Below are 68,127 nucleotides of genomic sequence, written 5' to 3' on the forward strand. Positions count from 1 at the left end.
TCTCTTGCTCCACCCGCCCTACAGCTGCAGGCTATGCCATCTCTTATCTGACCGCCCCTCTGGCAGCGTCTCCAGGCCCAGGCTTCCAAGATCTTGGCCACGTACCATTAGGACTGGCTGCTGCTCTGCAGAAGCCCATAAGCAGTACGGGGGGTCTGGGCTTGTTGAATGGCCTCCTGAAAATGTGGTGGAGAAATGGGAACTATTATATTAACAAACAAACCCTGGGGCGCCAACCAGCATTAATGGGGGCAGCTCCCTTGAGCGTCTCCAGCTTCAGTGCCGTGTGAGCATTTGTGTTCCCTCCCCATGCTAGCAGAAGAAACAGCAGCCAGTTTCTCAGTGGGGAGGGCTTCCCTTTCCATGGAGATTCAGAGGGCTCTTCCCCCCAGGTCTTGTGCAGCAGTCACATTCTCCAGGTTCCCAGACAGGATTTCACTGATGTATTGTAGGGTACGGTTGTCAAAGATCATGTTGAGGTGCTCGGCTCCAGGCAGTTCCAGGACATGGACCTTCTCATTCTGCTGGTTGCGAAATTCCTTGCACAGCTCTATGTTGCGCCAGCTAATCATCTCATCCCCGTCCCCATAAATAATATCCACTGGGTCCTCGTAGGGAAAGCGGTCGTCGTAAATGTAGGTCTCTGGAGTGGGGTATCCTGTGCCAAAGAGGCAATAGACCTCCACGCCCGGGGCTGGCAGCCCTTCCAGCAGCTCCTTGCTGTCATTCCACATGAACCAGCCATCTTCAAAGTTGATATCGTGGAAGAACTGCCGGTAGTCCTGGTAGGTGTAGTTGTAGAAGGGGGTAGAGACGAAGACGTGTGTCTTGGGCCAGGCTGTGAGGGCGGGGAACAGCCAGGGAGTGTTTGTGGACATTCGCTTTTCCTCCCGCAATTTAATGTTAGACATAACAGGAATGCCCTGATGGTCACCTGCAAACGGCACCAGTGGAACTGCATTATTCTATTATCACTTTCGGGTTTGCTAATTTGCAATAAAAAATTGCATTACAATATTATTTAGCCACAGAAAACAGCTGGCGAATAAAATTAACAAGATCAAATTTCTAGGAATTCTTCCCTCTTCTTAAAGATAAACCAGGTGAAAAGACAGAAATAGATCGATGCCTCTCCTTCTTTTCCTCAGAAGGCCGGGGGGGGGGGAGATACACCCAGGATCTTTAGTGGGCAGGACGGGGAAAGCTGGAAACCAGAAAGGACAGCTGGCGCAGCGAAGCTCCGTGCAGGCCCCAGGGAGACACGGCTGCAGCACCTGGGCAGCTACTCACCCGAAGCCATGATCCGCATGGGTTTCACTACTCCCCCCCAAGGGGCTCCGAGGGAAATGAAGCCCTGAACAAAACGGTCCTTCCAGGCCTGCGGCTGCTGGACCAGGAAGTAGAGGAGGTGGAGGTTGCCCAGGCTGTGGCCAATCAGGAAAACCGGCTTCTGGTAGGCTTCAAACATCTCTTCGATGAGGCCCCGCAGCTTGGCATAGTAGTCCTCTTGCTCGGCTGTGGAAAGAGGAGGAGCATGGGAGGAACAGTGCCAGAGGGCTCCTTCCACCCCTGCCCCCCCCCCCCGAGGCTGCAGGCCAACCATCTCTGTTCCTTCGAGTCTTGTGGTAAACGCTGTGGGAAGGGCAGGTGAGGGGAATTGGGGTGGGATGCTCCTGGGGAAGACAGCTGACCCTTGACCCCCTTCTCACCCCGATGGCTCAGCCCTGATGCTGAGGCTCTGGGTCCTTGGTGGCTTCCAGCTGCCCCCCAAGCGCCGGGTTGGGCTGTAAGGAAGGATGCCCAAAGCTACACTGCAGAACTTCATACCCCCTCCCCCCCCGATCTCTCCATTTCATGTCACATCTTATTCATGTATTTGTCATGTCAGGGTTTCAAATACGGAGAAGCCAGGGATTGGTGGGAAATATTAAATCCCTCTGATGACCTATTATATTATCAGGCAGATCTGGACCATGTTCTTCATTCTTCTTAACCCGGATTTGTGAAAGAAAAATCCTTAACTGGGAAAAAGTTAATACCAGTTTTTTTCAGTGGAGAGCAGGAAATGGTTTCCTTTGGCCCCTGCCTTGATCCTATGGTTGCTTTGCGGGGGGCAGTTAAAAAAAAAAAAGAATGACCAATGGAAGGCCTGAAACTAATGATCAGGCTTTAGTGATTGATTGATTGACTGATTAATATTCAAACTTACATAGCTGCTTGTATCAACAACCTTTGGCAGAACAGAAAACAGTAAAAAATGCTGAAGAAATGGATTCCCCTGCTGCAGGATCTGAGTTGGAGATGGCTGATACGGGATGTACTTCAGGGTGGGTTCTGATGGCCCTCCTCGGCCCTCCCTCCCTGCTGATGTCCCTCGGAGAGCAAGGGGACAAGGCCCCCTGCCCCAGCGTACTCACTGGGGTTGAGCCTCCAATCGTAGGGAGCAGCTCTCACGGTCTGATCGCGCACATAGCCGTTGTTGACCAGGTGCTGCACCAAGGTGTGCATGTAGCCTGGAGCAAGGAAGAGAAGGGAGGTTAGTGGGTGGCGGAGGGCAGGGCTACCTCCAGGGAACCATCTACACTACAGGTATGGCTCTCCTTTGGCAAGGGGCTTGGAGGCCTCCCTGGAGTGTCATGGTCCAGGCGTCTGCTCATCTCCTTTCCAAACTCCTTCCCAAACCATTCTTGATCCCCCTCAGAAGAAGCCAGGCGGTTTTTAAAAAAGGCGCCAAGATCAAAGTGATTCCAAAGAGATTCACGCAGATCCTGCACTGCCTGGTAGCAACCTTTGAGATCCAAAGGGCTGCCCTCCGCTGAGCACCTCTCAAAGATGCCCCATCTTTCCAATGCCTTCAAGAAAACAGGAAAATCGTAATGTAATTTCCACTGCATTATTGTCCTCCCTAAACCTATCTCTGCTTGAAAGGAGACTGGCCACCGATTGACCCAAGAAGGGCTGTGGTTGCTCTGCCACACTGGCAAGAAAGCTGCCTGTGGAGCTGTCTGGCCAGGAGCTACACCCCCCCTCCAGTCATCATAACTGTATATTGGACCCCCATGGAGGGAGGGCCCTTGTGCAGGCAGCCAACGAAGGCCAGTGCTAGGCAGCCTATGGCCCAAACTCTCTGCCATTATTTCATGCAGGAAAACCCGGGAATCTGGGGAAACCAAAAACTCGGAAGAAGAAGTCATTTGAGGATGCATTTCACCCTGTTGGATTTCTCTCCAGCTCAGGAAAAGCTGAGCTAGCTTTTCTAAGCTGCTTTTCTCCAGTATTTGGGGCTGGCTTTGACCCAAAGGCTGAGTGTTGGCTCATCCTGACCCATTCTGGATTGCCACCCTGAGAAAAAACGAGGTTTCCAACCACTGCTTAGGGAAACGATGCTAAATACAGGTCCCTTCACATACTTAGCTACTTAGAAGCGCTGGCAGAGGATGCGTGAAGAGGCCCAGGGCTGGAAGCAACCCCCCCATCCAGATCAAGAGGGAAGAGCTGTCTGGGGTGGGGCCTCCTCCCTCCCTCTCTCCCTCATTCTTACCAGCCAATTTGCCACCGTCCAGGTATTCCACGGAAAAGGTCTGGCCAAACCCGGGAACTCTGATGTGGACCCCAGGGGAGTTGGTTATCCTCCGGGTGGTTTTATTGTAAATCACTCTGTGTCCCCCAAGGGCGGGTCAAGAGAAAACACAATCATTATTTTAGGCTGTCCACTTCCAATAAAGACCACCTTTACCGGAGAACTTTAAGGGGCTAGATATCACACTCAGGATCACTAGCAGCTTTGATCTAAAAACTCCACCAAGCCTTAATCCTTTAGATCTACTGTCCAGGTTGATGCCTCAAATCGTGTGGACTGGAGGCCTCCCGGTTGCCTCCTGTGTTTGTGGTCTCTGCCAACAGGTCTTGAAAAAGAAGGCTCCCACTGAGCCACCAAATGGCACCGTGGGGCATAGGGAGTCTTCCTCCTGTCAGAATCTGCCCCCCACCAGTAAGTATCAGCTGAGAGGGCATGGGGGAGATTGGGGGCTGCCAGGGGAGGGAGACGCCTGCTGCACTGGGCAATCCATGCCATGTTTGCCTAGCTATCTTAAAACAGGAGTTGCCCACCTTTTCAGGGACGCTAAAGCCATGATTAAAACTAACTGCTGAAACAGCAACATGGGCTTGCACCATGATGCCCTTCTTGATGCCTGCCAGCTGTTTAAGGGGACTGGTCTTCTAATCTAAGGCAGCCCTGAACTCAGCCTGCCTAACAGTTGATGAGGTGGGGGGGGCAGGAAATGGGAGCCCCCAGTCCAGCCTGGGTATCCCAGGTGAAAGCAATGAGAGTCCATCAGGATCAGTGACCATGGTAGAGGCCAGGCAGTCTATAATTGCAAAATCAGCAATTTTCTGAGGTTCACTGGGGGGAAGAGACGTTCCCAGAAAAAGTTAATACCGAGAGGTTCTATTGGAAAGTTATGGGATCGTATTTGCATTCAGGCCTGAGGCGAAGTGAATGAGAGACGCACTCAGGGACTGCAATAAGTCCCAAAATGCTTTGCTTACTTTTGGCTTAGCATGCTCTTGAATCGGCCATAAATCGTGGTTTATGGTTTAGCAGAGCTTGTGCGAGTCACCCATTATGTTGTATAAAACAAATAATGGCTTAGCACAATATCTTGTGTGTTTGGGAGATGCTCCTCAATTTGCTGCTTGTGGGGTGTCTTTGGGGTCTCCTCTCCCTCGGCATCACCCCCTCTGGTCTGGGAGCCAGGGGCAACTATGGGAATCCCGATGGGGGGGTAGACCAGGGCCACAAGGACCCCATCCCAACAGGCAGAGGAGAGGCCAAGAGTAGAGATGGTGTGCCTGGGGGGGAGGGTGCTTCTGTCTGGGAAGAGAGAGAGGGGCTCCCCCACAGACATACCTTGTGTTGTCGATCCAACAGTCACCTCCAAAAGGCAGGAACATGTTGAGGTCCAGCCAGATGGTAAAGTAATCATCAGTCTTGTGATAACACATCCAGTTCACCACATCTGGCTTGTCCAACTTCGCCTCCAGCTGATTCCCGAGGTACCCAGGCACTGCAGGGAAAAGGTCAAGGGAAAGAGGGTGTCTATTAGTGCTAAAGAGGGAGGCTGGCTGAGGCAGATCCCTTATGGTCCGGATAGCCCCGATTTGCCAAGAGCAGGGGGAAGCACCCTCTGGACATGTCCCAAAGTAGCAAGTGGCCTTGGGGGTCAGGAGCCGCCCTGTTTAAAATCGGGTGGGGACACAGGATACCAGCCTCTGTATGGGGCCTCACAGCTGTGGGAGTCATTGTCTGTTTCTGTGCCATTTCCCATGTCAAAATAGCTGCAGAGATTTGAGAGTCCATCTGCCCTTTGGGGTTTTCTTCCTCCTCCTCATTTGTTATATCTTCTCAAGGCATCCACCAGGTGTGGTCTGTGGGGTGTGGGCCATGATGGCCATAACAAAAAAGGTGGACAAAGTTTTGACAGCACCATCATGGTTGTCATCTTGACTTTTTTGGCCATACCCTGCAGACATCTATGTTACTTCATTTGACTGCATTGTATTCACCTGTTACAGACTTGCAATTAAACACTGATAATTACACATTTCAGGATTGTACAGTTTGAGAGGTACATCTGCTTAATGAACATGGTGAGCCTCCCCATCACAGCCATTTACTGCAGAAATGCCTCTGCGGGGGCCAGGAGGCATTCTGCATGCTGGAATGTCTGCCTTCTCTGTCAACCTGTTCCCTCCAGACAAACAGTGTCATGCAAACAAGGCAAAGTCCAGCAAGCGTCATTCAGGAGTCACTACTCTGTGCAAGAAGATAATCTCAGAGATCAAAGGGAGGCAGGCTGGCTGCAGGGTCACTGTGGGGCAGTGCGATTGCTCCCTTTCCCTGCCACAGAAAGGGGGATGTTGTGGGGTGGGGGGCTTTCCCCTTTCTATTGCAGCAGCAACAGCAGAGCAAAAGAGGACCACCACCAAAATGGTGGCCCTTCTTCCTTCCTCCCTCCCTCCCTCCCTCCTTCCTTCCTTCCTTCCTTCCGCCGCCCCGTCCTCGGCCAGCTCACCCAGCACCACGGGGGGCGTCCTGTTGGAGGCGGAGGCTTCCGGGGTGGTGCTGGGCGGGAAGAGCACGTTGAGGATCCAGAAGGCCCGGCCAGGCTGAAGGAGCGCCAGGACCAGGGCAGCGCTCCATCCGGCCAGGCTCCGCATCCTGCGCTGCCGAGAAGCCTCTCTGGCCCGCCCAGCGCGGGCTGGCGAAGGGCGCTCCGCTCTCTTCCCGCGGGCTGTTGGGGAAGGGGAGGAGCGGGAGGTGGGGACCCAGGCAGAGCAGCCGACAGGCTGGAGAGGACTTCGGGGGGGGGGGAGGGGAGAGGCATCTCCGGAGTTGAAGGTCTGCTTCCAAAGCCCCCTCGGGGGGGGGAGTTACGCAACCCTCAGGGGCCGATGGCCGCCTGGCCTCGTGCCGGGGGGGGGGGAATCTCGGCCGCTCGTGGATGGTAGCCAAGCACATTTGCTGAGGTGACCCTGCAGCCTTGCTCCAGTCCAGGCAGGCCGGCCTTAGAGCCTGGAAGTTGCTGAGATGGATCACTTAAGCTGGCCCATCTCCTGGCACAACCGATGGAGCAGATCCAGCTTCTGCCTCAGGCAGCATAGCTTCCCACACGTTGTTGTTTCAGGCCGCACCTCCCTTGCTGAGTAAGTGTGACAGAATTTCAGATGCTTAAAGATTTCTACTACTCAATGTGAATTGAACAATTTATCATTATAAATGGGCAACCCCTTGCCTGGGAAATAGACAACCCTGTTGTAGACCATTATGCTGTCAGACTAGAAGCTGCTTTGATGGAACCATCAGAGTCAAAGATGGAGGCAAGATGGAGAACAGATACATGGGTCTGGCTTTCAACCTCCCTCATAATATGGGCTGAATGAGATGTTAACTGACCAACTATTAATTATGGGGTTAATTTGACTGAAAATTCCCCGAAATCATGGAAGTATTATTCCAGATTTCATTCCTAAATGGATCCTACCCGCTTTATTCCAGGAGTCTTACATAGCTATTTTGAAAATGAGAAGCATCCTCTGAATTATCCAAGGTGTCATCTGATACCCTTGCAAAATGTTGAAGCTCATCTGGTACAAAATTATAGAAGGCATTACCTTTTATAAATTATCAGCACACTGGTTTCATGAAATGCCATCAAATCTCAATTAATATTAGATTATCCGAATGCTGACAATACTGCAATATGTTTTCAATATGGTGCAAGCTTTTTTATTTGAAATTAGTTACAAAATGGATTTTAATATAATTTCTTGGATAAAACAATATTTTTAATCCTTCTGCTTTTAGACGCTAATAAGATTGTCTCTTATGTAAACACAAGAAATATAGAACACACCAATGTTCCCTATCTTGTTCAATATTTAATTTAGCGTTAGAACCTTTAGCATGTTTAATGACAGTGGGGATATCCAAGGTAATTGTGTTGCAGGAATAGGATATAATTTGCTGCTTTATGGAGAAGGTATGTTCAGCCTTTTACTATTATCAGAGATCTTTACCAAGATTTGTTGAAATGGTACAGCAATACTGTTATCTGCTTTTCAAAAACTCACATCATTTTTATTTCCAAAAGTGAAATTTTCGGAATCTCTTTCAACACTATCTGAAGTTCTGGTTGCCACACTCCATAACACACACACAAAGGCCTCCTTCTCTGGTTTCCTTTGGTGGCATCTTTAGCAGGAGAATGTCTCTTCCTATCCATTAGTCCTGCTAAAGACTTTGGGTACATATTTTAAACTTTTACTTAACTAGGCCTTAAACCTTTGGAACTTCAGCTTTCCGGGACTTTCCAGGCCTACAAGAGCCAGTTTGGTGTAGCTGTTCAGGCATAAGGCTAGAAACTGGGAGACCGTGAGTTCCACAAAGAACACAAAGGCACAAAGCCAGTTGGGTGCCCCTGGGCCAATCACTTTCTCTCAGCCCCAGGAAGCAGACAATGGCAAAGAACCTAGTGAGGGAAACTCCAAGCAGGCACCAGGTCAGCACAAAATTAACAACAAACAAGAAACCCTAAGTGGTTTAGACTTCTGTGACGTTTGTCCTTCAGAAAACAGGACGGCAGGAGTCTTCCAGTTAAACAGCAATCCTGTATCACAGTGTTTCTTCATAAGGGAATTGCTCAACTCTATAGCAAGTTTTTTTGCTTGTTTTGAAAATTAATCTAGTTCTGTAATATTCTTTAACTAATTTTTGCTAAACCAAAACTTGTGCCGTATGTAAATAAGCTTATGCTCTAAATTTATATAAACCTGCTATGACGATCAGAGACCTCACTGGTGCATCCAAAACCAAGGTCCACATCAATCCCTGAATTCCAGCATGAGATGGATATGGCAGATCTCCGCAGAGCCCAGGATGCTTGAAGGCATGACCAGCTGATGGCCAAGGGAAGACAGATATTCCCCAGGTTTTAGCCTTCCTGTGGAGCAACAGGCATGGCCTCAAATGAAGCCACCCAGCTTGGGATAGTCCCTTTCCCACAACCAAAGCCTCCAACCAGAAGGAGCCCCTGGGACAATTCAGTCAAAAGGTTGACTGGTAGAGAACAGGCTAACGACATAATTCTGTTGTTTGATCTCCATGTATTAGTTTTTCCTCCAAAGGACAATTTATCATCAGAATGGGTGGTTTTCAATACAGCAGAGACTGCAGTGAGTCCAAAGCTTCTTCATTCAGCAGCCAAATGAAACGCATCTAGAACAGGGAGGCCTTTGGCTCTTCTGGTCTCAGAGGAGCCACGAAAGGCCTCTGGTCTGCGGTTCCCCCCACAAGGGAACCTTTAGTCAGAAAAGCCCTTCCGGGCTTCAGATGGAAGATCTCCCTCAAACGGCTCCTCTGGGGTGGCAGGTGGGAAGGGCAGAGGCCCTGGTGGACCAGATGAAGACCTAGGGGGGTGAACGATGGGTTCACCAGTGGGGAGGGAGGGAGATTTTTGGCTGGCCTGCAGAGCAAGGGCCTTGGGCCTGCTCAGCCAAGCTCCGTGGCACCAACCCGGGTAGAATCCTCAGCTTTTCCTCGACAAGGAGCCATAAGTTGCTTCAGGATCCAGAGTGACCATTTTATTGGGTTGGCCTTGCTTTCCCTTCAATTCCATCAATGCACCTGACACAGAACTCCAAGACCTCAGCACCCCCCCATCCATTCCTTGCCAGCAAGAAAAGAGGATAAATAGAGAGGGGGGGAGCTGCTCTTCCCCAGAAGCCTCTGGGAGAGGAGGGGAGTTTGGGCACAGGCAGGAGAGGGGAGAAACACAGAGCCTCGGGAGACTGAGTGGGGGAGACAAGTGCCCTCTTCTGCGCTCTCTGCCCAGCAAGGGCCTTCCAGGCTCCTCTTCCAGCACAGCAGGCAAAGGAGGGCAACAAGACAGCTTGGTCCATGCTGAGAAGGTGTGTTGGCCACCTAGGGACAACTCAGGTTGGGTGATAAACCTTAATATATATTATGCTAAAATACTTCAATTGCTATAAAATGCTACCCCTCTCCGAGGGTTAAGAGAGCCCCGATGTTTTGGGAAGACCCACACGCTCCTTGGCAGCCAGGACAGAGCAGGGCAGGACGGAGGAAGCAGTTGCAGCAACAGAGACTTGGCCGAAGGGCTCATCGTCCCCCACAGACCGGAGGCAGGAAGGCGGGCAGGAGCCAACCAGGCCTAACCCTGCACAGTGGGCCTCAGTCTGACTCTGCCGTGCTTGCATTTTTCCCCAGCCGGGTCCTGGGTCCAGGAGTGAGCTGGGCTTTGAAGTGGCAACCACACGCTCCCAAAATTGAAGCTGGCGGAATGAAAGAGAGCAGGCCCAGAAAGGGAGGAAGCCCGCTGCTCTGCCAGGAAGGAGAGATGGCATCCAGAGAGAAAAGGGATCAAGGCCCTCCACAGCTGCCAGCTCATCAATTGCTGCTGGTGGACACGTTGGGCAGGCGCATGACTTCCCCTGGCCTGGAGGCACCACAAAGGGGAGACAGCCAAGGCCACTTCCAAGCAGGTGGTTCTGCCGGGAAAAGTCAAGCCCGCTGCCTGCCTGGTATAAATAACCCCCCAGATGTAGTAGGCCAATTACCTTAAGTTAAACTAGGAAGCCTAAAGAGGCATGGAGAGACCCTGCATCTCCTGGAAATGCTTCTCCAAGACCTCCAGGGTCAGTGGACATCCGAAGTTCACTTTCAACTCTCAAGAGCGCAGTCTTGGCTTCCTTCCAGTTTCCACGTTCTCCAGAGCTTCCAGTTGCACCAGAGCAAGCTAAGACTTCCTCCATCAGCCCTCAGAAAGAGGGTTTGTGTGAGAAATTGTGAGTGCAGTAGAACATAAGGGGAAACCCCGGCCAAAGATGCCATGTGGATGCCGGGAGCTGCTTGGTTGGCATTCTCACACAGGAAGCCCCTCCTGAGAGAGGATGCAGGCAGCCAAGCACAGACCTTGGCAACCGGAAACTGCCGTTGCCCTGCTCTCCTGGCTCTTCTCTCTTGCAGGCCTAGATGACGTGGCAGCAGTTGAACTGCCCCAAGGACAGCAGGCTCTCCCTGGAGCTGGGCTGCATCCGGAAGGCCAGGGCCTTTTCACAGAGCGGGAACTGCAGGAGCCGATCCTTTAGGTTAGCGTTCTTGCCTTTGGCTGGATCCAGCTTGATGATGCTGTCTGCGAGGCTGTCATGGCCGCTGCCATTGCTCTGGCCATCGCAGCAGGCTTTGGCCCAGTGGGGAGGCCCCAGCTCCAGGCCCTTGCCCTCTGCTCCCGGCATCACATCGGTTCCAGGCGTTCCTGGGGTACAGCCGCCCTGCAGAAGAGCTGTGGTGCTCTGGGTCTGGGGGCTCTCCTCCCCAGCCTCCAAGAGCTCCTCCTCGACAGGATCTCCTTCCCTCAATGGAAGAAGGCCGCTCTCTTCCTCTGCCAGGAGGGGCTCAATTTGGCCAAGCTCCAGCCCTGGTCTAACAGTGCCCCCTCCCCGGCTGTCTAGTGGGGTAGCTTCCTCCGGGGGTTCAGCAGACCTTCCCCCCACTTGTAAGCTGAGGCTGCTGCCTGGCTCCTCCATCTGGGGGGCTCGGCCTGTCCCTGGCTGGCTGCTCGGGGATGCTTGCTCCAGCGGAGCTGGCGGAGCGGTCTCAGGGCAGGAGGACTTGGCCTGTGCAGGGATGAGGCTCTTCCCCGCTTTGTAGTGGGCCGCAAGGGCCCGGCAGAAGAGCAGGGACGATGACGTGGTGCTCTGGAAGCGGCTCATCTGCTCTTGGTTCAAGGAGGAGGTCCGCCGTCGAGAGAGCCCCGGCTTCCCTTCTGCCTCCTCCTCCTCCTCCTCCTCCTCCTCCTCCGAAATCTGCTGCAAGGCGAGGGTGCTCTTGGCAATGCCTGTCTCCAGGAGGCAGGGCTGGATGAGGGCTCGGAGAGGCTGCCCGCATCTGTGGAAGCTGGAAGAGGACCTGCCCTCGCTGGAGGCTGAGCGGGAGAGGAGAGGCTTCCCGGCAAACTCCGCAGCGACATTTTCCAGAGCGCTCTTGGTGGCTGGGGGCAGCTCTGTGGGCAGAGGGGGACAGGACTCAGCTGGTGGGCTCCTGAGGAGGAAGAGGGAGCAAAGAGAGGAGGTGAGCAGCTGTGAATCCCCCTGGCCCAGACCAGCGCTCGGAGGGCCAAGGGGGGCTTGCCTGCTCTGGAGCTGCTCAGCCAGGCTCTGCTTCTCCTGCTTCTCGCGCAGAATCCGTTCAGCCAGCAGAAAGTAGGTGGCAGTGATGTGATTGTAGCGCTTGGCCTCCAGGGATCTGCAGGGAGACAACAGGCGGAAAGAGTCAGGCGCAGACACAGGAAGAGGCTCTGCTCACGTTCAGGGCTGCCCAGTAACTGACTCTAAGCTCAATCAGCTGTTTGCCAGAATGCCCTTGTGCTCAATTCCTTAACAAGGGAGACTAAGATAATAATCTCATCAGTGAACCAAAGTCTGTTTCTACATGCAGCTTGATACATAAAGTCCAGCTGCCTTAATTATGGATTTCTCCCTGGGCTTGAAACACATCTGGAACATCAGCCTCATCTTAGGTACACGTGTGTGGCTTAATGACAGATAACCGGAGGACATGGGGGAGACTGAGCATCTTAATTTATTTTGTGGCTATGTCCCCTGAGGTCACGTCCAACTTATTCACTGTTGGATTCTATTCTTCAGGAACCTGACCCTTTGGGATTGGTTCTTCTGTTGCAGGCCACAGTTCTGGGATCACAGGTTTGGGTAAGCTGTGTGCCATGTTTTAAGCCAGGAATGGGGAACCCATGGCCGTCCAGAAGCTGCTGAGCTGGAATCCACAGCATGCCATACCATTAACCAGGGAGGCTATAGTTCACCAACACCTTACATGGCTACAGATTCACTTTTTCCTCTATAGGCAACTGGGAATATAGGCTTTACCTAACCAGGTAGTCCTTGCTTAACAGTAATGAGGAATGGAACGTCTATCAGCCAGCAGTATAGTTGTAAAGCATGATCTCATGTGACCACATTGCTTAAGCCATGGCAATCTTGCAGCCTCTGTGGCAATCCTTAAGCAAGGATCATGGCTGGTATGAATGTGTGTTGTCGCTGGGTGGGGGATTATTATTTTATTATGTTTATTTCTTTTATATTGTGCTTTTATGTCTTGTAAGCCACCTTGGGTCACCATGTGCAAGTAGGCGACAATATAAAATTTTCTGAATAAATAAAAATCATGGGTCATTAAGTGAGAAACTCATGTAACCACGAGGACTTGCAACTTCCAGCCGACTTTCCACAAGCAAAATCATTGGGGAAGCCCGTGGGGAGTTACGAGTCCCGGTGGCTTGTGAGTATGCTGGAGGGTGAGTGAGTACTGTGGAGTAAGGCAGGGCGATACTGTGGAAAATGCAGGCAGTCTGGGGAGGGGTTCCACGGCACGAGTGCGCGCATGAATTATCTGGGATCTTGTACTCCGTAGCACGGCTCCTCGGGGGGGAAAGCAGTGGGAGCAACTTGCAATCTTCTCTGCCAGCTTCTCCATTGATTTTGCTTGTAGGAAGCTGGCAGAGAATGTCACGAATGGCAATCATGTAAATGCAGGGATGCCGGGACAGCTAGAATTTCTAGGACTGGTCTTAAGTATCACTTGTTTAGCACCACTGCAACTTCAAATGGTCATTAAATGAACGGTCATTAATCAAGGATTGCCTCTGTCTCAATTTATGTCCACGTCTAAACTTTGACTGAAGTTCCACAGAAGTCAGAAGTTCTTGGGCGTCGTCAGAAGCCACTTTCAACCTCTGAGCATTAAGGAAGCCCCCAAACATCTACCTGATCATTTCAGCTAGCAAAGCTCTGTCCCAACCAACTGACGGTCAGCTTGGATGGTCCAGTGGCCCTGATACCTGTGCCCAAATCACAACCCCCCCTCGCACAACCTTCCTTAACCAATGGAGCAATTTATCCTGATGCCCACCCCAGAGCCCCACTCACTCCTCGATGGTTTCTCGGTCTGCAATGTGGCCACACATCATGGTCTGGATGATGGTCTCGTGCTCCTCCGCCAAAACCCTCCTGTGCGATGTCAGCGGCAGAAGAGAGCGGCTGGCTGGGGAGGGGTCCACCCCCTGGAGCCACGGGTGGTTTTCAATTAGCTCCAAGGACGCTCTTTGCTTGGGGTCCCGTTGCAGCATCTGGGCAATAAGGCTGTGCAAAGAAGGGCAAGAGTGACTCAGCCGCTGCCCCCCAAGGCCCTGCTCTCCCCCCTCCCAGTCCATGTCTCTTCAGGGACCCCAAGCAGAAGACAGAGCTGAGGTGAAATGGGGCCTTGGAAAGGCATTACAAGCACCTGGAGCCCAGCAGGGGACGCCGACTCCTTGTTCCGGGGCCACTGATGTTTCTTTGCTCAGCAGAAAGTGTGGCTCAAAAGCCTCCGGGGGAGCCCTCGGCCAGGCAATCTCAGGGGAGATCCGTTCCCTCAACCATCAGGCCAGAACAAAAACAGTGACCGGCCTCGTGCACTTGCAGTTTGCCCAGACTCCAGACTCCGTGGCCAAACTTTGGCCTGTGTTCCGGTCCAACCTTTTCTCCCATGGAGAAAAAGAGGGCAGAGGGGAGGACAAAGAAGGGCAGGAGAGGCGCTGTGTTCCCAGGCAATCCTTCCCTCCAAGTGCTCAAGGATGAAAACAAAGTGGTGCCAACTGCTTCCTTTCTGATGTAGATCAAGGGGCCCTTTGTACAAACTAGCCACCTCATGGCTTGACTACTGCAACACACTCTACCTAAGGCTGCCTTGAAGACCACCTGGAAACGTCAACTGGTCCAGGACACAGGAGGACACGCATGCCTCAGTATTTTTAATTATGTATTTATTTATGTACCATGTTTCCCCGAAAATAAGACCGGGTCTTATATTACTTTTTGCCCCCCAAAAGCAAAATAGTGCTTATTTTCTAGTTAGGTCTTATTTTGGGGGAAATTACAGTACTAAATGCCTCTGTCTGGCTGACGATCTAGTCATCCCCCACAAAGCCCTACCTGGCCAAGGGCCTGGCTACTGCCCATCTTCCTGGCTGACGTGAGCCCTCAGAGTGGGGCACGTGTCGGATTCCTTCGTATCACCTCTTGGGACTCTGAGAGGGTCCCTTCTCTGTCACACTGCCTGCCCTCCGCCATGAGTCCTGCCACCTGTGACCTGGAGGGCTCCTGTCTGCTCCAGTTACGAGGAACCACGAAGACCCACCTCTTCCCCATGTCCCCTGGCCTCATTCCATCCCATGCTATGCTTGCCATCTTTTTTTCCTGCTTTTTAATTGGATTTATTGTAACTTCTTTGATAGTTGTGAATCACCCAAAGTGGTGGTGGGGGGGCTGAAATGTAACAGTAAATAAATAATAAATAAAACAATAATTAGCACCATCTGGGGGTTTCCTGCTGACGCCCACACGACTCCGTGCTATGAATACCACAGGCAGGGAGTTGGAGGCTGCTTCCTAAGGAACAAGGCAGTGACAAAGAGGGAGGAAATGGGGAGGGGGCTCCTACTCTGCACACAGGATGGAGATGCCCGATGGTATCACATAGCGACAGTCCAGGATCATGGTCAGGGTCTCGCTGTCGTTGGCCTCCTGGAAAGGGGGATGTCCACAGACCAGCATATAAAGGATGACACCCAAGCTCCAGATATCTAAGAGAGAAGACAAAGAGGAAACTCAGCTGAAGAGAGGCCCTGTCCGTGCTCTGGGCTCAGCCCTCCAACACGCCTCTCTTCTTGCCCTTCACAGTTCCCTGCTGCAAAAGGACCCCACTGCCCCAGAGTCATCGAATCAAACCCTCTTATTCCGCTGACTTCAAATGCAAACTCGGTTCTGCCAGGGATTCGGCTGATGTCCTGTTTGTATGCCAGTTAAATCCTCCAAACCACCAATGTTACAAAGGGCTTAACAGCATCCCAGATAATTTGCCCCACTTGATTCGCTTTTAGCCAGACTCACCTAACTAAATAGAATAAATGATACCTGGCTGAACAATAGAAACTCTGAGAGGGACCTAGGAGTCCTGGTGGGCTATCATTAGAAATAACACATCATGTCAACCTTGATCAAATAAACCAATGTTATATTCCTTCCTTTCACTTCTAACAATCTTTAGTCCATTAAACTAATATTGTAGAACTTGATTTCTTTTCTCTTTTTTTGTCCCTTCTCATAAAATTCTTCAAAGCTTTAACAAGCCTCTTTTGTAAATCCAATGTAGGAAAATTATCCAGGTCACTTTCTCGGTTTGTTATTTATATATCCATTTTAATTATTGTCATCAGCCAGTTTCTTTTTTGTGTCCAGTGTAACATCTTTTTCCATATCATATTTAAGAATATTTTTGAACAATGAATTCATACATTAACTGTAATAGCATCAACAGAGCCATCTCCCATTAGGGAGAGACTGTATCTAAAGGGTGTTATAGAAGAGGAACAGGTTCTGCCTGACAAGATTGAGACAGAGTTGAAAGGGGATTTAAAAATGACAGACTGCAAGAATGACATGGGAAAGGTATTTATCTCCGGAAGAATTATGTGGGTTCCACCTTGGGAAAAAATCATCGGGAATAATATTTAGTTTCTAACTAATTCCTCAACTATCCAGATAGAGTGATCATATGTACATGCTGCAAATCCTTCAAGGCTCCAGCAGCTCACAAGGGTAATATCCATGGTAAACTCTAACCCCCACCCCTAATATGGGAACTAAACTAAGTAACAGGGCAGAACTGCTAGTGGAATCCCCTCCGCAGATGGAGGGCCTCGTCAAGGAGCCAGTCTCTCCTGTCTAAAATAGAAAAGAAAATCTGCTGAAATCTGCCCACAGATCTTGCAAGCAAGCAAGCAAGGGACCACTCTGACAGAAGGGCTCTAAAGCATTTCCTTGTTCATTGTCACAGAATGGATCTAAAAGAAATGGGAAAGGGAGGCACAAGGAGTGATGGGCAAGCATGGAAGGGACTGGGGAAGATGGAGAGTTAAACTGATTTTAGCAATTAGGGAAGGGAGGAGAAACTTCTAGTCATCTTAAAATGTTCAGAAAGGAAGGCTAGCTAGCTCTGTCCTGCTTCTCCATAAGGTTTTTCCCACTGAACAGTTGCAACCCAAAGAAATTCCCACATGGAAGCTGCTCGACCATCATTGCTGAGGAAGGGGCACCAGGCTATCCATCAGCCAGGCAGCCCCCCTGCACGCGGGTCGGAACCAGCTTTAGGCCTTCGGAACTTCTCTGGCTCGCTCGGAATGTTGCTTGTGGTCAAGAAGCCAGAAGAGAAATTCTTTCTAGCCTGAGACAAGCCAGCCCAGCAAGTCACTCCAGGCGCCCCCCCCCCGGAACTGCCCGCCACCCCATCCCAGGAGATGCCTTGCAATTCCCCGGAGCCTGGCCGGGCCAAGGCCAGGGTGGACGCCCGCGGGTCAGCCGACATCCTGCCGGGGCCCGCGCCCTCCGCTCGGCCCGGCCTGCAGGCGTCGCGCTGCCCCTCCTCCGTTGCGCAGCGGGAGTGCCCGGGACCCCCGTCCCTCGCGGGGCCCCAACCGACCCGGGCGCGCCGGCCCTTACCCACGGCGGGGGCGTCGTACTCCTCGCCCAGCAGGATCTCGGGGGCCGAGTAGGCCAGGGAGCCGCAGCTGGTGGCCAGCATGGTGCCCGGCTGGAAGCAGCTGCTGAAGCCGAAGTCGGTGAGCTTGACCACCCCTTGCCGCTGGAAGAAGAGCACGTTCTCGGGCTTGAGGTCGCGGTGCACCACGTGCAGCCGGTGGCAGTAGGCGATGGCGTGCACCACCTGGGCGAAGTAGCCCTTGGCCCGCGCCTCCGCCAGACCGCCCGGGCGCCGCGTGAGCAGGTCGAAGAGGTCCCCGCCGTCGCCCAGCTCCAGCACCAGGTAGAGCCGGGCCGGCGTCTCCAGCACCTGGTAGAGGCGCACCACGTTGGGGTGCTGCACCAGCTTCATGCAGCCCACCTCGCGCCGCAGCCGCGCCGCCGCCGCGCCGCCCAGCCGGCCCTTCTCGATCACCTTGACGGCCACGCGCTCGCCCGTGAAGACGTGCCGGGCCAGCCGCACCTCCGCGAAGTGGCCGCTGCCCAGCCGGCGCCCCAGGTCGTACAGCCCCGCCATCTGCCCCTCCATCGCTCGGGGCCGCCGCCGCCACGGCCCGAGCCCGGAGCCGCGAGGGGCCCGGCACTCCTGCCCGCCTCGGTGCGGGCCTAGCGGCTGGGTAGCGCTGCTCCGGCGGCCGGCGACTCGAGCTCGGGCGGCGGCGAGGCCGGAGCGGGCGGCGCTTCTCCCGGGGCAGGACAGAAGGCGGGCGCGGGATCGGCTCCGCCGGAACATCTCCCCCCGCGAGCGCGGAGCTGCTTCTCGTGACACGGAGCGCTCCCGGGCATTTAAAGGGACCTTTTCCAACGTCTCCTCCAGCCGCTCTAAGTAAGAAGACAAAGGCGCTCGCTTTGGACCGACGACTCGTTGCCGTTACAAACGGACCGGTCCCCGGATCTTGCACATTAGGGAGCCTTTACCCGAACTGTGAACATTACCCGTGTCTTTGGGAAACCCGGGTCTTTTCTGATTCAATGCGGCTAGACTTTATCCATCCCTCCTTTTATTAAAGGAGAAACTGAGGTTCTTTGGTCAGGCAATTTGGCCTGCATCTTTCACATCCTTGCTGTGTTCTGACAGCTCGTTTTACATGTTGTTTTTTTCTTTAATAAGGTGCCCAAGTGGGGTCCCAGCAACCATATACTAGGGGTCTTGATTTTTGGCCACCAGAGACCCAAAGGCTCTCCTCCTGCAGTCTAGAGGGAATTGGGTGGGCTGCAATCTTTGCCCAGTAATGGATCCTCATCAGACTGAAGACAAGCAACTCTTCAGTGACTTGAACAAAGATGCAGGGGCAATATTTACCAAATCTTCAGGTTATAAAAAATGGAAAGAGTTAATTCCCTAGAAGAAACACAATTCTGAATGATCAAGATTGGGTGGAGAAATGGGTTGAAAATCCCACAGAGCGAAATTTAATACAGTGCAAATTGCTTCGCTTAAAAAATGTCAAATACACAGTGGGGAAAATATGCTAGTTGATGGTAAATTGAAGTGGGTTGTGATTATAAAAAAAGGAAAAATGGAATTTTAGGCTGCCTCAACAGAAATATGAACTCCAAAATCACTAGAAGTAATTCTTTCACTCAAAGGACTAGCCTTATCTCTAGTGAATCCATTTGGGAGGTTTTAAGAAGCATTCAAGAAGCTGGAATGGGTTTATTAAAAAGCAAAGAGATCAGGAGAGGTAGAAGGAACTGGGAATATTTTGTCTTGCAGACTGGGAGAGGCATGATGGCTCTTTTGAGACACCCACAAGAATTCATGTGCTTGAGGTCCTCTCTCATTCGAGGGTGGAGGCATAGCTGAGGCTTCCAAAGAGAAAGAGCCCTTCAGGAGTGGAGCTGATGGCCCAGAGACAGCCCTGCAGGACAAACCCCACCTGCTTAGCTCAGAATGACCCAGCCCAGGGAGGTGGTCAAGTATGGGTCTGTTGCAAATATTTTAATTCGGAATCCTGGTCTGGATAGGGGGCTGCACCCAAAGTGGAGTTTTCTGATTCTAGGAACAGAGACGTTAAGCTAAAGAAAATGGATTTCATTCCCTCCCCTCCCCAAGCAATTCACAATGCTCCAAGGGTTGTACACAGGCCTTTCTAGCCAACAGCCAAACAGTGATAAACCTTGAGGTCTCTCCTTGCAGCAGGAAAGCAAGGCAGCAGCTGCTGGCAGGCCGGCCGGCCGTTTGGGATGATAAACCAAGAGAATTGCTGGACGCAGCACCTCTCATCGGAAGGAAACTTTTGCTCAGGGTCAACAACATTAGTTTTATTTCTGGCGTCGGTTTCCCATCCCTGCATTGTTTGTTTTTTTTGGAGGGGGGGAGAACAGCATGTTGACTGTGCACCTTAATGGCTGTTTGGGAGTTTCTGGTTTCCTGGAAGCGAGTTTTCGTGTTGCCCTTTATTGAATGTCAGGGCCAGAACATCCGTGCGACGCCTCGCTTGCAGATTAAAAAGCTTTCAGCGCAATTGCTGCGCGTGGGCGGGAGCCGCGTTCTCTGAGCGGCCGGGCTAATGGCTTCCCTTCCGCCCAGCTGAGCCGTCCTGTTTACCGGCTCGCGCTCTTGGGCAAACAGCCCCAGGCTTCCAGCTCTCCTGCAGGCCCGGCTGAGCTCACCCGCCCCTCTCCCAGCGGGGTTCACTGGCAACAAAGGCCGCTGGCCTCTCGCAGAAACCACGCAGGCCCCACCGAGGGCTTAAGGCGCCGTTTCTCAGCCTTGGGAATCTTAAGATCCGGGGACTTCAACTCCCAGAATTCTCCAGCCGATCGGTCCACTGGACTTAAGGTCCCCGAGTCGGGGGTCCCGCTGGGCTCCCTGGCAACGGAGGAGTAGGCGGCCGTGAGCCGGGCGGCCCGCTCTGCCCTCCTCCCGCAGTCCGCGCAGGGCGCCAGGCCCGCCTCCGCCCGCGGGGCTCTTTCGGGCGCCGCGTTTTCCCGGAAAGGCCCCGCGGCGCCCATTAGCGCCTTGATTGGCCGAGGCGAGGCCGGGCGGAGGGAGGGAGCCGCTCTCCGCGGCGGGGGCGGCGGAAGGCGCTTCCCGGAACGGCCCGGACGGCGCTGCCCAGCTGGCTCTCTCGAGCGGACCCGGCGCTTCTGCGGCTCCCTCCGGCTCTGCTCGGGGCGCTTCTTCCGGGATGCCGCTAAGCGAAGAGCCGGTCGGGGCCCGGAGAGCTGCGGGGCGGATGCTGGGCTCGGCCGGGCCCGCCAGGCGGGCTCCTCCTCGGCGCTGCTTGGATAGCACCGCAGCTCTTCGGCTTTGCCTGCCACCCCACCCCCCCGCCTGCCCCGAGGCCGAGGCTGGTGAGGCCCCGGCCCGCCCTTCGGCTAAAAGCTAAAGTTGGCCTAATCCTGTTAACCCCCCTGCCCCCTTTGCTGCCCGAAGCCCGCGTGGCCCCCAAGTTCCACCAATTCTTGTTTGTGAACTTTATTAAACGCCTTTTCATTTAAGCCAAATCCTCTCAACGTCTAGAATGACCTTTAGGTGGTTCTACTGACCGCCCAGGTAGGGAGCGTCCCTGTGCTCGTGCAGCATGGACACCCTCAAGGGGTCACAGCCCCCCTGCATAGCCCACGCCCAGAGCTGCCAGGGCCCCTTGGCTGCCTTCCCTGCACTAAGTGAGTCCCCCCATCCCGCAACAGCCAGGCCACCTGGGCGGATGTGTTTTGCCAGGGGTGATCGTCTTCCCGGTCTCCTCCCCTTCTCAGCACCCCCCCTCCGTCCAGCTCCCCCTGACGAACTTCATCCAGAGTAGCCCCTCCAGAGTCTGGGGCCTTAAGCCCAGATCAGGCACTGGGAACATCTCTTTTTAAAAACACAGGACCACAGTTCCCAGGACAGGGGTGGCCCTATGAGCAAAGGCAAAGGCTCTCTCTCTCTGGCACAGCCCCTAAGCCAGAGGGGGCAAAGCCCAGCAGAGGATCCTGCCCGCCATGGTCTTATGTGACCAAAAAGAGGCTCCTGCCACGACCTCCTCATGGCCAGCAGCCTTACTGATATGCTGAGGATTCCCATGGGATGAGATGTGGGTCAGGGTGAGAGAAACCACCCTGTCAAGAAGGGAGCATCTGAGTTCAGGTTGCCCCACAGGCTTTCCCAATGGAGCCCCCCCCCAAAACACCCTTTGTGAGGTTTCCTTTGTTGCAATAAGCAAGATGGGCAGCAATCCATTTGCAAAGGATGGACACTTGTTTCTGAATTCTGGTGCAGAATTGGGCTGCTTCTGTTTGATTGCCTTCCTTAGAGAGAACATTCTCTGAAATGGTAAATCCTCTTTCCTCACCGGCTGAATTGTCATCACTAATCCTGCAATGGCTTCTTGATGCCTTTGCTACAAATACATTCCAGGTTCTTCTGGAGCAGGAACAGAGATATATGACAAATATTGCAGAATATGACTGCTGATTCCTACCTGTTCTCTTCCATTTCTCAAAGTATCTCCAGAAGAAAGGTTTGCATTTTCTCTCATTTTTAAGCATAGATTTGCTAGGTAATCTAAATAAATCTCTTGACTTAAAAGCAAAATTTCTTTGAAATTCTCCTGGTAAATTCCAATAGCTCCTTGTTTTCTCCCTCAGTTGGCCTTTAGGAATCTGTCTGCCTGTTGCAATCTCTGCTTAGTTTGCAAAGAGTAGCCAGTCACCAGGTGGGCAATCGTTGGCTATCAGCACATCAATAGAAGATGAACATGTCCCTCGCTCAGCTGAACACACAATCCCACAGTCAACCTCCAGTTAATTTAAGGGACAATTGGGGAAAGGATTGGAGTCTTCCTCACAATTATGATTAAACGATTGCCTACCATTAAGCAACCAGATGGAAATTTGACACTTAATGCAAGGAATTCTTCACTGTTTGCAGAAATCTAATAAACTGTCCTGGTTTTCAAACAGTTTGAAATATGCCTATTTGATGGTTTCATTTTATGCTATTTTCTTTTCATTTAATGGCATCCCATGCTTTCTCTCCATGCTTTACATAAAGTGCTCTTCAAGAGGCCTCTGTGCTGAAGGAATTTCTTTTTCCTAAATGGCTGAGAATTTGGTAGGACCCTCGGTGATATCCCAGGAGGAGACAAGTGTGATCTTCCTCCAGGTACCTTTAAGGAGACCACAGGAGGAGCATCAAATTTATGTTTGTTCAGAATCCCTCCCATCCATTAGGTAGCCACCATGTGCTCCAGTCAACTGATTCGAGCAATTGATATAAAGCTGTGGTCAACCAACTCCTCTGCAGAGCTACGACCTTTTGACAGAGAGGCTGGCAACCGCATCCAGGTACAGTGAACTTCCATCCCTCGTGGTAAGGCATCTGGACTGTGGCTGCACCCTGTTCCATGGATGGGAGCCACAGCCTGGGAACCGAGACTAAACTTTCTGGTGGTGGGTCAGTTCTCTTCTTTCCCTTTGGGAGAACGTCTGAAAGAGGAGCTCCAGAGGGGGGTTTGGAAGGGGCAGAAGGATGATTATGACGGGAAGATGAAGGCAGACTCCCCTCCATCATCCCTTACCTTAGCGGGGGCAGGGGAGAATGAGGATCATCCGGAGGGCTCTCTGAACCTTTTGCAAGGGGGGATAGAATGAGAGCAAGTCGAGTGATGCTTAGGCAGCTGCAAGGGGGGTCTGAAATGCTGTGGGTGAGAAAGCATTTGACAGATTGGAAAAAACCCCTAGATCTGGGACAGAGAGCTCTTGTCTATCACACTGGCACAACATTTGCTACCCTCATTGTCAGTCCCTGCTCTGGTTCTCTTGCATCTTTTCTGGAGCATCGTTCCATGGTGCTGTCTTGAGTGCTGAGTGTGCCTCTGAATGAAATGCTTATAAAAGTGCTTATGTGAATAGCAGGGAAGGAGGAGAGGGAAGGGAGGAAAAGGAAGAAAAAGAGGAGGAGGAGAAGAAAAGGAGAGAGAGAGAATTTCTACAGTGCCATTGCTCTTGTCACCAGCCAACTAGGGAATCATCTGAGTCGGCATGGTAGCAGGAATGGGGACCAACTTCCCTAAGTTAACTGTTCACTTGGGTATCCCGAAGTTCGTATCTACATCCCCAAGATGGAAGTTGGCCTTGCCACCTTTTTCTGGGCCTCTGGGGAGCAGGCAGTCAGCAGCGTCTGAAACGCATGCAGGGAAGCCTCCGCGTGTCCTTCTACCCCAGATGAAGATGTGCTGGGGGGGGGGGCTGGCCTTCAAACGGTGGAAAACTGGGAGGGGTCTGGGGGGCCAAAGGGGGGAAGTGGTGGGCCTGAACAGCAGAGCAAATGCTGCAGGGCAGGCTGGCCAGGTATCGAGGGGATGTAGCTGGGGAAGTGGAAAATACTTCCTTCACCTTTAGACTCTGCTTGGGTGTGGGATGAATAAGGGGAGGGGGGATTGCCCAGCCCTCAGCCTTTGCAGCTGAGAAGCAGAAGCTTTCCCACTCCTGAACTGATGACAAGGGGCAAGGAGGACACTGGGCATTATCCTTAAAAGTGGGAGGATTGGGGGGGAGGGACAGGAACGAAGCACAGCCCCTCTGTTGGCAGCAGCAGAGCCATCTCTCTCAACCCCAGAGATGCCCCAGGAGGGAAAGCTGAACCTCTGTAGGATGCCCCTCCTGGCACAGGTGCCCTCCAGAGCTGGCCTGATAGGGGCGAGGCTGCCCACAGCTTTAGTGTGGGAACCCCAATCTGAGACAGAGGAGGAGGCTGCTCTCCCCAGGGACAACTGAGCAGCTGACTCGTGCAGAAATAAAGCCCTGGAAAGATTTCCTCAGTTCTAGCCTAACAAACTGAACAGAACCCAATTTTGGAAAGAAGGTAAAATTAATAGGTAAAATGAATAGGGTGATGGGTAGAAGGGCATTGGGAAGGGTCTTGAATGTGTGTTTGTGCAGTGATGGATGGAGACCATGAGGTGGCAAGCTCAGCTTTCTGCTCGACTGCCACTTGGTGGTTCTGAGTGGGTCTCCCACAACCCCTGAACTCTTCTCATCCACTTGGCGTGCAGGTGACTTGCAGGGATCATGTTGAGGAGACTGCTGCTGTCCTTGGGAGTCCTACAGGTGGCCCTTGCATTCCTGGCTTCTGGCCATGGCCGCCTGGACGAGAGGGGTCCTATCCTGGAAGATACAGGCAGGCCCAGTTCCCCAGGCCTTGAGATGGTCAAGGAGGTCCACATCCCAGGTAAGTGTTTCCATAGCTTCTCCATGCAGCTTCCAGATGTTCCCATGTTTGGTTGTGAACAGAAAAAATTGATAGACATGATTCTTTACCACCCCTACCTGGATCTCTGCTGGAATTGCCTTCTGATCAACATCTGATGGGGAAGAATACAGATAGCTTCTTAAGCATTCGAAGCTAGGGATTTTAATAGTGTATTGGTTTGACGAAGAATTATTTGTTAGCTTTATTGATACTATGGGGCTTCTGAAATAAGCCTCAATCCAGTTTGGTTTCTCAAACTTCTTCAGCTGTTGGAATCTAATTTAACTTTCTTACTTTCTTTTACAGATTTTAAACAAGTGACTCTGGGAACACCAAGAGTCCAAGATGATCTTGAGCCAGAAGCCAGCATGATGGTAACCTAAATAATTTTTGACTCATTCTTTCTGCTCCTGCAAAAAGCAAATCTCCAGACAGAACTGTTGACCGTTTTCTGCTTTGATGGATAGGAACTCTTCAGGTTCCTATATACTGCAGATGCGAGAGGAGGGTCCTCCCCAGCCACGAAAGCCTTTAACCTGTAGAATTGTTTGCTATTCAGTAACCCAGGATTTGCATGCAGAAGGCCCCATTTTCTCAGGTGTGGCTAAGAAAGAGCTTGCCTTAGACTCCGGTGTCCCTTGGCCCAGCTGGGTCCACAGTCTGATGTAATCTGCCCACTTCTTATCTTTCTAAACTGGATTTCTTGCACACGTTCTGCCAATCCATCAGCTGGCAAAGTGATCAACTTTACAGAATGCCTTTTTGTAATGTTGGAATATCAACCTTTATACAAAGCAACCCCCACAGTTTAGACCAAAGTATGCATGTTTAGAGGGTCTCCATTGTATTACAGCAGAAAAAACTTGATAACCAGGTCAGTTTGCTGACTGTCTACTTGGAAGAACTCTTGTGCAACTTTAGATATGGAAGCTCCTTAAGGATTGTGTCAAACTATCTGGAAATAGGCTTTAATAAAGTATCTTAGAATAGAATAGAGCTGGAAGGGACCTTGGAAGTCTTCTAGTCCAACCCCCTGCTCAAGCAGGAGAACCTATACCATCTCAGACAAGTGACTGTCTAGCCTCTTCTTAAAAATCTCCAGTGATGGAGCGCCCACGATTTCTGGAGGCAAGCTGTTCCACTGGTTAATTGTCCTCACTGTTAGGAAGTTTCTCCTTAATTCCAGGTTGCTTCTCTCTTTGATCAGTTTCCAACCATTGTTTCTCGTCCTGCTCTCTGATGCTTTGGTGAATAATGTTAATGTCTATAAACAAGGATTGGAGATTCAATAATAAATCCTGCATTAAAATGTCACAGACTATTTTTCTGGTTTGTGCCTTCACTGAAAACACACCTTGTTATTTTTAATGTATTTTCCAGGTAAGGCCATTTTAGAACTCCTCAGACTTGCATTAAATATTGCCTTGGCTGTGACCCTCTTTGTGATCTCCTTGCAGATGTCAGCAGCACTGCAGGCCCAGGAGCGGGAAGGGCGTTCTCCACGGAGATGTGTCCGTGTCCAGGAATCCTGCCTTGGGCACAAACTGCCATGCTGTGACCCGTGTGCCACTTGCTACTGCCGCTTTTTCAACGCTAACTGCTTCTGTAAGAAATTTAGCACTTTCCCCTGTGGCAGGAACTAGTTTGCATTCTGCAGGCTGTCATTTACTAATCTTGAATAGATGTAGGGTCCATATATATTCCTTTTACATTCCAATAAATCACCTATGAGAAAGAATCCATGAAATGTGACTTTTTTTTCATTAATTGTGTTAAGTAAAACCAGAAAGCTAAAAGCTTTAGCTTCAACTGTTTATATTCTCTAAGTAAGATGTGTGCCGTTGTGCCCACAGTAAAAAAATGACAATAAAGGTTATCTTATCTCTTATCTTTTCACCCAACCTCAATCAAAACAGTGTAACAGGGTCTCCAGCCTCTCATCTTATTTCCACCATTTCCATAATCTGACTTTAACCTTATTGCCCAAACTTGTCCCTACTTTCCATGGATTTCTGTTTTCCAGATTCCAATAAGGTGTTCAGTTTCTTTTATTTACAAAATTATCCCTTTGCCTCAATTCAGCAGGCAGGAGCCAAGCTGCCTCTGGTCTCCTCTAATGAGAGTGATATTCCCTATTCTGCAAACAGAACTGAAAAAATATAGGGAATTGACTCAAAAACGGATCTCATACATGTTATGTGCTCCTGGCTACTTTCCTTCGTGGCCAGAGGCGAGCTCGCCTGACCAATAACCAGCCAAGACCCAGTGAAGGCCTTTTGTTTCGTTTACTGCAATAAGCGGGAAGAGAAGCTATCAAAGCTTGGTTCTCTCCAAAGATTCAACCCAAAATATTCCCTTCTTTATACAGCCCTGTCCCGGACACCACATCCCTCCTCTTTCCCCATTGGCTGAGGCACTCTTTCCAACCGCCTCCTACCTATTTCCTGTTACATACTAAATCATACATGACATGTACATTAAAATTAGGAGATAATTTTTGCAAGGTGTGTCAGTTAATATTAATCAACTAATTGCACATGCTCAGTTGTCTGAGTTCTGGGTTCCCCTTTTTTATGACTTCTTAGAAAAATAAGTTCTTTCCAGTTTTGCTAGTTATCTCCTCTTACAGCTCCTTTTCCCATTCTGAAGACCTAGATAACAATTTTGCCTATGTGTTTCACTTACATCCTCCCTTTATGCTATCCTTTCCTGGTTCCCATCCATTGTAGTTTCTTTGGTAAACTCGTTTCTCCACTCAGTAAGTTTCCACTGCAGCAAATTCAATTTTAAATTTCTCTTTCAATATTGAATTTTGAAGACCTTTCACTTATTCCTATCATACATGTGAAAAATATAGTAACACCCATGAGAATGGTTAACAATATAAAGCAGAGAATAAAAAACAAATGTGAAAATGACTCAAAGAGTGTCTCTGGAGAACTTGTCCTACCTAGGTATATTACAGGTAGTCCTTGACTTACAGCCACAGTTGAGACCAAAATGTATGTTGCTAAGTGAGACATTTGTTAAGTTTTGCCCCATTTTACGATGTTTCTTGCCACATTTGTTAAGTGAATCACTGCAGTTGTTAAATTAGTAACACCGTCATTAAGTGAATCTGGCTTTCCCACCGACTTTGTTTTTGCCAGGTCACAAAAGGGGATCACATGACACTGAGACCCTGCAACCATCATAAATATCGAACCAGTTGCCAAGCATGGGGATGCTGCAACGGTCTAAGGGTGATAAATGGTCATGTCATTTTTTCAGTGCTGTTGTAACTTTGAATGAACTGTTGTAAGTCGAGGACTGCATCTGCCAGCCCATTTGTCCGGAATGGGTCGGGGTCTCTCCTGCCTGAGCAGGGTTCGGGCTCCCTTGCAGCTCTCCGATTCTGTCAGCTTCTAATTCATGTCCCAGGAACGGAACCGACCCCCTCTCGAGAGCCCCATCCGTCCGACGGCCAGACCCTGCCCGGGCTCGCCCGATACCGCCCGCCCCCCCGAAGACGGGCGCTCTGGTGGCGCCGGAAACCGCTCCTCCGTGCGTCTCTATGGCCGCGGCGGCGGAAGTGCTGAGCGTCACGGGACAGACCGGGCTCCGCCGCCGCCGCCGCCGCCATGCTGCTCTCCTGCTTCCCAGAGCTCTACTTTAACGTGGACAGCGGCTACCTGGAGGGCCTGGTGCGCGGCTTCAAGGCCGGGGTGCTCAGTCAGGCCGACTACGTCAACCTGGTCCAGTGCGAGAGCCTGGAAGGTGGGTGGCGCGGTGGCGGCGGCGGCGGACCTCCCTCCATCTCGGGCCTCGCCGCTCCCCCCTCACGACGCCGAGACCGGCGCGCAGCCCCCCCCCCGGGCTTCGGAGACGCACCGCTCCTTCTGCGGACGCCCCGCCGGGGCTGCTCCCGCCCGCTTTCGGGGAGCCGGGGCTGCGGAGCCGAGGCGGCCGAGGCCCTGGGCCGCCCTCGCCCAGCTGCGCGGCGATGCAGGGTGGTCAGCAGGGATGCGGCGCCGAGCGCCGGGGCGGGAAAAGGCGGAAGCCGCGGCCTTCCCTCCTCGGGCCCTGCGCGCCCTGGCGTGGCTGTTCGCTGGCCGGAGGAAAAGTGGGCGCTTTGGTAAAACCAGAGGAGGCGCCTGACGTTCTCTTGGGAGCGGCAGCTGCGGCTTTTTAATTACTGAAAATGTGAAATACAAGCTTTCTTGTTTAAGGCAGGTTTTATTAATTTCTGAATTTATATCTCATCTTTCACTCGAAGCCGCTTAAAAGCTTTAAAAACACAGAACAAATTAAAAAATTGAAATCTTTAAAAGTTAGCAGAGGAGAAGCACTTTTACCATTTTCTGAAATTGTGGGAGCGAAATCCGTTTCTCTGGAAACCGCACAGGAGTAGCCCCTTTCTTGCATCGCCTCCGCTTGGCAGCAGGGCCTGGGCAGCCTTTCCTACCCACCAGGGTTCCTTGTGGGAGAGGGGAGGCTGCAGGCTGCCAGCTCATTAATTTGTTTAACACTTAAAAATTGTGCAGGGAGATGGTCCCTCTGTCTTGTGTCAGTGGCCTGGCTGCTTCATTCTGCACCTGTCCTAATTTCTGGATATTTCTCAAGAGTGAAGTGCAAAGTGCCTTGCAGGACGTGTAACCAAGGCAGAGGGAACCCTTGCTAATTTGGCTTTTGGCATTCTAGTTGCAATTATATCAACTCTTTCAAATCCAGCAACAGCTGAGCGATCCCAACTGCAACTAAGCTTTTTGGGGAATAGAAGCACGTCATCCAGACCAAGTTAAGAGCATCCCCATCCTCTTTGGCCTCTTTAGCCATAAACCAGAGCCTCGAGCAGGCTGCCCTTTCATTCCCGAGAGCTGTTTTCAGCTGCTGCATCAGGAATTATCTCTAGCCTACAGTGGAAACTATTGTTAGTGATTGCCAAGCGTCTTCCATCAATTTTCATGCCTGAATTTTTTCTTTTAATTTTTCAGATTTGAAGCTTCATCTCCAGAGTACAGACTATGGGAACTTCCTGGCAAATGAGGCCTCTCCTCTCACCGTCTCTGTCATTGATGACAAACTGAAGGAGAAGATGGTTGTGGAGTTCCGCCACATGCGGAATCACGCTTACGAGCCTTTGGCCAGCTTCCTGGATTTCATCACGTAAGTCTGAATCTGCAGGGCAAAAGAACCCTGGGAATCTGGCTGGCACAAGTCTGCCAGGTAGATTTTGTGGAAACACAGCACGCTTTGTTTTCATTTATACGGAAAGCTTTGAGCGATGTCAAAGGACTTCTAGAGTCTTTCATACCTCACGCTTACAAATTGTTTATGGCAAATTGTGTCCTAAGATCACAACCCCTTATTCTAGCCTTGAATTTCTGTGTTGGATTCATTAGAAGCTGAAGGGAATTTTGTGGCGATTCCAGTTTAAGGGGGCTTAAACTGTCCAAAATGGAGCATTTGGTATTTAACTGTAAATGTTCTGCAAAGTCAGAAATGAATGAAAGGACGTTAGGATGATGAGACCAGATACCAAATCTTGTGGACAGGAATTAAAAATGCTGGCTTGTTTAGTCTTGAGAAAAGGAGCCATGGGGGAATTGATATAGGATGTATGAGTTGGAAGGGACATTATAGGTTTGATTTTCTGGTCACTTCAGGAATCCGCTAAGCTATTCCTGACAGATGGTCATCTTGCAAAAAGAATCCACTTCTGTCCTGAGCTCTTAGTAGCTCTTACGATATCTACAGGTAGCCCTGTAGATTGTAGAGAAAGAGATTGCAAGAAAGCAAGGTGTTTCCCGCTGCCAGCACGATCGCATTTTTCTCTACGTGTAGAAGAGCAAACAGTTTACTTTTTTGAAATCTCTACGTCTCCAGTCTCTGCTCTGGAGGGGGTGGGCCAAGTACGTAATTTCTGTAGACAATTTCTCCCTTCTTGACTATTTCCTGCTGCCAAAGGGTGAGGGAGTGGTTAGGAGGCAAACAAAAGGGAAAATATGAAAATGACTAGTCTTGTCTCTGCATCCACTGCATGCACTCATGTGATTTCTCATTTAGCGACCACTTTGCTTAATGGCAAAGTTGCCCATCCCAGTTACAATAATTAAGTATGGACTATGTGTATATTTAAAACAGTTTAATAATAACATTCAGTTGTTAATTTCAGTCCATTGGTCCTTGTTCTGCCTCCTGTTTAAACAGAAAATAAGTCTATCCCCTCATGGAAATTGTAAAATGTTTTTTTTTTAGATTCAGAAGTGTGTAGATTTTTATTTTATCTCCCCTCTTTGAAACATAAACATGCCCAGACAGTTTATCTATTTCTCATCAGTTTGCTTTCCAGGTCTGTTATCATTCTAAACCCAATCCAGTTTCTCCATGTCCTGTTGACTTGCCAGGCCCACCACCGGACACAGCTTAAGTGGCACAGTTCTTTCCTGGGTGCAACACATTGACCTGTCTGGCTGCCATACCAGGTTGCTTTCCCCTATAGTGACACTCCTCAGGGAGACCATGATCACTTTCTGTTGTTTAGTGGAAGACAGAGTAATGTTGACTGTTGGGTGGGGAGGGAAAACCAACTTTCTACAGCAATTCAGTGATAGAAACATTGGCACAAAGAATTCATGAGTTTCATTGAAGGTAGAGCAGTGCATCTCAATCTTGGTGAATTTAAGTTGTATGGATTTGAACTCCCAGAGTTCCCCAGTCAGCATGCTGGGAGTCCAGGTCCCTGCAACTTAAAAGTCACCAAAGTTGAGAAACGCTTAAGTAGAAGCTAGAGAACCATCTCTTGGTTAATATGATTCCTGCATAGAGCACAGGATTCAACTTGAGAGCCTCTGTGACCCCCTTGTACTCCAAGGGTCCCGTCCATACTTGAGTGTGGAAGGTTGAAAGAGCCACAGAGAACTGAATCCCATCATCTCTCTCGTCCCCAATCCACACGTTCATAGGCAGAGGGAGAGGTTTGTTCCCTTTTTGCTATCTTCCACTAGAGGGCCTGGGAGCCCCTTTGGGTGGCGATTTGCTGTGGTAAGTGAAGTCTGGGTCTGAGAAGGTGGCTTCTTGTAGGCATCTCTTAAGAAAGCCTCTGGGCACTGGAGGTCCAGATCTCCTGGGGAAGCTGGTGAGTGCAAAATGGCCACTGGCTCCAGGCAGAGAAATGTTGGGCTGATTTTTTTGGGATGGTAACATCTATTTTAAGCATTCCTGACTACCTGGATGGATGACTCAAAAGTCACTTACTGAGGAACTGAACAGAAAGAATATGATGATAGAATTCTATAGACAAGTGAGAAAGGGGAAGACAAGTGTGACAGCCAGTGCTTTTAATCACTGAGTCCTGATTTTATAATGAGAGTTAAAAGGCCAAAAATGTGTAAGAGGACTCAGCATATGGGATGAAATCTTGAGTTGAGCCCTGGCAGACAATGGAAACATTGACAGCCCTGACCAGAAGCTGGGCCTGGTTGCTTTCAGGATTGTTTGGGATACAGCAGAGAACTTGAAATCCTTTCCTGGCCCCCCAAATCTTCTGGGTTCACGCCTCTTGCTTCAGAACACCCTGTACTCTGGCATCTTTGCTGTTCTGCCCAGGTGAGGGCTTCAGGAGCACATGGATGCGCTGCGTGCCCTGGCCCTGGCCTCTGCGGTGGGGTTGAGGGCATCCAGGGCAGGCTTGATCAGTCCTGCTTCCCAGTCTTAAAGGGGGCTTTTCTGCATGCTCCACTCGGGAGAGAAATCTTTTTACCTTTTTATGATGAAAGATCTGTAGTGAAACAAACATCACTTGGAGCAAATGGGTTTTATAGCTTTTTGAGAAGTTTCTTGGAGTGAAGCAGCCTTGGTCTATTTCCACCTCTCTGCAGGGGCTTTCAGACTCTTGCCCTCCTCCTGGTGCTGTGTCTCTATGCTTCAGCCTGCTTCTGAGTACAAAAGGAATGCCCTCCCTGGAGAGGACCTGTCATTTCCTTGTGTTTGCTCTGGCTGGGCTGCGAGTGACTGACCCGGGCCACCCGGTAAACGTCTGTGCCCGAGGACAGACTTGGATCTGGGTCTTCGTAGCTCTAAACCTGGGGTAGGCAACCTTGGCTCTCCCGGAATTCTGGGAGTTGAAGTCCACGAGTCATAAAAGAGTCAGGGTTGCCCACCCCTGCTCTAATCCAATGCCTTTGCCTCCAATTCTGACCACTGACTCTCTGCTCATCAGGGTCTTCCGCATCAGCTGAGATTTTGGGGATGAGTTTAAACTTGTTTCTTGCAAGGTAGCAGGTTTGAAGTCATAACTTTCCCAAATAGCAGAAGCCCCAGTCCATGGTCTACTCCACACTTATGTGGTGTTGCGGTTGAGAAACCCCCTTGAAGCTTTTTCGGGAATGTATGTGTGGATTGACGAGGCCCTGCGGATAGTGACAGGACCTCCACTGTTCTTTTCACCCACAGCCCAGCCTGGTGGCACGAACCTAGTCAGAGAGAGGGTGGGAGAGGGGCTGCTTGCTGTCCTAGCCCTGCTGTCACTGCTTTCTTTCAGCTACAGCTACATGATTGATAATGTCATTCTGCTGATTACTGGGACGCTCCATCAACGCTCCATCGCAGAACTGGTACCCAAATGCCATCCCTTGGGCAGCTTTGAGCAGATGGAGGCTGTGAATATTGCCCAGACACCAGCTGAGCTATACAATGCCATCCTGGTGGACACGCCTCTTGGTAAGATAAGAGGGTGGCGCTTTAGTGGGAAGGCCACTGAATGGGGTCTCAGTCCTGGGTGGGCAGAAAAACTGGCTTGCCAAGCTTGATCGTTGGCCTGAGTCTTTATGGAAAGCATCAGGGCCTGCTTGGTGAGGGGTCTCCTCCTCCTCCACAAAGCAGTGATGGCTGCAAGCCTAAGCAGGGGTCCTGTGGCTGCTTCTTCTGCTCACCCTTTTTCTTTTCTTTTAGCTGCCTTTTTCCAGGATTGCATATCTGAGCAGGATCTGGATGAGATGAACATAGAAATTATACGAAATACTTTGTATAAGGTTAGTACTTGGGGACAAATAAATGTGGTGCTGCAATCTTCTCCCATTTGTGCAACATTGCTGGGTCTGCAGAATGAACTGAAGCTGGAAGGGCCAGGGCAAGGCCCCCTCCTCCTCCATGGGGGGGGGGGGAAGCGGGAGCCATGTTGGCCAGGCCTCAGCCTCCTACACCCTGGAGGCTCCTTTTTGCTCTCCTATAGGAACTGCAGAGTAAACAAACGGCAGATACCAACTTCTACCGAAGTCCTGCTTTTGTAAGGAGGTGTTAGGCCAGTGGCTCTCATCCTGTGGACCACGGACCCCTGGGGAGCTGCGATGTCATCACAGGCTTGAAGCAAAGACTTGAAGAAATATTATGATTTAAATCTTAAGTCTTGGGGGTCCATGGCCATGGTATTTAAGGGGGGGGGCATGGTGAAGAAAAGGTAGAGAACCACTGTGTTAGGCTCTTGTCTCTGGATGGCAGCCAAAGGGAGAGTTAATGCGATAGACGTACACACTATGAAGGAGAACCCCCGGAATTAATTTAACGCACGTGTTATATTTGAGAAGTAAATATTGGGGATGAGCATCCATTTGGATCTGAAGGGCAAAAGGTGAGTTGGACCACTTGCAACACCTGATGGAAGACCTCAGCGTTTGTCCTGTAGGAGTTCGGGATAGTAGTTCTTTTGCCATGATATAACAGCTGGTAGTGCTGCTGAAAGGGTGTGTTGACACTTTGTGAGACAAGGGAGGGTGAGGAGGTGTGCTGTGAGAAGCTGCTGCCACCCTTTTGGCCTCCAAGCACGGAGGTCAAGATCTGGCTTGGGTGCTCCAGGTTCATGGTCCATTTCGTGCCTGGCAAAGCCCAGGATGCTGCTTATACCTACTTCCCTTTGTCAGAATGATTCCCACGAGAGAGAGAGAGAGGGAGGGATCGTAAGTGCCGAGGCTCCCAGCCGACCTGAAAGCATAAAAAGAATGTGGGTAGTGGGGGGGGAGGGGTCTGCCAAGCTTCCTGGGCAGAGAGTTGAGCATAGAGGCTGCTGGACAGGTTTGGCCAAGGATATCTGTTTCCTTGAGGAAGTCCTTGGGTGGCTTCATAGTCCGGCCTGGGCTGGCTGAATCTTCCGAAAGGAAAAGGCCGGTCCATCTGCCCTCAGAGATTTCAGGAGGGGAGAAAGGCAAGATGATTTTAAGTGCTAATGTCCAAAGTAGCCTACAAATTGCCCACCAGTTGCGCTAGCTGCTTTGATTGCTTTGGTCCATTCCCAGGCGTCCGTAGAGGCTGTGTCTCCTGGGGATTTGGTTTCAAGATTCTCGCCTGTCCCAAAGCCTCTCACTCTTCTACCAAACCAGATGCTGCCCCCCCCTTCCTGGAGGGCAGTATCCCTGCCAGGCTGTCAGCACCTCAGTGGGCGATTCTGCAGCTTGCATGGGTTGCTCTTGTTGGCCTTGCTGGGCCAGGTCTTCACCATTGACTGTTTCTTTCCAGGCTTACCTGGAGTCCTTCTACAAGTTCTGCAAGAGCCTGGGAGGCACAACAGCAGACGCCATGTGCCCGATTTTGGAGGTAGGAGCCAGCTTAGCACCTGCTCTGTGGGGATCCAGCTTCCTGCTTGCTGGGCAAGAGAGGAGAGCCACAGGCCTTGGATGCCTCTGCCTGGGCTGGGTCACAGCCATTTGCAACCTGTAAGAAGGCAGCTCTCTCCTTTTGGGTGTCTGTCTTTGCCCAAGTTTAAGCAGTTTCTGCAAATACTTAATTTGGCACACGGTATCAGTTAATTCTTTCTTTTCCCACCTATCTTCCTTGGTCTATACAAGAACAGTTTCAGAGTAAAAAAACATATATTAGAAACTTTTTTTAAAAATTGCATCTGATTTTCCCAAGACAGAAATCAGACAGTTTTGCTGTAGAAGTTCTTGGTTATGCAGGCAGTTGCCAACTCATTCTGTCTTTTGTCTGTCTGTCTCTGTGTGAAATTCAACACTACAGTTAGTTTTCCTATTTCTGATAAGCTGGCAAGAATTGCTGATCCAATTAAACAAAGAGCTAGGAGGCCCTGTTGCTTCTGAGAGCAGGGGGGCCTTTGTGGGGTGGAATCTGCCGCTGGACCTACCTCGTCGGTCCTCCCCTCAGCTGCCCTTGTACTGACTGTGCCCCGTCCTCCTCGTGCTGTCTCTGATCCTGCCTGGGTCCCTCCCGGCTGCTTCCCTGCTGACCCGGCCTTTTTCCCCTCCAGTTCGAAGCGGATCGCAGAGCCTTCATCATCACCATCAATTCCTTTGGCACCGAGTTGTCCAAGGAGGACCGCGCCAAGCTCTTCCCCCACTGCGGCAAACTCCACCCCGAGGGCCTGGCTCAGCTCGCCAGGGCAGATGACTACGAGCAAGTCAAAACCGTGGCCAATTACTACCCGGTAAGGGCTCCGGGGCAGCTGTGTCTTGTGGGACTGGCCAGTGCGAGGGAGCCCATTCACTAGGGCAGCCCAGCTTGAACAGTGGCCGGTGCTGCCTGCATTGGTGTCCTTCTGAACTTTGACCCTGAGTTTTGCATTAGAGCAGGTGTCTTTTTTGTGACTCTCCTTCTCAGCACAGGCATTTCCCGGCCTGGCCTCCTCTAGATTTTTGGACTGGAATTCTGGATGTGGTGCTGCTTCCGATACAGGTGGTAGCGCTTGCTGAGAGAGAAGTTAGGACATTTCTTCTTGCCATTATCTTGTACTGGTCCAGCAAAAATGAGACTGGGTTGATGTTTACCCTTCCTTTATTTTGGATTAACACAAGGCAGCTCACGTTTTCTCCTCCCGTGAGCTGGGCAGGGGGAGGACTGGCCCAGGTCGCCCAGTGGCCTTTTGGTCCTGAAGCAGAATCGGGGCTTAGGATCTTCTGGATTTGAGATCAGCACCCCCTTAGCCCCCTGCCCAAATTGGCTCTCCCCTGTCTCAAAGGGAGTTCCGGCACTTGTCCATAAAGGCAGCCGGCGTGTTGTGCTAGCCGAGTGGTGCCTTTTTTTTGCTGTTCTGATTCTTTTCCAGTCTCTTGAGGCTGCCTAAACAAGCCAAATTGTATTCCATGTATTGCTTGAGGAAAGGTGCACCTCGGGGATGTGGGATGCCAGCTTTTCTGGTTCTCCCTCATTTCTCTTTCTCCTGCAGGAATATAAATTGCTCTTTGAAGGAGCAGGTAGCAACCCTGGTGACAAAACCCTCGAGGACCGGTTCTTTGAGCACGAGGTGAGCAGGTGGGAGCTCCCCACATACATGTAGCTCTTTCACTCTGTGACAAAGAGGGAAGCCACCCCCATCCCCCACGGGCCTGTGGTGGCATCAGGAAGGGAGAAGGGGCAGCAGCCAGAGGGACCCTTCCTCCTCTGCTGCAGCTCTTCTTGGGACCTTTTTCTAAGGCTGCCCTTTGTGGGTTATTGTGGTGATGATGATGAGCATCACAAGGTGGCAGCAGAGAAATACAAAGACGTCCTTTGCTGTCATCTGCAGTTTTTCAGGTTTGCTGAAGGCCTTGGACAAAGAATCTGTGGTCTGGCCTTGTCGCCCTCCGTACCTTTATGCCACTGCTAGACAGAAAGCAAAGTTGGAATTGAAGAGAGCTATAAATCAGGGTGCAGCACAGAGGGCGTTCCACTGCTGCTCCCCGTGGGGCTCCCCTGGTGCAAACCAGGGCAGTGGTGAGCTGTGCCCTCAAGAGCAGCGGCCTCACTTCAGCAGGGGGACAGCCGTGCTTAGAAGGCCAATGTTCAGCCTGGACAGGCTCACCAAATCCTGCGGCACCTCAAGGGGGGGGGGTGGCCATCACAGCAGAGGTCACGGGGAGCCTCCCATATGCAGCTTTGCCTGCCAGTATTGCAAAAATCTCCCCTGCCAAGCCCATTGAAGAAGCTGCTTCTTGCCTGGGACAGTTGGGGCTTCCCAGGATAGCAGGACGCCTGCTCAGGTGTTTCTCTTCCTGGCAGGTGAAGCTGAACAAGCTGGCCTTCCTGAACCAGTTCCATTTTGGTGTGTTTTATGCTTTTGTGAAACTGAAGGAGCAAGAATGCCGCAACATCGTGTGGATCGCGGAGTGCATTGCCCAGCGCCACCGAGCAAAGATTGATAACTACATTCCCATCTTCTGAGTGTTTCCCTTTGTCTGGCAAAGCCTGTAGATGTCCCGGAGGGCTTCTTCAGCCCCCGCCTGGGGAAGCTGAGGCAGGAGGGTCTCTGCACGCATCCCCTTTCCTGTTGGACTCCTTGTGTTTGCCAGAATCGGACAGGCTAAATTGTGCTGTGTCTGTACCAACTCATTGTGCTGTTGAGAAGGCGTCTTGCTGGGCGCATCCTGGGCCATCCTGGTGCCCCCATATGGGACGCACTCTTGGCATCTGCTTCCTGTTGCCACCATCTTGCTCGAAGACAGGTGCTTTTCAGACTAGGCCAGCGTAGCTCTTCTGAGGCACCCTGGAAGCAGCTGCTTAGCCAGCGATCCTCTGCCGGGAGTGATACTAGAATGGCATTCCCCCCCCCACCCCTCCCCTCCCCTTATGGGCCTGCCTGCTTCTCCCTTCCTTCGTGGCCTCTGGGTTCCTAAGCAGGCTCAGCATTGACTTTGCTGGGCTCCAGATGGAGAAGGCTCTCTCCTTAAGCAGCCCCTCCAGGCCCCCCTCCCCTCCTGCCAGGAGGGCCAGGGGCAGCTGTTTCCAAGGGCCCTGGAGGGCTCGACTCCGAGGTCAGGCCTGGGAGCCGTTGCGGCCGAGACAGAGGCTCTCCCTGCCCGGCTGGTTCTGAGCTCTTCCCACTCCTTGTCTTGGCCGGGCACCTGCATCACCCTCTGTTCACCGGAAGAGGTGAGGCTGGTGCTCTTGACCTCCTCGGCAGCTTTTCTCCCACCAGCGGGAATCGAAAAAGCTTCCCTCTGAACCGGCCCAAAGCTCTTGCTGAAAGTCCCATGTTTTGATTGAGAGCCATGCAGCTTGGCCCCTGGAGAATTGGGGAGGGGGGTGTCCTTGTTGCTAAGCCTCCTACACTTGAGCAGCAAAAAACGATAGGCGCCCACCCATTTGCACCCCTCTTCAGAAAATGGGCTTGGCCTGCCCCATCCGGCTTCCCAAGACCCGGCTCTCCTCCCCCTTGGATGCGGCCACCGGTCCTTTCCCTGGCTTTTGCGGGTGAGAGGAGTCCGTCCAGTCAGCCTCCGTGTGTGCTCAGTGATTGTGCTGTTCCCAGTATTTGACTTGTGTGTATCTTCCTCTTAAACCATGGCAATGAACCACTGAATCGCTGTTTCTGTCTTCTGGCCTCAGAGATTGGGCTTCTTGGGAAGGTTGGGCTGACCGCAAGCAGCTTTTCCCTGGACGGTGGATGAAAGGATCCAAAGATCACCCCGTGGCTTCCACTTAAGGGCAGATTCTTGCAAGTGGCCAGTTCTAATGTTTACTCCATTTATTTATTTGTTTGCTTGTTTGTTCGTTTAATTTCTGTGGCCCTCCCATTTTAATTAATGACTTACAGTTCATAAAATATATTACAATTAAAAATTTAAAAAAACTTTAAAACAATAAAACCAGTAAAAAGCATTAAAAACCTCCAACTCAAGATACACAAGAGCAAAATCTCACCACCTTCCCTAGAAAGGAAAGCTTGGACACCAGATGGGAACTGCCCAAGCTAACTGGTCCTTTGGGGACCATTGATGCTGCTTTCTGGGGCTGGACTGGGACCCCTTTGACCTACCAGATGGTTTTGGCCTCCAGGTGCCAGCAATCCTAGCCAATCCTAGAGAAACGGCTAATAAACCCAGTTTGTTTACAGCCCTTCAAATATTTGAATGTGGTGATGGTTATTACATCATCTTGCAGTTGTGTTGTTTCTCAGGCACAGGAGGTCCTGCTCTGTTTCTCTTCATCAGAACGGCCTTTGTTCCTCTCCGTGTGTCCCCTGAGCCCTGGTCTCCAGCCAGAGGCCTGTTCCAGGAGAGCCAGCTGACCTGGCAGGTGCCCTGCGGAGGGAAATTGCTGATGGGGTTTAAGAAACCCCAGTAAGGTTTGTTTGCTCTGGGGGGGCCAGATGGCTTGGCTTTCAACGTAAAGCGATTTATACTGAACGTAACCCTTACTAGCTCTGCTCGCTAACTTACTAACTGCTCCATCACTGGAGGCTTTCAGGAAGAGGTTGGACAACCGTTTGTCTGGAATGGTATGGGGGAGGGGGGTCTCCTGTTTGGGCAGGGGTTGGACCGGAAGGCCTCCAAGGTCCCTTCCAACTCTTGGTATTTCCCAGTTGAACTGAAATGGTTTGACCTATGGAAAAAATGAAAACTTCTTAAATTTGCTCTGCTGTGTCATGGAATAGAGCTCCAGCAACAGCATAGCAAATAAGAAAAGCTGAAGAAGTGTGTTGCAAGTGATAGCCACGTGCCAGATGTCCATTACCAGAACAAGCAAAGGCCAGCGCTAAGGAACTTTTCATTGAGGAGCCCTAAATGGTTCACCCCACGGTTGTCCTGCTCTCCTTTGCAGGGGGCCGCCCTCTGAGCGTGAAAGGGAGCTGCCTGGTTCTGGGGGGGGGGGGCAGCCACCGCTTCTCTGGCCGCAGAGTCTTTCTAAGGGGGGTTGGAGCCAGGAGCTCCTGGCCTGAACCCAACAGTACAGCTCTGTAGCTGGGAGAAGGTCCTGCCTGGTGCTGGGGGGAGAGCTGAGCTCCTCCTTAAAACCATGATGGTTCCCAGTCAAACACAATATCCAATCAAATAATGAAATATTTTTTTATTTAAGTAACAATACAATTGTGCTCCTTTTGAAAAAATAATAAATGGCAGGCCGTTGGCTCACCGGTGAGGTCACATGGATGCTGTCCCTGCACAGCGATGAGGGCTGCAGCGGAGGAGGAGGACTGGCCCAAGCAACAGAGGCAGGTTGGCTCATCAAGAAGCCCAAGGCCACGTGTTGGAGGTCAGCCCCTGTCCAGCAAGTGGCAAGAGAAGGTAGCTTAGTTCGCCTGAGGCAACCTTTAAGGAGGTATACGGTAGACTAGAGTGCTCAGAAGCTCTTTGTTTTGGCTAGCAGCAGTTTCTGACCTCTCCTTTGGCACATTGGGGGGGGGGGGAGAGAAAGTCCAAATAAACTTTGTTTAGCAAGGATGCTGCTTCTGTCCACCTCCAGGCCTCTCAGGCCTCGCATAGAGGACCAGGGCAGATGCACTTCCCATCCCCCCAAGGAAAGTCACTGTGGGAGGCAAACCCAGGATTTGTCCCTCAGAACTGAAAAAAAATTGCCCTGGCCTTTTTTCTATAGGAAAAAATTCCTCTTCTAACTAGCTGGATACGGGTGGAATAAAAAGAGGAACCTTCCAAGGAAACATTCTCCAGAGTTTCTCTGGCGATGGCGCAACAGAAGAACCCAAGCAGCTCTCACAACGCCTTGGGTGGGTGGCAGGCCTGGGGACACAATCCCTGGGGCAGCTTTGGATTGATAAAAAAGGCTTTCAGGAAAAGGTCCCGGACGGTGTGAGGGAGGTAATGGTGGATGAAGTACATGAGCCACAGGCCTCTCCCGGGATAGTATTTTAGCCGTGGTTTGGTGGACAGGAGGCCGTCGGTGATGCTGTCCACCACACAGCTTAGGTCCTCCACAGCCATCTTCATGAAGCTCAAAAATTGCCTGTTGATTTCCTCAAGATAGTCCTCTCCGTAAGCTTCCAGAAGGTCAGCAGGTAATGCTGAAAGGAGCTGCTCCTTCTTTTCCTTCCAGTACTCGGGGTTACAGCTGTCACCTGTTGTAAATCGGGGAAAAGGAGAGAGGTGGAGAGCTTACTCTCGTAAGGCACTGGAAAAGGCTCGTGTCTGTAAAACGGGGACAGTTGCTAATGTAAAGCTTGGTCTTCCAAGAATTTCGGTTTACATTTTTAAATGATAGCAGAGGAATGCTTGCCTGCTCCCTTTGCTCTGTGCAGCAGGCAGCATTCTCACTATCATTTAGACCAGCAGCTCCCGGCTTTGGGGGCACCAGGGACCATTTCCGTGGGGAGCAGTTTTTCCGCAGACCAGAGGGGGCGTGGTTTCACATGCTGCCTGCATCCTGTGTGCCCGGTTGCTGGCATGCCACGGACCAATGCCGGTCCACGGACCGAGGGTTGGGGACCCCTGATTTAGACATTCGGAGTCCTTGCTGCACAAAGGAGGATCCCCCGTCTCCTGTTCAAGCTCTGTGTAGGCATTCTGGAATACCCACTTGAGAAGGGAAGCAAAGACACACACAGAAAGAGCCCAGATGAGCCTCCCTTGGAAGGAGTAGCCAAGTCATGCAACATGCAGACAAATGTCCGCTGATCAGGATCCCTCGGCATGATCTGGGCTGGCTTAGACCAGTTCCTGAGGCATTTATTTTCCAGGGAAATTACTGAGCTCAGAAGGCCACAATGAAAAATCTTACTGGAAAGCAGCAGAGATCTTACTGGAAGGACAAGTGTGTGTCGAGTTTCTGTATTTGGGGCAAATGTGCATATTAATACATAGCACGGCTAACATTAATTTGCCTTAATCTTAAAGTGGAAATCAACATAGAACGGGGTGATACAATAGCATCACCTATTCTTTTCTCAGCCTGCCTTGAAGAAGTATTTTGCAAACTGGGCAAAAGATGGAATAAAAATCAATGGTGCCTATTTAAATCACTTTAAGGTTTGCAGATGATGTCGTTCTCGTCTCACAAGACCCAGAAGAGCTACAAAGACACATACAAGAGCTGCACAAAGCAGGAGAACCATTTGGCTTAAAAATAAACCTGAAAAAGAGCCAGGTTATGTTTAATAAATTCACCAAAGAAAAATATATATCTGGAGAAGACCTAGACATAATAGACCACTACATCCTGTATAGCTTGGCCAACAGATCTCAGTGAAAGATGATGAAATAAAGACAATTGTTAAATGTGGTTGGCAGGCATTTGGAAACTAAGCGTAATTTTCAAGAACAATCTCCCCCTCAACCTGAAGAGAAAAGTTTTCAATCAGTCTGTGCTACCTACTCTAACGTACGCCAGTGAAACATGGGCACTAACCTCACAATCGATACAAAAGCTAGGAGTGGCACAAAGAGCCATGGAAAGAGACATGCTCAGCGTTACAAGACAAGATAGAAAGACCTGCACATAGATCAGAGGACAAATGAAAGTATGCGACAGCATCAAGAGAGTAAAAGAATGGAAATGGGCTGGTCACATAGCAGGGACCAACGGCAGGTGGACCAAGGCAGTCCTAGAAAGGATCCCACTTGATAAAAGGCGTCTACAAAAGAGACCTAAAACAAGATGGAGAGACGACATCAGCCAGTATGGCGGGCCCAGTTGGCAAAGGAAAGCCCAGGACTGTATTGGTTGGAAACTTACGGAAGAGGCCTTCATCCTGCAGTGGACAGACAATGGCTAGGATGATGATGATGATAGCACAGCATTAGCCAAGTATTTTCAGCCTTACCTGTTTTGAAGTACCCTGGAAAAATCACGCTCACTCTGATTCCCCAGGGTGCAAGCTCACAGTGGAAGGTGTCCATCAGAAGGCTGAGAGCCGCTTTGGAGGTACCGTAGCTGGCCAGGCAGGGGTAGGGCATATTGCCTGGGGGAACACAAATAAACCTTGCAGTGCCTATCATCGGCCCTATTGAAGGCTTCAAGGCCCCCAGCAGCAATGCCTCCTCCCCAGAGATCTCCATGGGTCACTATTACTGGTGAGCACCTTCTGAATGGATCAGGCGGAAACGGCCAGCAATTTTAACTGCATGGAGCGCAATGCTTGCCACAAGGACCTTGGTTCACACAATGCACCAAACCAGATATTGTGCTAGGTAAAGCAAGGCTGGGTTGATCTGTTAACGGGCCAAAGAAGGATCACCTGTTACTGATTAGTCTCTGGACAAACAAGTTTCTGTGGCAACCTGTTGTAGTCCCAGAATGGTGGGGGGGGGAACGACACATATTTCTAGCAAATAAAGTTGCAGATAAAGCCCTCAGAAGGATCTGCTAAAGAAACGGAACCAGAAAACTAAATTTCCAGGTGGTCGCGCGGCCACTCTGTCCGTAGGCCCAACACCCTCCCTGTGGGCTCAGCCTGAGCAAGCCCTGTTTTCTGAAGGGGCCCCTTACCAGCCGGGCTGCTGACTGTGACGATCCTGCCACGGGATGAGCGGAGCAGGGGCAGCAGTCCTTTGGTCAGCTCCAAGGGCCCAAAGAAGTTCACCTCCATGCAGGTGCGGAAGTGGAGCAGCGGTGTCAGTTCTGCATTGGCAATGGTGTCATTGAACCCAGCGTTATTCACGAGGCCCCAGAGACCTGCCCGTTGAAACAAAACAGGGAAGTATGGAAATGCTCACTGCGCCCTGAGAGGGCACGAAAGGAGGAGGTGGAGGGGGGGTGTTAAGCAAAACATGGAGTCTGCCTCATGAAAACTATTAATCCCCAACAGTGGCCCTGGTGACTATTTTCCCATCGCTTCCTCTACTGGGCTGTGCTGATGGCAGAAGAGCTGTCCTCAGTGCAAAAATGACTGCAGAACATCTCCACTCAAGTCCCCCCCCCCCCCGGAGGAGGTGCTGGCCAGGGTCTGGGTGGAGACAGCAAAAGATGTGACCAAGAGCAAAGAGGGACGGAGACCTTGGAAGCCAGCACATTGTGGGAGGAAGGTCGCTGTAGGTCAGTGGGCACAAGAAATTCTGAGAATGTGTTGGGGGCACTCTCCTTCAGCATTTATAGGAGGCCAGTGACTGGATGCCATTTCAAGGCCAGCCGTGGTCTTCCCACTTCTCTATGATCCTCGTCCCTCAGTCAGATGGTCCCTGGGGAACAGCCTCTTGGGAAAGAGGGATTCCTACTTCTGAGCAAATGGGGACGGCCTCTTCTAGGCGGGCACTGAGCGGCTGCTGCTGCTGAGCTCCAGTTACCTGTCCTTCCGGTCTGGGCCTTGATGAACTGCAGGGCATGCTGAATGTCCTCCGCCTTCGTGAGGTCCATTTGCAGGAGAGTCAGCCGTGGGGAGCACGTCTGCCGAAGCTCTTCTGCCCCAGAGCTCTTCAGGTCCAGCACGCTGGCATAGACGGTCAGCCCCAGCCTGTCCAGGTGCTGGGCGGCTGCCTTCCCAAAGCCGGAATCGCATCCTGGGGGGCATAAAAAGAGCGGTGGGAGAGCTGGACAAGACGTCCTGCCCCACCTCACCTAGGCATGACCTTACATGGTTATTTTGAAGACGGAAAAGATGAAAGCATGACGGAGGGCCATACCAGAATATGTGGAGGGGGGTAGGAATCAATCAATTATGGGATGATTATGCTTTATCCATAAGGCTTCCAAGAATCTTTGTGGTTTTTCACAATTTTTAAACAAAGATTAGTTACAAGTCAAATGGAGACAACATTTAAATGCACTGAATAGTCACAATAAAAATCTTAGGAATTAATTTCAATATAATTAACTACATACCTAACTTTCCTATAGAGAATGATGGAGATTTAAAAACACTTAATTTGGGTGAGGTACAAGGTCCCCTCCCCCCCACGGAATGTATTTGTATTATAATGTATTATAAAGGTTATCTTATCTTGTACAGTAAATGCCAGAGATCTGCTCATTGGGTCCCGGGGGACACGAGGTGGGAGGAACATGCAGAACTCGGAAATCACCCAGGTTTCCAAAATAGTTTGGACTCTGCATTTGAGTTTTCCTCAGTAAGAACCTTGCTGTAAACTACACTAGAAAGGGGAGGGGAGGGGAGAAAAAATAAAATGAGCCCCTCAATCTTGGAAGTGAGAGTATGACAAGAGACCTTACAATATCAACCAGGTTCTCTATTTTGACAACTTTTTGATTTTTCATTTAGTTATTTTTTTGCAACTATTTTGGAGTCCCCAAAGCATTAAAAAGCTCTGAACTGACTGATGCCAAAGCCATCATTTTGTCAGCCTCAAGATTCCATCCTTGATTGGGCCAAATAATTTAATAACAAAAAGCAGAATAATAATAGCATCAAAAAAACGGTTAACACTAAGAAAGATGCACCAGGAAGATGATGGGACCCACAGTTGCCGGCAGAGGCTGAGCCGTGGCTTCATCTTCAAAAACCAGCACATCCAAGACAGGCTGACATCACAAGGGGACTGGCCTTGTGTTGTGTGTCCACAAATGAGGGAACCCCCAACTTTCACTCAGGCTGAGGAGAGGGCGCTGGGGGGGGGGCTGTCAAAGGTCGCAGGCTCATTATGGAAGAGCCCCTGGAGCTCAGCTGTGGGAGAGCCCTTCCTTCCTTCCTCCTCCCAGAGTTTTCCAGACCCACTTCAGCGTTCGGCTGGTGGGGGGAGACGGGAGGCATGGACTCTGATAGCAGCCCCAAACCAGGGGACCTGATGCTTCGTGCGCCCAGATGGCCCTATTCCCAAACAGGGCTGAGCCGGGATTATGGAAATGATGGGAAGGCCAACGAAGCCTCACTTGACCAGTCGGCTCACGGGAAAGCAGTTCTAGTTGTAGCACAAAATAGTTGCCATCTCCGTGCACAGTTAAGTGAACTCTACTCATCAGCTGCCTAGAAGAAGAAGAAGAGGAGGAGGAGGAGGAGGAGGAGGAGACGACGAACTTTCATTATCAACACCCACAGCTCTTCCTAATGCTCCTCCACTTGCCTCCTCCCGAGGAGGAACCTTCTCGCCAGTAACTTTCTGCTTTCAATCCAGGGCACGGGGGACCCTGAGCCAGGACCGGAGCAGCCCAGGGGAGAGGGAGGCTTCCCAAAAGGGAGGTTAATTGGAGCACACGAGGGCAGGAGAGGCCCTCGCCTTCACCACAGCAACCCCCACCCCTTCGGGCAAATTCAAGAAGATCTGGAGCAGCCTAGAAATATACACTTAATGTTAAAAACAAAAGGTCAAGGACCAAAATATAAAATAAGGAAAGCAAGCATTACAATAATGCCAGGAAATAAAATCAGCATTAAAAACCACAAGTGTCTAAAGGGTCTTCCAGAGCAGCCGCAGAGGCAGTGCTCAGCCCCGGCGGACGAGGGAGCCTCCCTCCCAGCCCAGCCAGCAGGTGACGGGCACTTTCTGGGACCAAAGCCCCCACGCCTCAGGCCCCTGCACTCCCCTTGCCCGGCCAGGCTGCGCTCCTCTCTCACCTGTGCCTGGAGCTTGAGTGGCTTGCAGTCCCCACTGACCCCAGGTGCCTTTGGGCTTTGGCCCGCCTTTCCCCTCCATGCCTGCCACAAATCGTTCAAAGCCGTGGCGGCTTTTATGGACCACGGCAGCAGATCAAACATGGAGCTGAGGTTTCTCACCAGGCGTGTAGCCTAAGAATGGCTTGTGTACCGGTCCAAACCTGAGGGAACGAGGAATTTGCCTCAATTTGTTAACCCCTGTCTAACCAAGGTGCTATTATAGTTATACCGCTATTACAGCTTGCTTGGAAGGTGCAAGCGTGAATTAGTTGTATGATACAGGGGGGTACTGACATGAAACAAGAGTGTGGCATACAGCAACCAGTGTCTTCATGGTGCCATGCAGAAGCCTGTCCAGGAGTCCAGGGTTGCTTCTTTCTGGGATTCAGCCACCACGGGGAGAAAGGCAGAGCCCCCAAACTGCACCCATCACACTTTCTTGCTTAAATTACAACCAGCCCCATTTCAGAAAGGGGGGAAAGCAGATGTGGCTGATTTTCAGGTCAGGAAACCCTGGAAACTGCGATGTATCAGTGGGGGGGGGGAGGTCTGAGACTGCTTCCCTTGCCGGGAGGGGGGACTCCACTCCAGGCCTGTGACCTGCAGCACTGATAACAGCCTGTCTTTCACCTGGGCTCCAAGCGGCTGCTCTTGGCCTCCAACCCACAGCACAGGAGAGACAAGGCTGCCTCACATGAGTGGAGAAACTGGCGGCGCGGGGAGGGGGGTACTCCTTCCAGAGGAGGGCAAGGAGGGGAGGACTTGACTTTCTCACGCCAAGCGGGAGAGAAAGGGGGAGGAATGAAAACAATCTGGGGCAAGCAAGGTACAGGATGTTCTTTTCCCCTCTGATAGGTATGGTGATAGAACTTCCTTCTCCAGCAGATTTATGGCAACATTAACCATTAACAGCTGTCGGCCAGCTGCCAGCCGCCAAGCAGAGGGTGCTGCAGTCTTGTGTGCACACCGGCTGCCACTCCCTCAGCCCGACATTTCCACCCAAAGGGCACAAAACCAGCCCGACTGGCCCAGGGGACCTTTTCTCTCCTTGGCCAAACCAGGGCCATCCTTGAGCTCAGGACCAAAGGCAGAGCAGTGCTTTGATGTTTGCAATAATCTGCCCCAAAGCAGCCAGTGATGAGGGAGCCAACAAATATTATCAGACATGTATGCCTAAATGCGTGCCTTTGTTTTCTAGCAGGATCCCACTCTGGCTAGATTTCAGAGCTGCTCTTCGCAGACGATGGCCTCTCCCTTTCCTTCATACAATCTTCCATTTGTAAGAGCGTTCTAGGAGTGAGATACGCCTGAAACATTTGGGGCTCTCCCAGACTCTCAATTCTCTCCTTATCACAAAGGCCTCTTTCCAGTTTGTCAGCTGTCAGCTCCTTCAGCAGACGCCATCTCATCCCTGACCCCACCTGGGTCATCTCTGCATTTTAGCTGGTTTTTCTCTGGAAGGTCAGTGCGATGGCCTTGGAGAAGGAACCATGTGAGGCCACCCAGAAAATGGTGGATATTAGCCAGGCCCCAAGGCTGCTCCTCCAGCTGCCCCAGACGCTTCTGAGGAGAGTGAGCAGCCCCAGGGCAGCCTTCGAAGGAACACCAGAAGATTTCTCTGCTGCGGCTGCCAGCAGCCGTCTTTCTAGGCAGGCAGATGCTTTAGAACCCTGCATATATATATATTTTATTATTATTATTATTATTATTATTATTATTATTATTATTATTATTATTATTATTATTATTATTATTATTATTATTATTATTCCACTGGTGAATTGTTCTGTCAGGAAATTTCTCCTTAGTTCTAGGTTGCTTCTCTCTTTGATCAGTTTCTATCCGTTGTTTCTTGTCCTGCCTTCAGGTGTTTTAGAGAATAGCTTGACTCCTTCTTCTTTGGGGCAACCCCTCAGATACTGAAACGCTGCTATCATGTCACCCCTCATCCTTCTCTTCATTAGATTAGACATTCCCAATTCCAGCAACCGTTCCTTATGTTTTAGCCTCCAGTCCCCTAATCAGCTTTGTTGCTTTTCTCTGTACCCTTTCTAGAGTCTCAACATCTTTTTTACATTGTGTTGACCAAAACTGGATGCAGTATTCCAAGTGTGGCCTTACCAAGGCATTGTAAAGTAGTATTAACACTTCACGTAATCTTGATTCTATCCCTTTGTTAATGCAGCCTAGCACTGTGTTGGCCTTTTTGGCAGCTGCAGCACACGGCTGGCTCATATTTAAATGATTGTCCACTAGGACTCCGAGATCCCTCTCACAGTTGCTACTATTGAGCAAGGTACCACCTATACTGTACCTGTGCATTTGGTTTTTCTTGCCTAAATGTAGAACCTTACTTTTTTTCACCATTGAATTTCATTTTGTTATCTGTCAACATCTGAGCTGGACCATTCTTTCTCTGACAAAAAAGAGATGATCTTAAAGTAATTTGGCCATTGTTCTTTCTGGAACTACTTCACTTGGGATAGAAGATTCTAGACCTTTTCTTCTGTTAAATTTTAATGTTGCACCATATTTCTAGTACACATATAAGCATATATTAATGGTTCTGTCAGTTTGTTGGAACAAATGAGGATGCAAAATAATGCTTATACTGCAGTTTCAGACTTCACATCAGAGGTCAGCTAGTTCTACCTGCTGCTCGGTGCCAATCCGCAAGAGCCCTCTGGGTACGCAGCCTTTGTTTTAAGGCTTCCAGTGATGGGAATGGGCCTTTTCCTGAGGCAGCCATCAGAAACACAAGCCTGCCCTCCAGAAAAACAGAGGCCAAGCCCATTCCTTCCTGCGCATCAACCTTGAGACATCCAAAGACTGTCACCTACCCTACACCCCCCCCCCCCCGTTTTCTCTTCCTCCAACCAAATGCATCCAGTCCCTTTCATTGTCCCTCGTGGGACTTGGCCTCCAGGCCCTCCACTGCCTTGTTGCCCTCCTCTGCCCTGACACCCGCTCATCGCTGTTGTTTTACACCGCAGTGCCCATAATTGGACCGTAATCCCGAGGGGGGGCTGCTCAAAGCAGCCGCGTGGGATAGGGCCTTCCCCTGAACTGAGCTTAGTGCTCCTGTTTATGCATCCCAAAATAGTTTTGCCTTTCCAGCAGTTGCATCACACTATTGATCCATGTCCTCTTTGTGACTACCTAGAATACCCAGATCTTTTCACATGTACTATTGCCAGGCCAATGTCCACCCCCCTCCTTCTTTTAATGATTTTCCCAGATGCCTTCCATCCAGTTAAATTTCTTCTTGCTCATTTTGTCCCATTGTTCACCACTTCTCTACATTATACATGTCACTTACAAATTTAACCACCATCCCTTCTTCCAGGTCATTATCAGAACCATTGAAGAGCCAGGGCCTGCACAGCCTCCAGCATCCCTCTCAGTCTCTTTCCGGGTGGCTGGGAAGACCCCCGGTGGCCCCTCTGCCCATTGAGGACTCCATCCAACAGTTGTGTGCTTGATCCAACTGAAATGTGCCTGGTAATTTTTGACTCAGCATGTTGTGGAAACACAACCTTTGTCTTGGCCAATACAGTATGTCACTGTGTGGTTTCTTTGATTGGGAATGGCCCGGAATGTGAAGTCAGCAGTTGTATTTTGTTCACCTGGATTTAATTTAGTATATTTTGTGAATCCAGTCGATGTATCCAGAAAAAAAAAACAGTATGCCATAGGATTTTCTAGTGAGGCACAAATCGCACAATGGTTCTGCATGGAAAACAATGTTGTTTTCCAACAGCAACTTCTCATATTTTCCTCACAGCTTTGTCCATCTTTTTTCTTAACTGTCATGGAGAAAAAGATGAAACAGCCGCACAACACCTTTGGCACAGGCACATTGAGTTCCCCAGTGCCTCCCACTCCACACCCCCTGAGCCCATCCAGAAGGGTGCCAGGACTGATGGGATCAAAAGCTGCTGAGATCCAGGAGCTCCATCCTGAGCCTGCTGGAAATCTTCTGCAAGGATGATCAATGTCCAAAAATCCTGATCGAAAAGGCTTTATATCTGGGGCTGCATTTTTCTTCTTCTACCAGTTTCTCCTACCAGGCCAAAGTTGGCTTCCTTTGATTCTAGCAAAGTATTCCTGCTGATTGAGGTTCAGAATCCTGAGGCCTTTTACGTGCCAAGTTGCAAAGGCTTCTCTCCTTCAGCTTTAACTGATTTAGTGGTCAGGGACTGAGTAGGGAAGCCTCGGAGCTGAAAAGATTTCCACCAGACAAATGTCTGCTGCATCCGAGTTGTTGCCTGAGGAAAGCCTCGGGGATTTGGACTCCTGGCCACAGATGGAGGAGTGGGGGGGGGGTCGCCCCACATATGGCAAAGAACCCGTGAGAGCCACATCTAAGGAACTGAACTTCTCAGCTCAGCCGAGGGGCCGTCTCCCTTCTCTGCTCCACCACCTGCTGCTCAACAGACCCACCCCAAAGAAGAATGGACCTTGATCCTACGTGGGGAATGTGGTGCCCAGAAGGGATCCCCAAAGGCTTTGCCTCGGCCCTCTCCCTTTGCTGGAAGACGCTCTCCCCCTGCAGCTCTCCTTGGTGCTGAAAGGATCCGTTGCTTCCGGGCCCTCCTTCCCTTCCTGCCCACCAGAAGGGCGGCAGGGCTTTCTGGGAGGGCTGAATCCTCAGTCCATGGCACAGGCACTCCTGCTTTTCCTGCACTCGCCTTGGAACGCCCCTTCTCTGGAACAAGGGAAGGCTGGCAAAACGGCTCAGCAGTCAGACAACTATCGGACCTTTAGTTACATGTTTTAACAAGCCACTTTGGAGGAGAGAACCAACCTAGATCTAACTAAGAAGAAATTTTGTAACCTGCCCTCAGATGCTTTGGAGAACAGGGCTCTTTGTGACAGCCCCTCAAGTATTAGAAGACAGCCATCATGTCACCCTAATCCTTCTCTTTGGGACTGTGTTGCCCAGGCAGCTCCATCACAGAAGGGCCCCCAGCTCCAGGCAGGCCCCGTCGATCGAGTCCCAGGCCCACCGCCTCTCCTTTCCGTCTGGAGCACGTTTGGGACCTGTCACCCTCCCCAGCATCTCCAAACTATCTGCTGCTTAAGAGTTTGCAGGTTTTTCAGGGACTAAAATCTCACCAAAAAAATAATCTTGGTTTGTTTTTTTTAACCTCACATCTTTTCCTGTGGTGGAAGCTCCCCAGGAGATTTGATGCTGACTTGTCTGCCTGACAAATGTTCTCCTTCCCAGAGTGAGGAAGGCAAAGAGGTTCTTCCCTTGTCTAGATACCAACCAATAAAAAATATTTAAGCACGGGAGGGTTTTGTTTTAATTTTAAGGGAAATCAAAAGCCAGAACACGTTTCTTGGCTTCAAAACCAGCGAGGTGACAACAATCGGGGGATCCCCTCATAACAGGAAAGGAAGCTGAGATAGGTGGGAGTTGCTAAAGAAGGAGAAATTTAAAACTTATTTGTAGACATTCCCCCAAGAACATGTAGAAAAAAGGAGGTACAAACAGTCTAGATTAAGACCAGCCACTTGGCAACCCTTCAAGGTTACGGCGGATCTCCTGGGGGGCTGCTTGCCACCCAGATAAGAATTTCTGATGGTTGGGTTCCCTCTATGGTCACCTGGCCGAATTTTAGGCACTCAGCAACCAGGCCACATTTACGGCCCTTTGCATCATGTGGCCACATTTTATGATTTTGGTGAAAACTGGTTTGCTTAACAGCCATGGTGTTTGCTTAATGAGCACAGTCAAAAAGGGTGCAAAATCAGGTCAGTCATCTTACTGACCCAATCCTGCAGTTGTAAAGCCAACATTGTGGTTGTTCAGCAAACCCACTGTTGCCTAGAAGCCAGAAGCAAAAGCCAGTTTCCAGCAAAAACCATCGTAAATCATGGTCACATGACCGTGGGATGCCACAAACCACCATAAATGTGAGCCGGATGCCAAGCATCAAAATGCGATCTTGCGGCCATGGGCAGGGGGCCCGGCCTTCGCATCCAAGTTGTAAGTTCTTTTAGGGGGCCTGTCACAACTCTGAACTGTCCTTAAATGACCAGTCATAATTTGAGGACTACCTGCATTTTGCTTTGGTCACCCCCCATCTTGAGTCCTGTTCCAGTCACGTAGTGGATTTGGAGAAATTAGGACTCAGAGGAAGGCAATGAAAACTCTCATGGGACATGGAAAGCCCTCTAAAGAGAAGGAAATATGACCGAGGGGGACTAAATGTGACATTGTTGAAGTATCTGAAAAGCCAGAGGTCAGGACCTGTTCACTCTCACTCCAGAATGGAGAGAGAATAGTAGCACCTAACTTACAGGAAGGCCGATTCTGCATGAACCCTGGGAAAAACTTCCTTTGGCAGGGAACTAATGGCCCAGAGAGGAGAGGAGCTCCTCAGGCAAGGCTAACAGCCTCTGTCTGGAAGGCTTTCATCAGGGCTCCCAGGAGCTTTGAGACTCCTTTCAAATCCAGGATCCACTTACTTGATTGATTCTTTTTCAAGCAGGACCCCAATTTCTTTGGCTGAATTTCTGGAACTGTCATAGCCCTGTATCCCACTGCACCAACCAAGAAAACAGTCCAGAGAATGATGAGAGTGAAAGAATTGAGAGATCAAAGCACACACAAAAGATTACACTACCCCAATCATTTCTTTATTAACTAAAGGGATCTAATCTATCCCCCCCCCATTAGAATCTGATCTAAGCAGAGAGTAGCTAATGGTTGCAAGCCTGAGTTATGCAGGTTTCTATTCTTAATCAAAACCAAATGCGCTCCAATCACTGGCAGGCATTAGGACCTAGAGCAGTACAGCAGGAGGAGCAGCCCCAAGCAAATGCCCCCCCCCCCAGTTGGCCAGAAGCTATTCTAAACTTGTCTTCTTGGAGACAAAGAACTTGCCAGAATCACTGAAAAGATCTGCAATAGCACTTCGGCATTTTTGGAGCCTGTGTCCTTTGACCTGGGAACAAGCTGTTCAACGGAGTGAACCAGAAGCAGCTAATGCACCACAAGGCCAGATGTGTCTAATTAGTGTTCAACTCTCTTTTCTCATGGGAAAACCAGAGCGGGCTATAAAAAGCAGAAAGCAGCAAATGGCCCCCTCCAAGCATCTTTCCCAGTCGAGAGCTGATCTGGCTTGAGCGGACGGAGCCTTTCCTGAACCCGGCTGCAAGCAGCATCAGAGAAGTGTCCTTTGGACGCTCCCTGTGGCTCCAACTGGCTGCTGACCCAAGGCTTTCAACCCAAGCAAGCTTACAGGCTGCCAGAATAATACACTGCTCTGAGTTAAGAGTTCAAAAACCCCCAAATGACCCCATCAGAAAGCACAGGAAGAGTTGTACGTACAGCTGGCTGGTAGCGCATTGCCTTGAAAAACATTCCCTATTTTCCTTTTGAAGGTTTTTGCACCAGAAAATTATCACTCTAAATGCAGAATAATAGCACAGAATAACAGAATAACAGAATTGGAAGGGACTTTGGAGGTCTTCTAGTCCAACCTCCTTCTCAGGCAGGAAACCCTATACCATTTCAAACAAATGGTTGTCTAATCTCTCCTTACAAACCTCCAGTGTTGGAGCATCCACAACTTCTGGAGGCAAGTCGTTCCACTGATTAATTGTTCTGTCTGTCAGGAAATTTCTCCTTAATTCTAGGTTGCTTCTCTCCTTGACTAGTTTTCATCCGTTGCTTCTTGTCCTGGCCTCAGGTGCTTTGGAGAATAGCTTGACTCCCTCTTCTTTGGTGGCAACCCCTGAGATATTGGGGCACTGCTATCCTGTCCCCCCTCGTCCTTCTCTTCCTCAAACTAGACATACCCAATTCCAGCAACCGTTCCTGATGTTTTAGCCTCCAGTCCCCTGATCGTCTTTGTTGCTCTTTTCTGTACTCTTTCTAGAGTCTCATTGTGGTGACCAGAACTGGATGCAATATTCCAAGTATGATCTTACCCATAAGTTATAAAGCAATACAACTTCATGTAATCTTGATTCTATCCTTCTTCGGGAGAAAGCAGGTGTCCTTACTCAAGTGGTGCCTTTTCTCTTTCAGACGGGTTTCCTGGAGGAGGGGCTCATCTGAGGGAGCACAGAAGGGGCAAGAGTGGCCCTGTCCCCGGGCGGGCAGGGAGAAAAAGGCTGCACCAAGCCAAGGCTGACCCTGGGCGCCCCCTGGTCCCTTCCATCCAAGGCTGTGGGTCCTCGCAGGCGGAGGCAAGCCAGCCCCTCCACGGGAGGGGGGGTTCCACCCAGACAGCCTTTCTCGCATCTAATTGAATAGCCAGATCCCCCTTTGAACTCCCTGGGGCTCAGCCTGCCAGGGGGCTCCTCCAGCCGGCATCTGCCCACGTGGCTGCCCGGGCCCTGCGCCTCCTCCGACCTTCCGGCCGGCTTGCGGGGCCTTATGGAACCGGCATCAGGGCTGCGCGCCGCTCCCCGCTCTCGGCCCCGCGTTCTTCCCGCCTGGCCTCTTTTCCCGAAGGAGCCGCGTAGGATCCGGCTTCCACCGGCAACTCTCGGCTGCCGCCGGCGCCTGAGCCGACCTGATGGGGCGAGCCCCCCTCGGCCCCCGCCCGCCCGCCCGCCAGGCCCTCTGCGCGCGTCCGGGCCGTCGGGGGGACGCTGACCTCTGGCCTCGTCGCCGCCGCCGTCCTCCAGGAGGAGGCTCGGGACGGCCGGGAGGGAGCCGGGGCGGAGGGCCGCGTCCGGGGCAGCCCCCGCCGGGCCGCTGAATCCGGGAGCGTTTTGCCTGCCGCCCCAGCTGCTCTCGCCGCCCCGCTCGGTCCCCCGCGGCGGAGGGGCCCGTTCTGGACCGCGGGACGTTAAGTGCGCGTTTCTGGGCAACGAGCGCGCCTTGCCGGCGCCAGCATCTCGTTCCGCAGAGCGCGGAGAGCAGGCTCGGTCCTGATGCGGCCGGCCCCGAGCGGGGAGGATGGAGAGGGCCCGGGGCCCTTCGCTCTCCAGGACCCCGCCCGGGCCGGGCCGCCGCTTGGGAGCAGACGAAGCCGCCCCGCGCAGCCGAGCTCTCTCCGGCGCGGCTCCGGGCCACGGGCTCGGCGGGAGCGACTCCGGCCCCAGACCAGAGAGCGCCGGGCGGCTCTCCCCCCGCGAAGGCGGCGCTGCCCGTCGGCTCTTGGCCCGAGGGGAGGGCTCGCGCCCGCCGGACTCACCTGTCACCACCACCGCCTTCCCCCCCGCGGGGATCCGCTTCCGCCGGGCGGTGCCGGCCGAGACGAGCAAGCAGGCGGCCCCCGTGAGGGCGGCGCTGAGGGGCAGCGGCAGGACGGCCTGGCCCAGCGCCTGCAGGACGGCCAGCTGCCCCACCCGCAGCAGCAGCAGCCGGCTCAGCAACAGGTCCGAGCGCAGGAGCCGCACCGCCAGGCTGCCCAGGAAGAGCAGCCACACCGAGAGGCTGCACGCCCAGCCCAGCTCCATGCGGGGCAGGGCGGGAGGCCGGGAGGCCGGCCGGCCGGGAGGAGGGACCGGGAGGCCGGGGCTGCGCGGGAAGGCCGGCGGCCCGGGCGCGCGGGCGGCGGGAAACAAGTCAGGCGGCGGCCGCGCCGGGATGCCCCGAGCGCGCCTCGGCCGACAGTGAGGAGGGAAGCGGCACATGAGTTGTAAAAAAGAGGCGGCGGGCGGGGAGGGCGGAGCTGCCCCGCCCTGCGCCCAATGGGAGAAGTTCGAGGCCTCCCGGGGGGGATGCAGGAGGGGCGCCGGCTCTGGCGGGGCGGCGGCGGCGGCGGCGGCTGCCCTCCGGCGCTGCCTGCCGCCCGCGAAGCGCTGCGCTTCGGGAGCCGCCAGGAGCGCGGGAGCAGCGGGGTCAGTCGGGCCTTCGCCTCCTCTACGACGGCCAGGGAGGGCAGGGCGGCCCCTCCGGTTTCGCCTTCGCGGTTCTTGTATGCGCAGGTGCCGTTGGTAAAAGTTGCCCCCTCGCCCCCCCCCCAAGGCCCAGAAGCCCTCAAGGGGAAGGGCCCCTCGGCTCGTCCCCCGCGACCTCCCCGGAGAAGAGCTGCCTGGGCTGAGGCGGCGTCCTCCCGGCCAGAGCTGGAAGGCAGCAGGAGCCCCGCTTGCCCTCCCTTCAGCGGCTCCCCTTCCCTTGAGCCACCTTGAGCGGGGGGGGGGAGCTGGATCCCAGGGGCTGATGGGTTAGCTGGACCGCCCCCCCCCACCAGCCCCCTCGAGGACGCCTTCCCTGCCTCCCCACTGGGGGTCTTGAGGCCCGTCTTCCCAGGGGGGGCATTAGCGGAGGGCCATCCTGGGGAAGGGCAGCTGGGCGTCCCCCAGTGGGCTGTGCCGCCAGGAGGAAGATGACCCCATCTTTCCCCCTGCGGCATTTTCGGTCTGAGCTGAGCGTGTCCCAGCCGGCTCCCCTCCTGCCTCTCTGCTGGCGGGAAGAGGCCGCGGGTGGCCAGAGGGGCCCCTAGCAGCAGGTGGCCCAAGGAGGCCTTTGTCGAGGCTGCTTCCTCCAGCAGCTGCAGTGTTTGCCCCTCCTGCACACGGGAGCAGCAGCTGCTGCCTTCCCACAACCAGGGCTCGGAGCCTCCCAAGAGACAGGCAGCTCAGCCCCCAGGGAAGCGATCCTCGCTGGCCTCCCTGCTGCGGATGGAGCTGCCAGAAGATGCACGAAAGTGAAACTGCAGGCCATTCTCCGCTCTCCATTTAGACCTATCTGTAGAAGAAGAACGTCCTGGGACAGTAATTAACAGGTAAACATTAAAATGTTTAGAAGAGAATAGAGAATAGAATAGAACCTTGGAGGTCTTCTAGTCCAGCCCCCTGCTCAAGCAGGAGAACCTATACCATCTCAGACAAGTGACTGTCTAGCCTCTTCTTAAAAATCTCCAGTGATGGAGTGTCCACGATTTCTGGAGGCAAGCTGTTCCACTGGTTAATTGTCCTCTCTGTCAGGAAGTTTCTCCTTAATTCCAGATTGCTTCTGTCTTTGGTCAGTTTCCAACCATTGTTTCTTGTCCTGCCCTCTGGTGCTTTGGAGAATAACGTGACCCCCTCTTATTTGTGGCAGCCCCTCAAATACTGGAATATTGCTATCATGTATTTCCTATTTCTTCTTTTCTTTAGACTAGCCAAACTCAAGTCCTGCAGCCGTTCTTCGTAAGTTTTAATCTCCAGGCCTTGGATCATCTTAGTTGCTCTTCTCTGAACTTTTTCCAAGGTCTCAACATCTTTTTCTTAGTATGGTGACCAAAATTGATTTCAGTATTCCAGGTGTGGTCCTACTAGGTTTTTATAAAGCGGTATTAATACTTCGTGTGAACTTGATTCTACACCTCTGTTTCTACAACCCAGGATTGTATTAGCTTTTTTGGCTGCTGCTGCACACTGCTGGCTCATAGTCAAGTGATCGTCCACTAGGACTCCAAGGTCCCTCTCGCAGTTGCTGGTTTTGAGCCAGGTCTCGCCCAATCTGTACTTATACCTTTGATTTTTCCTACCTAAATGTAAAACTTCGTTTTTCTCATTTTGTTGGATAGGGCCCATTGTTCAAGTTTGCCGACAGCTGGCTGAAAGGACTGTGTTGTAGACTGGAGATAGATGATGTCGTATCCTGCCCCCTCTGTTGAGAGAGAGCTGTTCCAGGGAATATAAATCCTTCCATTCCCCACCATCCAGTCAGAGCTGAAGAAGCTTCTTGAATGAGAAGCAAAATGTCTTCAAAGAAAAATAAGAAAGTCCAGCTGCCTATTGAAGAAGGTAATGCTTATAATCAACATTCAATAAATAAAAGTGTTGGCCTGTGGTCAGTTGTAAGGACCAAACAACTTGTGCGGGGAGGCTCCTACCTGAAGGACATGAGGCCAGGGCCAGGGAGGTTACCCTAGAAGACATTCCAAGCAAGAGTGGGCAACGAGAGGCTTCTCCGAGTCTCACCAATTACACATCACAGCACAGAGAAGGGTTTCTCCAGAAAATCTAGCACGTGCAGGAAATGGGGGCCCTTCTGCTCATGGATCCCCCAAACTGTTTTCTAACCAGCACTTGAAAGTTTACTTTACCAGTAACGGTGCTAACAGGGATTTGCAACTTCTTATATCTGGTCCCTTTGAAGGCTGAGCAGCAACTTTCTGAGTTAGATCGATCTCTCCAGTGGTTTTTCGTAACCATTAAACAATGTGGGAGATGAAATAACACTCTGAGATGCCAGAGGACAACAACCAAGATGTCAAGTCTTCCTGTTGGAATGGCCACAAAACAGGGCCATATGTGCACATCACGGCCATACAGTCCAGAACAGCGCCATGATAAGTATGTGCTAAAAGAGGCTCAGAGGCCTGGCAGAAACAAGCAGAATACAACCCTTCAGTCCAGTTGCCAACCAAAACAATTACCTGGGCAAATAGTGCCATTTCCATCTCAGAACTAAGCGTTAAAGCAGACTGAAATTTAGGCAGACGACTGTGTCATCTTGGAGGGAAAGTGGATTGGATGTGCTTCCACTTAAGAACATAACACTGGGGACTGGCTCAGTGCAATCTGCATAATGTTGCTGCTGCTGTTGCTGCTGCTGCTTATTATTATTATTATTATTATTATTACTTTAATTTATACCCCGCCCTTCTCCCGAGGGACTCAGGGCGGCTTACAGGTAAATAAAAACAGAGCTATACAATAAATATTTAAAAGCCAAATTAAAATATATATATATTATCTATTCAGTCGCATCCGACTCTTGGCGATTCTGTGGGCCAAATCCTGCACTGCTTCTTTTCTCTAGGCTCTGTATGGCGTCAGCTTTGATGGTGTCCAGTCACCATGTTCTTTGGTGGCCTGATTTCCTTTTACCGCCAACTATTCCAAATCTGCATAATACAGTTCTTTAAGGTCAACCTCAGCACTCTCCTTGAAGCGTGTGGAGCAATCCATTCTAGGAAGAGCCACAGAAACTCCTGGGAGCCTCCCTCACTCTGACCGTGTAGAGAGATTTGGGAGCAGAAGGCTCCACTGCCCAAATCTTGCCCCTCCAAAGATTATCCGATGCCACTGACTATAGAAATCAAACTCAAGCCCTTTTCAAAAGGCTGAAACGTGACCCAAGGCGGCTCAGTCTAGAATTCAAGTTAGAATGAACGAAGGGTTCACCCAAACTGCCTCTAGATAAAGGCAGTTCCCGACTACCCGAAAAAGGTCCACCACTAATGGTGAAGGCTGAAGCCATCAAGACCACAATCGGAACTGGAGACACATCCAAAATGTAGGCTGCAAGAACAGGAAATACGCATGGGTGGGAGCCCTGGAGCTGACACATACATAGGATGAGATTAGTATATTCTGCAGTAGCTGATCTTTATCATCAGCTGATTTACATCTGCAATAAAAGCAACTTACCAGCACCTCCCCCTTGAGTCACACAATGTGTGTTTTGTGTTCCTAGAGAGATTTACTGCTGTACCCAGGGAACCTCTGACCTGCCTGCTGAGATGTTCAAAGGTGGTGAGAAAAATGGCTCCTCCACCACCTTTGCTGCCATGAAATTAGGACCTTAAAATGGATCTCGGGATGCCACCAGATTGCTGCAGCTGTTTTCCCAGGCACATGTCTAGTCTCACAAAGAGGAGGGCCTGGGGTGGCCTGAGAGCGTCTTCCAATATTTGATGGGCTGTCACAGAGAAGAGGGGGTCGACCTGTTCTCCAAAGCACCTGAGGGCAGGACAGTAACAGATGGAAACTTATCAAGGAGAGAAGCAACCTAGAACTAACGAGAAATTTCCTGACAGGGAGAACAATTAATCAGTGGAACAACTTGCCTCCAAAAGTTGTGGATGCTCCATCACTGGAGGTTTGCAAGAAGAGATTGGGCAACCATTTGTCTGAAATGGTCTAGGGTAGGGGTGTCAAACTGCTGGCCTGCGGGCCGAATGCGTCATGCCAAAACTGCACCCACCCCATTGCCGGCAATGGAAAAAAAGTCAGGATATGTTGCGACACATCACATGACATTGCGAGTTTGACACCCCTGGTATAGGGTTTCCTGCCTGAGCAGGGGGTTGGACTAGAAGACCTCTAAGATCCCTCCCAACTCTGTTTTTCTATGCTATTTTATGTAATTTTAGAATTCAACATATTGCAAGCAGTGAGAATTGAAGGTAGTCAGGTTAGTATTCTAGTTTTCAAGAGAGACAATTTCAGTAAGTAAATGAAAAACAGTAGGAAGGGTCTTCATGAATGGAAATTTTGAAATTATAAATAGTTCAGCAGGGTTGGAAATTCCAAAAAAATAAAATAATTAAGATCCAAACAGTACCAAAGAGAAAAAATGGAAAAGAGCTGATGAAACTGGCATTATTCTATAAAGAATTCATCAAGAAATTGAGAAACAAAAAGGGTAAGTTTAAAAAATGGAGAGCAGAGAGCAGTTTAGCAAAAGCAGATAATCTGAAAATACCTTGAATCTGAAAAGATGGCATCAGCATGAACTGGAGGAGCCGTTTGCAAAAGAGAAATTAAAGTCAAAATTGTTGAGGAAGCGACGAGAGAGCACCTGGCTGCCCTGAGTCGAGTCCCCAGGACCAGGTGGAGTCCGCCCCAGAGTTAAAGGAACTGGCAGATGTCATCTCAGATGTCATTGTTATTTCTTTCTCTGACAGTGTGACTAATATAGTGGACCAAGAGAATGCTGAGGATGTCGTGTACCTGGGGTTCAGTAAGGCATTTGATAAAGTAGATCACATCCTTCATCTTGATAAAGTGGAATAATATGGGACGAATGGTCTCACTACCAGATGAACTTACAGTCGGGCTGAACAACCATAGTCAACGTGTTGTCCTTTGTGGGTCTATGTCCACATGGAGAAAAGTATGCACTGGCCTTCTGTGGATTTCTGTTCTGGGCCCCGTGTGTGATAGAAAACTCTGGATGCACAGATACAAAACAAGTGGGACCTGCCTTGGTGGTATTACTTGTGAGAGAGCCCTGGGTGGCCTAATAGCAGAGGTGTGTTGTAGTGGCCAAAAGAGCCAATGCAGTTTTGGGCTGCAACAACAGAGATATAGTGTCAAGTCCACAGAAAGTGGTAATTGTGTGGGATATTGTGTCCAGTTTTGCTTGCATAGTATAAAAAGAATGCTGAGGAACTGGAACCAGTGCCAAGAACAGCAACAAAAATGGGTGACCAGCTTGCAGGCGAAATCCCAAGAAGAGCCCTAAAAGGAATTGGGTGTCAGCTGAGCGGAAGCTCGAAGGCATCCTGAAAGACTGGAAGGCTGTCCAGGGAAGAGGAGGTAAGGACAGCAGGTCTCCTTGCCATGCACTGGTCAGTAGCCCCAGGCAAGGCTCGGCCACTGTAGCCAACCAAGGCTTCAGAGATGGGTTGGCCACAAGTTCTGTCAAGAACCAGCCTGCTTGTCTATGGAGATTATTAATCATCCAGGTCATAGTTGTCCCAAAGGTGCTTTTTCAAAAGGCAACTGGGCTTTTTTGATTTTTTTCTTTGAAAACATTTCACTTCTCACCCAAGAGGTTTCTTCAGTTCTGAAGCAAAACGTTTTCAAAGAAAAAAACAGGAAAGTCCAGTTGCCTTTTGAAAAAAACACCTTTGGGACAACAAGTCTGCTTTTTTCTAGCCTCTTTGTCTCCCACCTGAGTTGGGCCGGTTGGCTGGCTAGGACTGTTCCTGTAGCAGCAGACCTGATGGGCTGGAGCGATTTGACTCCTGTGGATGGTGGGGGCTTCTTAGGGTAAATCTCCTCTCCCATCTGGTGTCCCCACAGTACATTCGCCTGCTCTTTGACCCAGACCAGTGTGTTGTGTGTGAAGTGGGCACTGCCATTCATCGCTCCACAATGCACACACAGCCTTGCCCACAATTATCACTTGGGAGTTCACCTTTGGCCTCCCCGCTATCCCCAGCCAGATTGCAATCTTTCTGTATTTAATGGCAACAGGAAACAAAATTATTTACTTTTTTATAAGCAATAAAAGAAAACTGTAAAATGCAATTTGGTACGGAGCAAATGCCAATTGCCTAGACAAGGAAATAAATTTTATAGGTTGCAGAGAGCTCCTTAAGGCGGAACAGCGTAAGGCCCCCCAAACGATGTCAAAGCTGCCAGGCAGGGAGGGGAAGGGAACCGCAAGTCATCTGGGAGGGAAGCAAGAGGAAGGGGTGAGCCAGACCTTGGCTTGGATTAATGCAGGGCAAGCAGTCGTGGCTAGAAATCTGAAGGCAGCAAGCCAGGATAGGGGAACGTGAAAGCAAAAGGCTGAAAAGGTCTCCTTGTGAGGAGGAGCAAAAGGCTGAGTGGGCAACTCACAGCTGGCGGAATGACTGAACTCAGGAGGGTCCATTCACGGCTTAGAGGGAAGCCTCTTAGGTGCCCTAAGGCTGGGCAAGGGCCTCTTGAGCCATGAGTGCCACCCGCAGAAGCATAAGAAGGATTCCCAAATCACGGACATGCTCCGTCATGGGGAGGAATTCTTTCTGAGCTGGTGCAGAAATTATTTTGGAATGAACAGTAAGTTGGTCTTACTGGGATTCAGCTTCAGTCTGTTTTTTCCTTCCAAATCTGCAAAACATCCAGGATTAGGCGAGAACCAGCTATGCCCAGAGTAGAGGTAAATATCTGTCCATCATCAGTATATTGATGTCACCCACTCAGAACTGATAAATGGCCCTTCCTTGTTGCTGGATACAAATTTAAACGGCAAGGGAGAGAGAGTGGACCTTGTGGTACCCCATATTTGATCAACCGACAGATGTTTCCTCCCTCTGCGACTGAAACACAGATACTGTCACACAGTATTTACAATGCTAACCCTGCAAGTGACCTACAGAGTATACAGTATAATAAGGTTGAAAGGGACCTTGGAGATCTTCTACCGGTAGTCCAGCTCTCTGCTCAAGCAGGAAGCCCCTGTACCATTTCAGACAAGTGACTGTCCAGTCTCTTCTTAAAAACTTCCAGTGATGGAGCACCCACAACTTCTGGAGGCAGGCGGTTCCACTGGTTAATTGTTCTCACTGTTAGGAAATTTCTCCTTATTTCTAGGTGCTTCTCTCCTTCCATCCATTGTTTCTTGTCCTGCCTTCGGCTTCTTTGGAGAATACGTTGACTCCCCTCTTGTTTGTAGCAGCCCCTTAAATATTGGAACACTGCCATCCTGTCGCCCCTGGTCCTCCTTTTGACTAGACTAGACATACCCAATTCCTGCATATGTTTTAGCCCCCTAATCATTTTTGTTGCTCTTCTCAGTACTCGTTCCAGAGTCTCAACAACTTTTTTATATTGTGGGGATCAAAACTGGATGCAATATTCTAACTGGTCTTAACCAAGGCATTATCACTTCACATGATCTTCATTCTATCCCTCTTAATGCAGCCTAAGGTTGCATTGGTTCCTTTGGCGGCTGCTGCATACTACACTAGGACTCCAAAATCCCTCTCACAGATGTTACCTTTTGAGCCAGGTACCGTCTATTCTATACCTGTGCATTTGATTTTTCTTGCCTAAATGTAAAACCTTAACTTTTCTCTACATTGAATTTCATTTTGTTAGATAAGGCCCAGTGTTCAGATCTGTCAAGATCTTTCTGTAGCTTGAGCCTGTCTTCTGGAGTATTGGGTATTCCTGCTAGCTTGGTGTCATTTGCAAATTTGATGAGTTCCCCATCTATCGCCTTGTCCAAATTGTTGATGAAGAGGTTGAGGAGCACTGGGCCTAAGACTGAGCCTTGGGGTAGCTCACCGCACATTTCCCTCCATGTAAATGCAGTTCCATCGAGGACTTTATGTTGGCCAGACAGTTACAAATCCATCTGGTGATGATGCTGTCTAACCCACATTTTTCTACCTTATCAAGTAGTAGGTTGTGGTCAACTTTATAAAATGCCTTACTGAAGTTCATATAAATTATATCCACAGCATTCCTCTGGTCCACTAATTTTGTCACCTGGTCAAAGAATGCAACAAAATTTGTCTGGCATGATCTGTTTTTGACAAACCCATATTGGCTTCTGGTTATACTTTGTTTGCCTCTACGTGTTCACCGATTCATTGCTTGATTATCTTTTCCAGAATCTTCCCAGGTATTGAGGTCAGGCTGATAAGTCTATAGTTTCCTGGATCCATTTTTTTGCCTTTTATGAAGATGGGAACTACATCAGCCCTTTTCCAGTCCTCTGGTAGTTCCCCAGTGCTCCAGGTTCTTTGAAAGATATAGTTCAGTGGTTCTGCGATCACGTCTGCCAGTTCCTTCAGAACCTTGGGGTGTAAGCCCTCTGGCCCTGGTGATTTGAACTCGTCTTCTTAAACCCTCCACCTTCCAGCAACTCTTAAAATGATCCAAGTATTTATAAAACAAGAATTGGCCTTGAGGCAGAGCAGCTGTAACCGAAAGAGTTATTAGCTAGACAATAAAAAGTTAACAAGTTGCACTGAAGCTGGAACTTGAAAGGAATGCATTGCAAAGCCGTATCAAGATGCAAGATGTTTTGAGGTAATATATGAAGGGTAGGAGAATTTTTAAAACATTTCTCTGATAAGATTCTTGTAAGCTCTGCAGTCATGGAAGGGTCATAAGAAATGAAATCTTTGATCAGATGGATGGCTACCCTAAAGTGATCCAACAGTCAAGCTGAGGGAATGCAGTTTTGTCTATAAAATAGGAGAGGGGAGAAAGTAATTTGAAGCCCCATCATTTTTAACTCCACATTCCCCAAGAGAATAATTTGATAATAATAAGAATAATAATGTCTGAGGGAGTGAAGGTGGGGTGCTTATAGTCCAGTGTTCTGATGTTCCAGTTCAGGTCTCAGAGTCACAACTGTTGGGCCAGGTAGCTCCTATTCTGCACCCGTGCATTTTATTTTTCCTGCCTAAGTGCAGGACCTTACTTTTTTCATCACTGAACTGCATCTTCTCAAATAGGACTCAATGTTCAAATCTGTTAAGATCCTTCTGTATCTTGAGTCTATCTTCCAAAGTGTTAGCTATTTCCCGAAGCATGGTGACATCTGCAAATTTGCTGAGTTCCCCTTCTATCGTCTCATCTATATCATTTATGAAGATGTTGAAGAGTCCTGGGCCCAAAACAGACCCAGTCAAGACCTCTGAAGACCTGCTAACTGGGGCTTCTGGGGTTGAGAAGCGGGGATAAGTAGAATCAGGGCACCAGGCATTCTTTTCTGAGAGCAGCCTACCTGAGTATCCTATCATATCTTCCCATAATCCATCCTCCACCACCAAGACATTCCCACCCATTCCTGACCCCTCCCTTGAGACTGTCCAGCTCCATGCTTGCTGCTCCCAATCCACCCCAGGTCTTCCGTCATCTGCAAAGGGGCTCTTGCACATTCAGACTGGGCCATTGTAAGACTTTTCTACATGTTAGAAACATATTTATAACAGCAAGAATCATTCTAGATTTCATCAGATGCACAGAGAGAGAACCATACATACAAAGGGTGTGTATATTATGATAAAGAGGAACAAAATGCAGGAGTAGAGCCGGTGAGAAATACTTCACAAGCAGTGCCTATTCACACAACAGTTACTGGGTGGAACAAGCATTCTTGCACTTACTGTATGAGCCAATGAAAACACATGAGGTGGTGAAAATCTTGTCTTTGATCAACCAGAAACAGCATTAAATGCACTGATGAATTCTAGTTTTACAGTGAAAATAGACTTGATAATTTTATTTCTAAAGAATGGCTCCCTTGAAGTCTTTTAACATGGTCATTTCTAATATAGGGCTGATTTGATTTTTCATACTGCATTGTCCAGTGTGGAGGGCAGACCCTCCTTTAAGCTGCAGTAGCTTTGGGGATGCTTGAAATGCCTCCAGCCCCACCTAGAGAGCCTTTCTGTGCCAAGAGGAGAGCTGGAACGGAACCCTTGCCTGGCACAGGAACTGCCACAGGTCCTCCAGCTTTTTGCAAATTCCTCCGGCCGGGGTCATGGCTGAACAGGGTTGCTTTTTCCCTGAGCTCTGAGCGAAATCGAAACTCATTGTTTTGTGTCCTGTCTTCCCAAACCAGTGTAAACAAGTCTGCCCTGCATAGTACAGGATTTCCCTTCAGAGACTTGGAAACAACCAACACGTCTCTCTGAGTAAGCACACCCAGCACTTTGCTCCTTTCCTCTTCAGTTTTTCCTTTCCAGACCCCTCCTCATCTTGGTTTCTCTCCTTCGGGCACATTCCGGTTGGTCAATGTCTTTCCTAAAATATGGTGCCCAACATATCAATCACAAGAAAAAAAGTCAAGGAAACAGCACATCCACTTAAGACAAATGATAGCAAGCAAGCTGGCAGGAATAACCAACACCCCAGAAGACAAGCTCAGGATCCAAAAAGATTTTGACAGACTTCAACAATGGGCCCTATCCAACAACATGAATTTTAATGTGGAGAAAAGCAAGGTTTTACACTTAGGCAGGAAAAAACAAAGGTTAAAATAGAATAGAATAGAATAGAACTGGAAGGGACCTTGGAGGTCTTCTAGTCCAGCCCCCTGCTCAAGCAGGAGAACCTATACCATCTCAGATAAGTGACTGTCTAGCCTCTTCTTAAAAATATCAAGTGATGGAGCGTCTACGATTTCTGGAGGCAAGCTGTTCCTCTAGTTAATTGTCCTCTCTGTCAGGAAGTTTCTCCTTAATTCCAGATTGCTTCTGTCTTTGGTCAGTTTCCAACCATTGTTTCTTGTCCTGCCCTCTGGTGCTTTGGAGAATAACGTGACCCCCTTATTTGTGGCTGCCCCTCAAATATTGGAACACTGCTATCATGTCTCCCTTATTTCTTCTTTTCTTTAGTCTAGCGGCGAACCCAAGTCCTGCAGTAGTTCTTCGTATGTTTTAGTCTCTTTGATCATCTTAGTTGCTCTTCTCTGAATTTTTTCCAAACTCTCAAAATCTTTTTGTGATATGGTGACCAAAATTAACTGCAGTATTCCAGGTGTGGTCTTAGTAGGGTTTTATAAATCGGTACTAATACTTCGCGTGATCTTGATTCTATGCCTCTGTTTATACAACCCAGGATTGTATTAGCTTTTTTGGCTGCTGCTGCACACTGCTGGCTCATAGTCAAGTGATCGTCCAGGTCTTCAGGGCTTTGCAAAAGAGAGTCAAAGAGTGGGCCAATCTATCTCCATGGGGATGATGTACCAGAGGGAGGGGCCACCAGAGAGGGCCCTTCTTCTTGGTCCCGCCTTGGACCTCCTTAGGAGAGGAAACCCATAACATTCCCTGCTTTCCCTCTCCAGTGGGTCAGGTAGGTCTGATTGGGAAAAGATGCTCCTTCAAATAACCTGGTCCCTAGCCATGTAGGGTTTTGAGCCTTGACTAGGACCCCAAAGCCCATGCAGTTTGTGTAGCAGCAATAAGCCCAGCCACAACAAGGAGCACCCATTACCACTCACAGTGCTGCAGTGACAGTGTGAGCATTAACAGGCCGATACAAATACCAGGCAAAGTTATGAGAAAGATGATTAAGCAGTTGGTTTGTGGACCTTGACGGGAGACAGAAGAGGATTACCAAGACTGGGTCATGTCAAACCAACCTGATCTATTTTCCTGATATACAGACCAGTTTGGTTGACCACAGAAATAACTTGGGCATAAATGTACTTTGGCTTCAGCATTGAACAAAG

General features: G+C 50.5%; 5 protein-coding genes across 5 annotated transcripts; 2 read left to right on the plus strand and 3 right to left on the minus strand.

The window, feature by feature from the left end:
- Nucleotides 1-7: 7 nt before the first annotated feature.
- LCAT (lecithin-cholesterol acyltransferase) lies at nt 8-6,223 on the minus strand. Its single transcript, XM_015812181.1, has 6 exons — nt 6,078-6,223; nt 4,913-5,069; nt 3,542-3,657; nt 2,418-2,513; nt 1,291-1,515; nt 8-934 (listed from the first exon to the last, which is right to left on the minus strand). Exons 1-6 carry the CDS (start codon nt 6,220-6,222, stop codon nt 372-374), a joined length of 1,302 nt encoding a protein of 433 aa, XP_015667667.1. The 5' UTR covers nt 6,223; the 3' UTR covers nt 8-371.
- A 4,328-nt stretch (nt 6,224-10,551) lies between these two features.
- Nucleotides 10,552-17,908, minus strand: LOC107284176 (SNF-related serine/threonine-protein kinase-like). Its single transcript, XM_029283387.1, has 5 exons — nt 17,137-17,908; nt 15,080-15,221; nt 13,528-13,740; nt 11,679-11,827; nt 10,552-11,612 (listed from the first exon to the last, which is right to left on the minus strand). Exons 1-5 carry the CDS (start codon nt 17,906-17,908, stop codon nt 10,552-10,554), a joined length of 2,337 nt encoding a protein of 778 aa, XP_029139220.1.
- Nucleotides 17,909-24,171: 6,263 nt separating this feature from the next.
- Nucleotides 24,172-26,072, plus strand: AGRP (agouti related neuropeptide). The gene is made up of 3 exons (XM_015812191.1): nt 24,172-24,334; nt 24,662-24,729; nt 25,813-26,072. Exons 1-3 carry the CDS (start codon nt 24,175-24,177, stop codon nt 25,996-25,998), a joined length of 414 nt encoding a protein of 137 aa, XP_015667677.1. The 5' UTR covers nt 24,172-24,174; the 3' UTR covers nt 25,999-26,072.
- Nucleotides 26,073-27,975: 1,903 nt separating this feature from the next.
- On the plus strand, nt 27,976-37,857 carry ATP6V0D1 (ATPase H+ transporting V0 subunit d1). The gene is made up of 8 exons (XM_015812183.1): nt 27,976-28,111; nt 29,329-29,500; nt 32,877-33,055; nt 33,287-33,366; nt 34,844-34,921; nt 35,592-35,768; nt 36,507-36,584; nt 37,319-37,857. Exons 1-8 carry the CDS (start codon nt 27,976-27,978, stop codon nt 37,478-37,480), a joined length of 1,062 nt encoding a protein of 353 aa, XP_015667669.1. The 3' UTR covers nt 37,481-37,857.
- A 2,892-nt stretch (nt 37,858-40,749) lies between these two features.
- HSD11B2 (hydroxysteroid 11-beta dehydrogenase 2) lies at nt 40,750-55,958 on the minus strand. The gene is made up of 5 exons (XM_015812169.1): nt 55,694-55,958; nt 44,272-44,484; nt 43,478-43,663; nt 42,813-42,950; nt 40,750-41,111 (listed from the first exon to the last, which is right to left on the minus strand). Exons 1-5 carry the CDS (start codon nt 55,956-55,958, stop codon nt 40,750-40,752), a joined length of 1,164 nt encoding a protein of 387 aa, XP_015667655.1.
- Between the last annotated feature and the right edge of the window lie 12,169 nt (nt 55,959-68,127).

The sequence above is a fragment of the Protobothrops mucrosquamatus genome, unplaced genomic scaffold, assembly GCF_001527695.2.
Source record: "Protobothrops mucrosquamatus isolate PMUCROS unplaced genomic scaffold, P.Mucros_1.0 scaffold74, whole genome shotgun sequence".
NCBI lineage: Eukaryota > Metazoa > Chordata > Lepidosauria > Squamata > Viperidae > Protobothrops > Protobothrops mucrosquamatus.

Bases quoted from the DNA above. Each gene is read 5' to 3' on its own strand.
- LCAT (XM_015812181.1), bottom strand. From the start codon at position 6,222: ATGCGGAGCCTGGCCGGATGGAGCGCTGCCCTGGTCCTGGCGCTCCTT. The intron at 5,070-6,077 runs GTGAGCTGGCCG...TTTTCCCTGCAG, and splicing joins GACGCCCCCCGTGGTGCTGG to TGCCTGGGTACCTCGGGAAT. The intron at 2,514-3,541 runs GTAAGAATGAGG...TCCTTGCTCCAG, and splicing joins GGACGGTGGCAAATTGGCTG to GCTACATGCACACCTTGGTG.
- LOC107284176 (XM_029283387.1), bottom strand. From the start codon at position 17,908: ATGTTCCGGCGGAGCCGATCCCGCGCCCGCCTTCTGTCCTGCCCCGGG. The intron at 15,222-17,136 runs GTAAGGGCCGGC...CTTCTCTCTTAG, and splicing joins GTACGACGCCCCCGCCGTGG to ATATCTGGAGCTTGGGTGTC. The intron at 13,741-15,079 runs GTAGGAGCCCCC...TTCTTTGCACAG, and splicing joins ATCTCCATCCTGTGTGCAGA to CCTTATTGCCCAGATGCTGC.
- AGRP (XM_015812191.1), top strand. From the start codon at position 24,175: ATGTTGAGGAGACTGCTGCTGTCCTTGGGAGTCCTACAGGTGGCCCTT. The intron at 24,335-24,661 runs GTAAGTGTTTCC...TTTCTTTTACAG, and splicing joins CAAGGAGGTCCACATCCCAG to ATTTTAAACAAGTGACTCTG. The intron at 24,730-25,812 runs GTAACCTAAATA...ATCTCCTTGCAG, and splicing joins AGCCAGAAGCCAGCATGATG to ATGTCAGCAGCACTGCAGGC.
- ATP6V0D1 (XM_015812183.1), top strand. From the start codon at position 27,976: ATGCTGCTCTCCTGCTTCCCAGAGCTCTACTTTAACGTGGACAGCGGC. The intron at 28,112-29,328 runs GTGGGTGGCGCG...TTAATTTTTCAG, and splicing joins CCAGTGCGAGAGCCTGGAAG to ATTTGAAGCTTCATCTCCAG. The intron at 33,056-33,286 runs GTAAGATAAGAG...CTTTTCTTTTAG, and splicing joins CCTGGTGGACACGCCTCTTG to CTGCCTTTTTCCAGGATTGC.
- HSD11B2 (XM_015812169.1), bottom strand. From the start codon at position 55,958: ATGGAGCTGGGCTGGGCGTGCAGCCTCTCGGTGTGGCTGCTCTTCCTG. The intron at 44,485-55,693 runs GTGAGTCCGGCG...TATGCCCCCCAG, and splicing joins GAAGGCGGTGGTGGTGACAG to GATGCGATTCCGGCTTTGGG. The intron at 41,112-42,812 runs GTAAGGCTGAAA...GATTTACAACAG, and splicing joins TCCAGGGTACTTCAAAACAG to GTGACAGCTGTAACCCCGAG.